Below are 72,089 nucleotides of genomic sequence, written 5' to 3'. Positions count from 1 at the left end.
GGCATCAAGTCAGGAATAGTTGCACATCAACATGTACCTGAGCATGAACAGGGACAGATCCTACAGAAGTGTCACTCCGAGGCTTACGGAGGACACCATGCGGGAGATAGAACTGCACACAAGGTAATGCAATCAGGTTTCTATTGGCCCACTCTCTTCAAGGATGCCCGTAAGTTTGTCTTGTCTTGTGACGAATGTCAAAGAATTGGTAATATCAGTAAACGTCAGGAAATGCCTATGAATTATTCACTTTTCATTGAACCATTTGATGTTTGGGGCTTTGATTATATGGGACCTTTCCCAAAATCAACGGGTATACTCATATCCTAGTTGTTGTTGATTACGTTACTAAGTGGGTAGAAGTTATCCCAACTAGTAGTACTGATCACAACACCTCTATCAGGATGCTTAAAGAAGTTATTTTCCCTAGATTTGGAGTCCCTAGATATCTGATGACTGATGGTGGTTCACATTTCATTCATGGTGCTTTCCGTAAAACGCTTGCTAAGTATGATGTCAACCATAGAGTTGCATCTCCCTATCATCCTCAGACGAGTGGTCAAGTAGAGCTAAGCAATAGAGAGATTAAACTAATTCTACAAAAGACTGTTAATAGTTCTAGAAAGAATTGGTCTAAGAAGCTCGATGATGCACTATGGGCTTATAGAACTTCTTATAAGAATCCCATGGGCATGTGTCTGTACAAAATGGTTTACGGTAAAGCATGTCATTTACCTCTTGAGCTAGAGCATAAGGCTTATTGGGCAATCAAAGAGCTCAACGTTGATTTCAAACTTGCTGGTGAGAAGAGGTTATTTGATATTAGCTCGCTTGATGAATGGAGAGCTCAGGCATATGAAAATGCCAAGTTGTTCAAAGAAAAGGTTAAGAGGTGGCATGATAAAAGGATACAAAAACGTGAGTTCAATGTAGGTGATTATGTCTTGCTATATAATTCTCGTTTAAGATTTTTTGCAGGCAAGCTTCTCTCTAAATGGGAAGGTCCTTACATTGTTGAGGAAGTATATCATTCTGGTGCCATCAAGATCCACAACACGGAAGGCAATTTTCCGAGAGTGGTAAATGGGAAATGAATCAAGCATTATATCTCAGGTACTCCCATAAATGTTGAAAGCAATATTATCAATACCATAACTCCGGAGGAGTACATAAGGTATATTTATCAGCCTGTTTCAGACTCCGAAAACGAAGAGGTATGTGATTCGGTAAGTAAACAGACTCCAAAACTTTTCCAGTAGGAAATTTTCTCCGTTTTGGAACTTTGAGAAAAATAGAAAAATTTAAAGTAGTCCGGAAAGCGCACGAGGAGGCGACAAGCCTGCCAGGCGCGGGCCACCCCCTGGCCGCCCTGGGGGTTTGTGACCACCTCGTGTGCCTCCCGGACTCGGTTTTCTTGTGGAGTACTCCTTCTGGTCGGGAAAAATCATTATATATTCTCCCGAAAGGTCTGACCCTCGTATCGCGCAATTATCCTCAGTTTTCGTTTCGAGCCTATTTCTGCTGCAGATTTAGGGGCAAGACGTCTTCTCAAGATTTAGAGGGGGAGAGCTATGTGGCTGATTTCCTTGCTAACCCCAAGGTCTATGGGGACTTGGATCATTATGGTTGGACCACTGATGAGGAGGAAGATTATGATCCCAAGGGGAAGGAAGGAACAAGTTCTGATGAAGAGGAGGCTCCTCTACCCCCACCTGGAGACACACATGTGGAGTTCAAGAAGTCGAGCCTCCCTGACTCAAGGAGGAAGCCTAAGATTTTGTTTATCCCTTCTCGTCTTTTGCAGGAGAGTAAGCAGGAATTATGCCAAAGGGTGTTGAGGCTTGAAGAGGAAATTAATTATGTGAAGGAGCAGAATTTTATGCTCAAGAGGAAATTAAACAAGTTCAAGACCTCTACAACAACTCCACCACCATCATCATCGAAGGAAGACAACTAAGAACGGGTATGGGCAATCCCCTTGGCTTGTGCCAAGCTTGGGGGAGTTGCCCCGGTATCGTATCACCATCACATCTTTTGCCTTTACCTTTGCTTAGTTCGTTCCTTTTTGGTCTTATCTTTCTCTAGTAGAATAAAGTTCTTAGTGTTTTAGGCTTGAGTTTTGCTTTGTGTCACCCCCGATGTATTCGAGCTCGTGGGCCATATAATAAAGAGTGTCTTAGTTAAGGGCCTTGCCTCATGCCATGATCAAAAGAATGATAATAGAACAAAAGCATGAAAGATCATGTAATGATCTTATGGGAAGTGATGGCTTCACATTAAAAAGAATGATGATTGAAACTTGTTGAGGGTGGACAAACACAGACCTTGGTCATCGTTGCAATTAATAGGAAGTGATAAAGAAGGAGAGGTTCACATATAAATATATCATCTTGGGCACCATCAATGATTGTAAACACTCACTAAACTATTACATGCTTAGAAGTAGATGTTGGACAAGGAAGACAACATAATGAATTATGTTTTCTTGGTCCTGAACAATGATTATATGACTAGAGATCCCTTAGCATGTGACGATTGCTTCCACCCATATCAGCCAAAACTCCCACACCAAGTAGAGATACTACTTGTGCATCCATAAACCTTCAACCCAGTTTTTCCATGAGAGTCCACCATACCTACCTATGGATTGAAGAAGATCCCTCAAGTAAGTTGTCATCGGTGCAAGCAATGAAGATTGCTCCCTAAATATGTATGATCTATTAGTGTGTGGAAAATAAGCTTTGTACGAACCTGTGGTGAGGAAGACATAAAAGCGACAGACTGCATAATAAAGTTCTTTATCACAGGAGGCAATATAAAGTAACGTTCCTTCACACTAAGAGGTCGTGCATCCAAACCTCAAAAGCGCATGACAACCTCTGCTTCCCTCTACGAAGGGCCTATCTTGTACCTTTACTTTCTACCCTTGAAAGAGTCATGGTGATCTGTACTAACTCCTTATTTCGCCTTTATCTTGGCTAATGTCATATGCTAGGGAAATATCTATATTCATAGGTGAACTCGGAAGTAAGTATTCATGAATTATTATTGTTGACATTACCCTTGAGGTAAATAGTTGGGAGGCGAAACTCTAAGCCCCTATCTTTCTCTGTGTCCGACTGAAACTTTGATCTCATGAGTACCACGTGAGTTTTAGCAATTGTAGAAGACAAAAGGATGGTTGAGTATGTGGATTTGCTTTACAAGCTCTTATTTGACTCTTTCCGATGTTATGATAAATTGCAATTGCTTCAATGACTAAAGGCTATTGGTTGTTAATTCTCAATAAGGTTCTTGATCCATACTTTACTCTGTGAAGGAATTGCCTCTTTAGCATGAGAGATTATATGATGTTATTGATGTTCTAATTATGATCATGATGCCTGCATGTCCATATCTTGTTTTGTCGACACCTCTCTCTCTAAACATGTGGGTATATTTATTGATCTCGGCTTTCGCTTGAGGACAAGCGAGGTCTAAGCTTGGGGGGGTTGATACGTCCATTTTGCATCATGCTTTCATGTTGATATTTATTGCTTTATGGGCTATTATTACACTTCACTCTACAATACTTATGCCTTTTCTCTCATATTTTGCAAGGTTTACATGAAGAGGGAGAATGCCGGTAGTTGGAATTCTGGCCTGAAAAAGGAGCAAGTTTGAGATACTTATTCTACGCAACTCCAAAAGTCGTGAAAATCAACGAGGATTTATTTTGGAATATATAAAAAATACTGGGCTGAAGAAGTACCCAAGGGGAGCCAGCAGGAGGCCACAAGCCTGCTAGGCGCTGCCTACCCCCCTTGTCGCGCCTAGGGGGCTTGTGGGCTCCCTGTTGTCCCTCTGGCCCTCTCTTTTTCTATAAGGAGGGTTTTGTTCCAGAAAAAATCAAGAGGAGGATTTCGGGAGGAATCGCCACCGCCACGAGGAGGAACTTGAGCAGAACCAATCTAGAGCTCTGGCGGGGTCGTCCTGCCGGGGAAACTTCCCTCCCAGAGGGGAAATCGTCACCATCGTCATCACCAACACTCCTCTCGTTGGAGGGGACTCATCACCATCAACATCTTCATCAGCACCATCTCATCTCCAAACCCTAGTTCATCTCTTGTAACCAATCTCCGTCTCGCGACTCCGATTGGTAACTGTAAGGTTGCTAGTAGTGTTAATTACTCTTTGTAGTTGATGCTAGTTGGATTACTTGGTGGAAGATTATATGTTCAGATCCTTGATGCTATTCAATACCTCTCTGGTCATGAATATTATTATGCTTTGTGAGTAGTTACTTTTGTTCCTGAGGACATGGGATAAGTCATGCTATAAGTAGTCATGTGAATTTGATATTCGTTCGATATTTTGATGTGTTGTATGTTGTTTTTCCTCTAGTGGTGTTATGTGAACGTCGACTACATAACACTTCACCATTATTTGGGCCTAGAGGAAGGCATTGGGAAGTAGTAAGTAGATGATGGGTTGCTAGAGTGACAGAAGCTTAAACCCTAGTTTATGTGTTGCTTCGTAAGGGGCTGATTTGGATCCACTAGTTTAATGCTATGGTTAGACTTTGTCTTAATTCTTCTTTCGTAGTTGAGGATGCTTGCGAGAGGGGTTAATCATAAGTGGGATGCTTGTCCAAGTAAGGGCAGTACCCAAGCACCGGTCCACCCACATATCAAACTATCAAAGTAGCGAACGCGAATCATATGAACATGATGAAAACTAGCTTGACAGAATTTCCCATGTGTCCTCGGGAGCGCTTTACCTTCTATAACAGTTTTTCCAGGCTTGTCCCTTGCTACAAAAGGGATTGGGCCACTTTGCTGCGAATCATCTTATCAAACAACTATCTGTTACCGACAATTTCAGGCGCTGCCTTCGATTCCAGCCATACCAGCGATCGGGATCACACCGGCGAGCCGCCACACGCCTTAGATTGACCTCCACCACTCCATCGTGCCTCGGTTGGCCGGAAAGCTACAGTTCGTTGGCTCTTTTGTCGTGGCCATCGGATTTGGCTTTTCCGGCCACCGCGACAGCGCCAAAGCCATGGATTGGTTGGGGAGCACCACGCTCAGCCCCGGCAAAGCGTCAGCGCCACATGCATGTACTGGTTCATCCTCTAGTCGCCATCCTCGGTTTGCCGGCAACGACTTTTCTGACCGTCAGCCGGGCTCGGCGGTCGCATAGCGGCTCGCCGACTTGCTGACGGTGCTCATACAGTGCGACGACTGCCTAATGACAGTGTTGTGTTTCACATCTAGCACACGACAACACCTCGGATGGGTATTCTTCAAATAGAATAACGACGGGGTATTTTCTTCTTTCTGTTCGGCTTTGTCAATTATTTGGTTAAATTTCGGTAGCTTATTGAGGTGATAATGTGGGTAGGAAGGTGGATGCTCATTTTGGTATTGGAAAGAAGAATACATCGATTTATTAATAGAAAGAAACTTAATAGATGTCTGTGCACTCCATATTGAAATGATAAGACCCGTCTTTCTGCAGATGCGGTTAATTGATATGCTCAAAATGTCTCCATATGCCAAGTACATGAAAGATATCGTGACCAATAAGAGGAGGATACCTGAGGTTGAGATTTCCACCATGCTCGCCAATTATACTTTCAAAGGTGGAACTCCTAAGAAACTAGGTGATCCCGGTGTGCCCACTATACCTTGCTCCATTAAAGGAAACTATGTAAGAACTGCTTTATGCAACCTTGGAGCCGGTGTTAGTGTTATGCCTCTCTCTCTTTATCGTAGACTTGAACTGGATAAGTTGACACCCACTAAAATTTCTCTACAAATGGCCGAGAAATCAACTCCTTTCCCTGTCGGCATTTGCGAGGATGTGCCTGTTGTGGTTGCTAACACCACTATCTTAACATACTTCGTTATCTTGGATATTCCCGAGGACGATGCCATGGCTGTCATCCTCGGAAGACCCTTTTTAAATACTGCAGGTGCTGTTATAGATTGCAACAAAGGCAATGTCACTTTCCATGTCAATGGTAATGAGCATATAGTGCACTTTCCAAAGAAACGATATCAAGTACATTGCATCAATGCTATCGAAAAAACTTCATCGATTCTTATTGGGAGCTTTGAATGCCCTATTCCTCGTGTTAAGATGAAGTATGATTTGCTTGTTGGGGAGATTAATATCCCCATTGAGGTGACTTAGTGGCTATTCGGCAATTCTCCGTTTCCTTTTGCGATTTGAAAAGGTTTTTTCATGAGGATTTGATCAACCCCATTGACGAATTTCTTTCGATGACCATGAGATGGATGAATCGAGGAGTCACAAATCTCTGTTTTAAGCTTTCACTTTCTGTTGCCTAGAAGAAAAATGATAGATTTAGTTTAGTTTTCCCTGTTTCCTGCTTTAGCGTCCCGGAGAAAAGTACCCCGAAAATAAAAGTTCTCCGATGGTCCTGAAAATCAAATATGATTTTTTCTGGATTTTTTGAAAAATACTGGGACTGAGAGCTGGCCTGGGGGCCACAGCAGTGGGCCACAAGCCCTGTCACCGTGGCTACCTCCCTTGCCGCGGCAAGCAACCTTGTGGGGCCCACAGGGACCCCCTCCACTCATTCCAGCTCCCATCCTCTTCTTCTACCTCCAGAAAAAATCGTTTCGCAGCTCAAACCCGTGTTCTTGCTCATTTGGCTGTGATTTTCGATCTCCTTGCTCAAAGCACCATTCTCCGAACCGTTTTGGGGAAATTACTCCTTGGTAAGTGACTCCTCCATTGGTCCAATTAGTTTCTACTCTACTGCTTTATCGTTCGCGTATTCTTGCTATCTTGGTGACCCTGTTCTTGAGCTTGAAATGTTGATTTTAGCTGGTCCCAAGTAGTTTTAGCGGGTGATACGGTCTCTAGGCACTAGTAGGAGTAGTTGCTACGAGTTGGGTTAATCTTTATTCACTTTTCTTTCAAAATCTCTAAAAAATTCAGAATTTTTCAGAGCTAGAAAAGGAAAAAAGATGAGGAGGTTCTTGAGAGGTTCTTCAGGCCGTAACCCCAAGGAGGATGAGAAGAACCACCCCAAGTACGTGGTTCCTCGAGTCACAGAAGTTCGAGCGTGCGAGTGGCCAAGTGATGAATTTTTGCGCGCCGCCGGGTTTTATGAAGACTTTTATTACTTGGTGGAGAACGCAGGTCTTACCGCGTTCGTTGAAGATAAGTGCCCACAATACCTCCTCCTCACCAATATTTTCGTTTAAAGCTTCAACTTTTATCCGAGGAAGAATCCTCCTATGGTTGAGTACATGTTATACGATATCCCAGTGCATGACGCTACAGGATTTTTGCAATGTGTGCAAATTACCTTATGTTGGAGATATTCATGTTCCTCGTCCACGGGACTTGGAGGATTTCATAGGTACTATTGTTGTTGGAGAGGAGAGAGGAGTGTCTCGCGCTAGAATTGCTAGCATACATTTTCCTGTACTTCGGTACTTCTCATTATTTGTGGGAAAATGTTTGATTGGCCGTGGGGAGGCTGGATCACTTAGCTCTCCAGACCTTGCGGTTTTGCACGAAGGCCTTTATAACGATAAGACTTATAGCCTAGGTGCTATAGTAGCTCAGCGGTTGAACACAAACCATTCCAAAGGTGTCATCTATGGAGGTATCTATGCTTCCCATCTTGCCACACACTTTGAGATACCCGTTAGACTGGGGGAGGAAGAAGAGATGCTTCTTCCTGAGAAATATCTGGATTATGACAACATGGTTCGCCATGATTTTCTGGATAGAGATGCTAGTAAACGGATGATTTATAACCTGGTATTTAGTCAGGGCACTCAAGAGACTATTACTTTGCTTGCTCCTTCTTTTCTCAACCTTTATGCAGGCAGGTACATTATTATGCCCTCGAACATCTACGCATATTGGGGCTTGGCCCAACCACAGGTGCCCGTGCCCGAGCCACCAGTCGAGTACCAGACGCCAGTTTATCAGTGGGAGCTAGAGGAGCTCACACAGCAGTGGCATCCTCAGTCCACTCCGGAGTACCCAGGAGCTGGTTATTTCCCTCCTTGGGAGTAGACCAAGTTAGGCCAAAAGCCTAAGCTTGGGGGAGTACGTGTTTGCACCAACTTTACATTCATGCTTATGCTTTCACTTTGTTAGTCGGTGTTTACACTTTGCCACCGTATTATCCATGCTAGTTTATTTTTTTTTCTTGTTTTCTTGTTTTGTGTCCTTTTGAGAAAACCCAAAAAGATTTTCCTTTCTTCTTTTGCTTGTTGGGAGCTTTCCCGTGTAATTAGTTTTCTTTTTCTTTGGGTCAAGGTAGAAGACCATGGTTACAATGTTTAGTGGCTCTCGCATGCATACCTGTTCATTTGCTAAAGAGCCATATTACTTTGTCTTCTTCTTTGTGTTTACCTGCAGATTCAGCTCAGTCCAATGCACGAGCACTCTTATTATTGTTCACATCGTTCGATCGTGCAAATGAAAGGCAATAATGATGATATATGATGAAGTGACTAAGACTGGAAAAGCTCGTATGAACTCTATCTATTTTGTTTTTGTAAATATGACTAGCTTGTCATTCCAGATTCAGCTTTGTTGAGAGAGAACCATGTTTGCAATGACAACTTAGAGATCATAGTTTCTGATGTCATGCTTAATTAGCTAGGAGCTTATAATGGTTTGTCTTGAATGCCAACATAGATTTTTGAGATGACTATGATGTAGTATGATAGGATGGTATTCTCCTTTGAATGATTCAAGTGGCTTGACTTGGCGCATGTTCATGCATGTTGTTGAAACAAAATCAACATAGCCTCTATGATGTTCGTGCTCATGGTGATTTATATCCTGCTCATGCTTGCACTCAATGTTAGTCAAACTCATTGCATCTTGATGACTGTTGTCCCTCTCTAGTTAGTCGCTTCCCAGTCTTTTGCTAGCCTTCACTTGTACTAAGCGGAATACTGCGTGTGCATCCACTTCCATAGACCCAAGAGTTTTTCCATGAGAGTCCACCATACCTACCTATTTGCGGTACCTACCTACTGTTCCAAGTAAATTTGCATGTGTCATTCTCTAAACCTTCAAGAAATAATATGTTTTGCATGCCCGAACTGCTGATGTGGTGACAGGAGGCTATTGGTATCTTCCATGTTAGGCGTGTTATCCTCGACATGTGTTTATTCACTGTCATTCACGAGAAAGGGGCCGGTAATTGGAATGCCCAGTTCCATGCTTAAATCAAAAAGATAAATGTAAAACAAGACTCCCCCCGGATTGATGTTAGTATGGACGATACCCGAGGATTCGGCTAGCCGTGGAGTGTGATTGATTGGTGGTGGGGGAGTTAAAACTTTACTTTTCTGTTTGGGAACCGCCTATAGCATGAGTAGCATGGAAGATATTGAGAACTCTTGGTCATTGCGTTGACAATGAAAGCATGCCACCCAAAATTATTATCTCTGTTTTCAAAGCTTGAGCTCTGGCACCTTTGCAAATCAATGCTTCCCTCTACGAAGGGCCTATCTATTTATTTTCCTGTTGATTCATCCTCTTCTTATAAAAGCACCAATTAGAGAGTACCTCTGTCATTTTTATGCTTTGCTTTTGATTGATATTGAGTATGACTATGACTGGATCTTCGTTGCTATGAATTACGATGTTTAGTCAGCCCTTGATCTTTGAAAGTGCTCCGCATTTATGTTTTATGGCCTCAAAAAGAGCTAGCGAGATACCACCTATTCATATTGCTTCATGCTTGTTTTGATTGAATGTTGGTATCTGAAACTCATTATTATTTGCTCGCTAGCTGATTATGCCATTGATATTAGTTTACCGTGAGACCTTTGTGTCACTTGCTTATATGGTTAACTTGTGATCTTGCTGAAATTCTGGTTATGACTTAGACATAGTTGCAACACAAGATCAAACAGAGTTTGTCAAAGTTTTTCTTTCTCTTTCAGTTTGTTAACTGAGTTGCTTGAGGACAAGCAAGGTTTTAAGCTTGGCGGAGTTGATACGTCTCCATCATATCTACTTTTCCAAACTCTTTTGCCCTTGTTTTGGACTCTAATTTGCATGATTTGAATGGAACTAACCCGGGCTGACGTTGTTTTCAGCAGAATTACCATGGTGTTGTTTTTGTGCACAAATGAAAGCTCTTGGAACGTCCTGAAAATTTACGGAGAATATTTCTGGAAAATATGAAAAATACCTGCGCAAAGATCCACCGGAGGGGACGGGCCAGTGGGCCACAAGCCCTGTCGTCGCGGCCACCACCCCCCCCCCCCCCCGGCCGCGGCAACCAAGCTTGTGGGGCCCACGTGGCTCTGCCGCCCCCAAACTCAGCTCTATTTATTCCCTTTCGTCCCGGAAAAAATCAAAAAAGAAGATTTCATTGTGTTCCACGATCCAGAGGCGTCGCCACATCCCGTTCTTTATCTGGAGGGCACATCTGGAGTCCGTTTTGGGCTCCGGATCAAGGAGATCGTCGCCATTGTCATCATCAACCTTCTTCCGTCTCCAATTCCATGAAGCTCTTCATCGTTCGTGAGTAATCTATTTGTAGGATCGCTGGGCGGTGATGAGTAGGATGAGATCTATCATGTAATCGAGATAGTTTTGACGGGGATTGGTCCCTAGTATCCACTATGTTCTGAGATTGATGTTGCTACTACTTTGCCATGCTTAATGCTTGTCACTAGGGCCCGAGTACCATGATTTCAGATCTGAAATTATTATGTTGTCACCAATATATGTGTGTTTTAGATCCGATCTTGCAAGTTGTAGTTACCTACTATGTGTTATGATCCGGCAACCCCGGACTGAAAATAACCGGAACCACTCCCGGTGATGACCATAGTTTGAGGAGTTCATGTGTTCACCAAGTGCTAATGCGTTGTTCCGGTTCTTTATTAAAAGCAGAACCATAATATCCCGTAGTATCCATTTGGACCCCGCTGCCACGGGAGGGATGGACAATATATGTCATGCATGTTCTTTTCCCTAAGCACGCATGACTACACACGGAATGCATGCCTACATCACATTGACGAACGGGAGCTAGCCACATATCTATCCGTGTTATAACTGTTGCATGATGAATGTCATCCCACAAATCACCGATCCATTGCCTACGAGTTTGTCCCACTACTGCTGTTACTTGTTTTGCCCTGCTGCTATTACTACTGTTGCTGCTACTGTTACTTGCTGCTGCTGTTACTTGCTACTGCTGTCACTAGTGTTGTTCCTTGCCACTGATGTTAATCGTTACGCTGCTGCTACCTGCTACAATACTTTTTCTGGCACCGTTGCCGGGAAAGAATATTTCCCGTCCACGGGCAACTTACTAGCACCATTGATACAACCGTTAGGAATAGTCTACCGTCAACAGATCGTTTCTGGCACTGTTGCTATCATACTACTTTGCTACTGATACTTTGCTTGCAGACATTAATCTTTAATATCCCGTAGTATCCATTTGGACCCCGCTGCCACGGGAGGGATGGACAATAGATGTCATGCAAGTTCTTTTCCCTAAGCACGTATGACTACACACGGAATGCATGCCTACATCACATTGACGAACGGGAGCTAGCCACATATCTCTCTGTGTTATAACTGTTAAATGATGAATGTCATCCGACAAATCACCGATCCATTGCCTACGAGTTTGTCCCACTGCTGCTATTACTTGTTTTGCTCTGCTGCTGTTACTACTGTTGTTGCTACTCTTACTTGCTGCTGCAGTTACTTGCTACTGTTGCTACTTGCTACTGTTGTCACTACTGATGTTCCTTGCCACTGGTGTTACTCGTTACGTTGTTGCTACCTGCATCAATACTTTTTCTGGTACCGTTGCCGGGAAAGAATATTTCCCGTCCACGGGCAACTTACTGGCGCCATTGATACAACCGTTAGGAATAGTCTGCAGTCAGCAGATCGTTTCTGGCACCATTGCTATCATACTACTTTGCTACTGATACTTTGCTTGCGGACACAAATCTTCCAGGTGTGGTTGAGCTGATGCCTCAACTGCTAATACTGGAGAATATTCTTTCCCTCCCATCGTGCGAACCAACAAATTTGGGTTGAATACTCTACCCTCAAAAACTGTCCCGATCCCACGCGCTGGTGGGCTATTTCAAGACAATTTCTAATTGTTGAGCAACTGGAAGCAGCTCTTTTCTAGCTGCATTGCCATGGAGGCATCAAGTCAGGAATAGTTGCACGTCAACATGTACCTGAGCATGAACAGGGACAGATCTTATAGAAGTGTCACTCCGAGGCTTACGGAGGACACCATGCGGGAGATAGAACTGCACACAAGGTATTGCAATCAGGTTTCTATTGGCCCACTCTCTTCAAGGATGCCCGTAAGTTTGTCTTGTCTTGTGACGAATGTCAAAGAATTGGTAATATCAGTAAACGTCAGGAAATGCCTATGAATTATTCACTTGTCATTGAACCATTTGATGTTTGGGGCTTTGATTATATGGGACCTTTCCCAAAATCCAACGGGTATACTCATATCCTAGTTGTTGTTGATTACGTTACAAAGTGGGTAGAAGTTATCCCAACTAGTAGTATTGATCACAACACCTCTATCAGGATGCTTAAAGAAGTTATTTTCCATAGATTTGGAGTCCCTAGATATCTGATGACTGATGGTGGTTCACATTTCATTCATGGTGCTTTCCGTAAAACGCTTGCTAAGTATGATGTCAACCATAGAGTTGCATCTCCCTATCATCCTCGGTCGAGTGGTCAAGTAGAGCTAAGCAATAGAGAGATTAAACTAGTTCTACAAAAGACTGTTAATAGGTCTAGAAAGAATTGGTCTAAGAAGATCGGTGATGCACTATGGCCTTATATAACTTCTTATAAGAATCCCATGGGCATGTATCAGTACAAAATGGTTTACGGTAAAGCATGTCATTTACCTCTTGAGCTAGAGCACAAGGCTTATTGGGCAATCAAAGAGCTCAACTTTGATTTCAAACTTGCTGGTGAGAAGAGGTTATTTGATATTAGCTCGCTAGATGAATGGGGAGCTCAGGCATATGAAAATGCCAAGTTGTTCAAACAAAACGTTAAGAGGTGGCATGATAAAAGGATACAAAAACGTAAGTTCAATGTAGGTGATTATGTCTTGCTATATAATTCTCGTTTAAGATTTTTTGCAGGCAAGCTTCTCTCTAAATGGGAAGGTCCTTACATTGTTGAGGAAGTATATCGTTCCGGTGCCATCAAGATCAACAACACGGAAGGCAATTTTCCGAGAGTGGTAAATGGGCAAAGAATCAAGCATTATATCTCAGGTACTCCCATAAATGTTGAAAGAAATATTATCAATACCATAATTCCGGAGGAGTACATAAGGGATATTTATCACCCTGTTTCAGACTCCGAAAACGAAGAGGTATGTGATTCAGTAAGTAAACAGACTCCAAAACTTTTCCAGTAGGAAATTTTCTCCGTTTTGGAATTTTTAGAAAATAGAAAAATTTAAAGTAGTCCAGAAAGCGCACGAGGAGGCGACAAGCCTGCCAGACGCGGGCCACCCTCTGGCTGCGCGTGGGGGCTTGTGACGACCTCGTGTGCCTCCCGGACTCGGTTTTCTTGCGGAGTACTCCTTCTGGTCGGAAAAAATCATTATATATTCTCCCGAAAGGTCTGACCCTCGTATCGCGAAATTATCCTCTGTTTTCGTTTCGAGCCTATTTCTGCTGCAGATTTAGGGGCAAGATGTCTTCTCAAGATTCAGAGGGGGAGAGCTATGTGCCTGATTTCCTTGCTAACCCCAAGGTCTATGGGGACTTGGATCATTATGGTTGGACCACTGATGAGGAAGAAGATTATGATCCCAAGGGGAAGGAAGGAACAAGTTCCGATGAAGAGGAGGCTCCTCTACCCCCACCTGGAGACACACATGTGGAGTTCAAGAAGTCGAGCCTCCCTGACTCAAGGAGGAAGCATAAGATTTTGTTTATCCCTTCTCGTCTTTTGTAGGAGAGTAAGCAGGAATTATGCCAAAGGGTGTTGAGGCTTGAAGACGAAATTAATGATCTGAAGGAGCAGAATTTTATTCTCAAGAGGAAATTAAACAAGTTCAAGACCTCTGCAACAACTCCACCACCATCATCATTGAAGGAAGACAACTAAGAACGGGTAGGGGCAATCCCCTTCGCTTGTGCCAAGCTTGGGGGAGTTGCCCCGGTATCGTATCACCATCACATCTTTTGCCTTTACCTTTGCTTAGTTCTTTCCTTTTTGGTCTTATCTTTCTCTAGTAGAATAAAGTTCTTAGTGTTTTAGGCTTGAGTTTTTCTTTGTGTCACCCCCGATGTATTCTAGCTCGTGAGCCATATAATAAAGAGTGTCTTAGTTAAGGGCCTTGCCTCATGCCATGATCAAAAGAATGATAATAGAACAAAAGCATGAAAGATCTTGTAATGATCTTATGGGAAGTGATGGCTTCACATATAAAAAGAATGATGATTGAAACTTGTTGAGGGTGCACAAACATAGACCTTGGTCATCGTTGCAATTAATAGGAAGTGATAAAGAAGGAGAGGTTCACATATAAATATATCATCTTGGGCACCATCTATGATTGTAAATACTCACTAAACTATTACATGCTTAGAAGTAGATGTTGGACAAGGAAGACAACATAATGAATTATGTTTGCTTGGTCCTGAACAATGATTATATGACTAGATATCCCTTAGCATGTGACGATTGCTTCCACCCATATCAGCCAAAACTCCCGCACCAAGTAGAGATACTACTTGTGCATCCATAAACCTTCAACCCAGTTTTGCCATGAGAGTCCACCATACCTACCTATGGATTGAAGAAGATCCCTCAAGTAAGTTGTCATCGGTGCAAGCAATAAAGATTGCTCCCTAAATATGTATGATCTATTAGTGTGTGGAAAGTAAGCTTTGTACGAACCTGTGATGAGGAAGACATAAAAGCGAAAGACTGCATAATAAAGTTCTTTATCACAGGAGGCAATATAAAGTGACGTTCCTTCACACTAAGAGGTCGCGCATCCAAACCTCAAAAGCGCATGACAACCTCTGCTTCCCTCTACGAAGGGCCTATCTTGTACCTTTACTTTCTACCCTTGAAAGAGTCATGGTGATCTATACCAACTCCTTATTTCGCCTTTATCTTGGCTAATGTCATATGCTAGGGAAAGATCTATATTCATAGGTCAACTCGGAAGTAAGTATTCATGAATTATCATTGTTGACATTACCCTTGAGGTAAATAGTTGGGAGGCGAAACTCTAAGCCCCTATCTTTCTCTGTGTCCGACTGAAACTTTGATCTCATGAGTACCACGTGAGTTTTAGCAATTGTAGAAGACAAAAGGATGGTTGAGTATGTGGATTTGCTTTACAAGCTCTTATTTGACTCTTTCCGATGTTATGATAAATTGCAATTGCTTCAATGACTAAAGGCTATTGGTTGTTAATTCTCAATAAGGTTCTTGACCCATACTTTACTCTATGAAGGAATTGCCTCTTTACCATGAGAGATTATATGATGTTATTGATGGGGAATGTCGCATGGGAAACAAAAAAATTCCTACGCGCACGAAGACCTATCATGGTGATGTCCATCTACGAGAGGAAATGTGTGATCTACGTACCCTTGTAGACCGTACAGCAGAAGCGTTAGTGAAGCGGTTGATGTAGTGGAACGTCCTCACGTCCCTCGATCCGCCCCGCGAACCGTCCCGCGATCAGTCCAACGATCTAGTGCCGAACGGATGGCACCTCCGCGTTCAACACACGTACAGCTCGACGATGATCTCGGCCTTCTTGATCCAGCAAGAGAGACGGAGAGGTAGAAGAGTTCTCCGGCAGCGTGACGGTGCTCCGGAGGTTGGTGATGATCTTGTCTCAGCAGGGCTCCGCCCGAGCTCCGCAGAAACGCGATCTAGAGGTAAAACCGTGGAGATATGTGGTCGGGCTGCCGTGGCAAAGTTGTGTCAAATCAGCCCTAAAACCTCCGTATATATAGGGGGGAGGGGGGAGCCTTGCCTTGGGGTCCAAGGACTCCCAAGGGGTCGGCCGAACCTAAGGGGGGAACCCTCCCCTTCCAAACCGAGTCCAACTAGGTTTGGAAGGAGGAGTCCTTCCCCCTTTTTCCACCTCCTCTTTTTTTCTCTTTGATTTTTCTTCCTATGGTGCATAGGGCTCTCTTGGGCTGTCCCACCAGCCCACTAAGGGTTGGTGCGCCACCCTCAATGCCTATGGGCTTCCCCGGGGTGGGTTGCCCCCCCCCCCCGGTGAACTCCCGGAACCCATTCGTCATTCCCGGTAACTCCGAAAACCTTTCGGTAATCAAATGAGGCCATCCTATATATCAATCTTCGTTTCTGGACCATTCCGGAAACCCTCGTGACGTCTGTGATCTCATCCGGGACTCCGAACAACATTCAGTAACCAACCATATAACTCAAATACGCATAAAACAACGTCGAACCTTAAGTGTGCAAACCCTGCGGGTTCGAGAACTATGTAGACATGACCTGAGAGACTCCTCAGTCAATATCCAATAGAGGGACCTGGATGCCCATATTGGATCCTACATATTCTACAAAGATCTTATCGTTTGAACCTCAGTGCCAAGGATTCATATAATCCCGTATGTCATTCCCTTTGTCCTTCGGTATGTTACTTGCCCGAGATTCGATCGTCAGTATCCGCATACCTATTTCAATCTCGTTTACCGGCAAGTCTCTTTACTCGTTCTGTAATACAAGATCCCGTAACTTACACTAAGTCATATTGCTTGCAAGGCTTGTGTGTGATGTTGTATTACCGAGTGGGCCCCGAGATACCTCTCCGTCACACGGAGTGACAAATCCCAGTCTCGATCCATACTAACTCAACGAACACCTTCGGAGATACCTGTAGAGCATCTTTATAGTCACCCAGTTACGTTGCGATGTTTGATACACATAAAGCATTCCTCTGGTGTCCGTGAGTTATATGATCTCATGGTCATAGGAACAAATACTTGACACGCAGAAAACAGTAGCAACAAAATGACATGATCAACATGCTACGTCTATTAGTTTGGGTCTAGTCCATCACATGATTCTCCTAATGATGTGATCCCGTTATCAAGTGACAACACTTGCCTATGGCCAGGAAACCTTGAGCATCTTTGATCAACGAGCTAGTCAACTAGAGGCTTACTAGGGACAGTGTTTTGTCTATGTATCCACACAAGTATTGTGTTTCCAATCAATACAATTATAGCATGGATAATAAACGATTATCATGAACCAAGAAATATAATAATAATTAATTTATTATTGCCTCTAGGGCATATTTCCAACATTCTCCCACTTGCACTAGAGTCAATAATCTAGTTCACATCACCATGTGATTCCAACGAATCCAACACCCATATAGTTATGGGGTCTGATCACGTCTTGCTCGTGAGAGAGGCTTTAGTCAACGGTTCTGAAACTTTCAGATCCGTGCGTTCTTTACAAATCTTTATGTCATCTTATAGATGCTGCTACTACGTGTTATTCGGAAATGCTCCATATATCTACTCTACTATACGAATCTGTTTCGCTACTCATAGTTATTCGGATTAGTGTCAAAGCTTGCATCGACGTAACCCTTTACGACGAACTCTTTAGCCACCTCCATAATCGAGAAAAATTCCTTAGTCCATTAGTTACTAAGGATAAATTTTGACCGCTGCTAGTGATTCAATCATGGATCACTCTCTGTACCTCTCAACAGATTTTGAGTCAAGGCACACATCAGGTGCGGTACACAGCATGGCATACTTTAGATTCTACGGCTAAGGCATAGAAGACGACCTTCGTCTATTCTCTTTATCCTGCCGTGGTCGGGTTTTGAGTCTTACTCAAATTTACACCTTACAACGCAACCAAGAACTCCTTCTTTGCTGATCTATTTTGAACTCCTTCAAAAACTTGTCAAGGCATGCATCTTATTGAAACTTTCATTGAGCGCTTTTGATCTATCTCCATAGATCTTTGATGCTCAACGTTCAAGTAGCGCAATCCAGGTATTCCTTTGAAAACTCCTTTCAAACAACCTTATATGCTTTACAGAAATTCTACATTACTTCTGATCAACAATATGTCTACCACATATACTTATCAGAAATTCTATAGTGCTCCCACTCACTTCTTTGGAAATACAAGTTTCTCATAAACCTTGTACAAACCCAAAATCTTTGATCATCTCATCAAAGTGTATATTCCAACTCCGAGATGCTTGCACCAGTCCATTGAAGGATCACTGGAGCTTGCATACTTGCTAGTATCTTTCGGATTGACAAAACCTTCTGGTTGTATCACATACAATGTTTGCTCAAGGAAACCGTCGAGAAAACAATGTTTTGACATCCTACGTGCAATATTTCATAAATAATGCATCAACAACTAACATAATTCTAACAGACCTTTAGCATCGCTACGAGTCAGAAAGTCTCATCATAGTCAACTGTTTGATCTTGTCGAAAACATCTTTGCGACAAGTCGAGCTTTTCTTAATAGTGATTTATCACTATCATCGTCTGTCTTCCTTTTAAAGATCCATCTTTACTCAATAGTCCTATGACCATCAAGTAGTTCTTCTAAAGTCTACACTTTGTTTTCATACATGGATCCTCTCTCGTATTTCATGGCTTCCAGCCATTTGTCGGAATCTGGGCCCACCATCGCTTTATCCATAACTCGTAGGTTCACTGTTGCTCAACAACATGACCTCCAAGACAGGGTTACCGTACCACTCTGTAGTAGTACGTGACCTTGTCAACCTACGAGGCTTGTAGTAACTTGATCCGATGCTTGATGATCACCATCATCAGCTTCCACTTCAATTGGTGTAGGCGCCACAGGAACAACTTCCTGCGCCCTGCTACACACTGGTTGAAGTGATGGTTTAATAACCTCATCAAGTTCTACTACCCTCCCACTCAATTCTTTCGAGAGAAACCTTTCCTCGAGAAAGGATCCGTTTCTAGAAACAAACACTTTGCTTTCGGATCTGAGATAGGAGATGTACCCAACTGTTTTGGATATCCTATGAAGATGCATTTATCCGCTTTGGGTTCGAGCTTATCAGACTGAAACTTTTTCACATAAGTGTCGAAGCCCCAAACTTTCAAGAAACGACAGTTTAGATTTCTCTAAACCTCAGCCTATACTGTGTCATCTCAACGGAAATACGCGGTGCCCTATTTAAAGTGAATGCGGTTGTCTTTAATGCATAACCCATAAACGATAGTGGTATTTCGATAAGAGACATCATAGCATGCACCATACCAAATAGTGTGTGGCTATGACGTTAAGACACATCATCACACTATGATGTTCCAGGTGGCATGAACTGCAAAACAATTTCCACATTGTCTTAACTGCGTACCAAAACTCGTAACTCAGATATTCATTTCTATGATCATATCATAGACAGTTTATCCTCTTGCTACGACGAACTTCACTCTAAAACGGAATTGAACTTTTTCAATATTTCAGACTTGTGATTCATTAAGTAAATACTCCTGCATCTACTCAAATCGTCAGTGAAGTAAGAACATAATGATATCCACTGCATGCCTCAGCACCCATTGGACTGCATACATCAAAATGTATCACTTCCAACAAGTTACTATCTTGTTTAATCTCAATGAAAACAAGGCCTTGCTCATGCGGTATGATTTGCATGTCACTAGTGATTCAAAAACAAGTGAGTATAAAGATCCATCGGCATGGAGCCTCTTCATGCAATTTATACTAACATGACTCAAGCGGTAGTGCCACAAGTAAGTGGTACTATCATCATTACCTCGTATCTTTTGGCACCAATATCATGAACATGTGTAACACTACGATCGAGATTCAATAAACCATTGAAGGTGTTTATTCAAGAAAATAGAGTAACCATTATTCTCTTTAAATGAATAATCGTATTGCAATAAACACGATCCAATCATGTTCATGCTTAACGCAAGCACCAAATAACAATTATTTAGGTTTAACACCAATCCCGATGGTAGAGGGAGCGTGCGACGTTTGATCATATCAACCTTGGAAACACTTCCAACACGTATTGTCACCTCGCCTTTAGCTAGTCTCCATTTATGTCGAAGCTTTCGTTTCGTGTTACTAATCACTTAGCAACCGAACCGGTATCCAATACCCTCATGCTACTAGGAGTACTAGTAAAGTACACATCAACATCATGTATATCAAATATACTTCTTTCGACTTTTGCCAGCCTTCTTATCTACCAAGTATCTAGAGTTGCTCCGTCTCAGTGACTGTTCCCCTCATTACAGAAGCACTCAGTCTCAGGTTTGGGTTTAATCTTGGGTCTCTTCATTAGTGTAGCAACTATTTTGCCATTTCACGAAGTATCCCTTCTAGCCCTTGCCTTTCTTGAAACTTAGTGGTTCTACAAACCATCAACTATTGATGCTCCTTCTTGATTCCTACTTTCGCAGTGTCAAACATCGCGAATCGCTCAAGGATCATTGTATCTATCCTTGATATGTTATAGTTCATCACGAAGCTCTCACAACTTGGTGGCAGTGACTTTGGAGAACTATCACTGTCTCATCTAGAAGATTAACTCCCACTTGATTCAAGCGATTGTCGTACTCAGACAATCTGAGCACACGCTCAACGATTGAGCTTTTCTCCTTACTTTGTGGACAAAGAATCTTGTTGGAGGTCTTGTACCTCTTAACAAGGGCACAAGCATGAAATCATAATTGCATCTCTTTAGAACATCACTTATGTTCCGTGACGTTTCAAAACGTCTTCGGCGCCTTGCTTCTAAGCCATTAAGTATTTTGCACTCAACTATCGTGTAGTCATCATAAACGTGTATGTCGGATGTTCACAACATCTACAGACGACGCTCGAGTTGCAGCACGCCGAGTGGTGCATTAAGGACATAAGCCTTCTGCGCAGCAACGAGGACAATCCTCGGTTTTACACACTCAGTCTGCAAAGTTTGCTACTATCAACTTTCAACTAAATTTTCTCTAGGAACATATAAAAACAGTAGAGCTATAGCGCAAGCTACATCATAATTCGCAAAGACCATTAGACTATGTTCATGACAATTAGTTCAATTAATCATATTACTTAAGAACTCCCACTCAAAAATTACATCTCTCTAGTCATTTGAGTGGTACATGATCCAAATCCACTATCTCAAGTCCGATCATCACGTGAGTCGAGAATAGTTTCAGTGGTAAGCATCTCTATGCTAATCATATCAACTATACGATTCATGCTAGACCTTTCGGTCTCATGTGTTCCGAGGCCATGTCTGCACATGCTAGGCTCGTCAAGCTTAACCCGAGTGTTCCGCGTGTGCAACTGTTTTGCACCCGTTGTATGTGAACGTTAAGTCTGTCACACCCAATCATCACGTGGTGTCTCGAAACGACGAACTGTAGCAACGGTGCACAGTCGGGGAGAACACAATTTCGTCTTGAAATTTTAGTGAGAGATCACCTCATAATGCTACCGTCGTTCTAAGCAAAATACGGTGCATAAAAGGATTAACATCACATGCAATTCATAAGTGACATGATATGGCCATCATCATGTGCTTCTTGATCTCCATCACCAAAGCACCGGCACGATCTTCTTGTCACCGGCGCCACACCATGATCTCCATCAATGTGTCGCCATCGGGGTTGTCGTGCTACTCATGCTATTACTACTAAAGCTACATCCTCCCCGTGCTACTCATGCTATTACTACTAAAGCTACATCCTAGCAAAATAGTAAACGCATCTGCAAGCACAAACGTTACTTTAAAGACAACCCTATGGCTCCTGCCGGTTGCCGTACCATCGACGTGCAAGTCGGTATTAACTATTACAACATGATCATCTCATACATCCAATATATCACATCACATCGTTGGCCATATCACATCACAAGCATACCCTGCAAAAACAAGTTAGACGTCCTCTAATTCTGTTGTTGCATGTTTTACGTGGTAACCATGGGTATCTAGTAGGATCGCATCTTACTTACGCAAACACCACAATGGAGATATATGAGTTGCTATTTAACCTCATCCAAGGACCTCATCGGTCAAATCCGATTCAACTAAAGTTGGAGAAACTGACACCCGCCAGTCATCTTTGAGCAACGAAGTTACTCGTAGCGATGAAACCAGTCTCTCGTAAGCGTACGAGTAATGTTGGTCCGAGCCGCTTCGATCCAACAATACCGCGGAATCAAGAAAAGACTAAGGAGGGCAGCAAAACGCACATCACCGCCCACAAAAACTTTTGTGTTCTACTTGAGAAGACATCTACGCATGAACCTAGCTCATGATGCCACTGATGGGGAACGTCGCATGGGAAACAAAAAATTTCCTACGCGCACGAAGACCTATCATGGTGATGTCCATCTACGAGAGGGGATGTGTGATCTACGTACCCTTGTAGACCGTACAGAAGAAGTGTTAGTGAATGCGGTTGATGTAGTGGAACGTCCTCACGTCCCTCGATCCGCCCCGCGAACCGTCTCGCGATCAGTCCCACGATCTAGTGCCGAACGGACGGCACCTCCGCGTTTAGCACACGTACAGCTCGACGATGATCTCGGCCTTCTTGATCCAGCAAGAGAGACGGAGAGGTAGAAGAGTTCTCCGGCAGCGTGACGGCGCTCCGGAGGTTGGTGATGATCTTGTCTCAGCAGGGCTCCGCCCGAGCTCCGCAGAAACGCGATCTAGAGGTAAAACCGTGGAGATATGTGGTCGGGCTGCCGTGGCAAAGTTGTGTCAAATCAGCCCTAAAACCTCTGTATATATAGGGGGAGGAGGGGGAGCCTTGCCTTGGGGTCCAAGGACTCCCAAGGGGTCGGCCGAACCTAAGGGGGGAACCCTCCCCTTCCAAACCGAGTCCAACTAGGTTTGGAAGGAGGAGTCCTTCCCCCTTTTTCCACCTCCTCTTTTTTTTCTCTTTGATTTTTCTTCCTATGGCGCATAGGGCTCTCTTGGGCTGTCCCACCAGCCCACTAAGGGCTGGTGCGCCACCCTCAATGCCTATGGGCTTCCCCGGGGTGGGTTGCCCCCCCCCCCCCCCCCGGTGAACTCCCGGTACATTCCCGGTAACTCCGAAAACCTTCCGGTAATCAAATGAGGTCATCCTATATATCAATCTTCGTTTCCGGACCATTCCGGAAACCCTCGTGACATCCGTGATCTCATCCGAGACTCCGAACAACATTCGGTAACCAACCATATAACTCAAATACGCATAAAACAACGTCGAACCTTAAGTGTGCAGACCCTGCGGGTTCGAGAACTATGTAGACATGACCCGAGAGACTCCTCGGTCAATATCCAATAGCGGGACCTGGATGCCCATATTGGATCCTACATATTCTACGAAGATCTTATCATTTGAACCTCAGTGCCATGGATTCATATAATCCCGTATGTCATTCCCTTTGTCCTTCGGTATGTTACTTGCCCGAGATTCTATCGTCAGTATCCGCATACCTATGTCAATCTCGTTTACCGGCAAGTCTATTTACTCGTTCCGTAATACAAGATCCCGTAACTTACACTAAGTCATATTGCTTGCAAGGCTTGTGTGTGATGTTATATTACCGAGTGGGCCCCGAGATACCTCTCCGTCACACGGAGTGACAAATCCCAGTCCCGATCCATACTAACTCAACGAACACCTTCGGAGATACCTGTAGAGCATTTTTATAGTCACCCAGTTACGTTGCGACGTTTGATACACACAAAGAATTCCTCCGGTGTCCGTGAGTTATATGATCTCATGGTCATAGGAACAAATACTTGACACGCAGAAAACAGTAGCAACAAAATGACATGATCAACATGCTACGTCTATTAGTTTGGGTCTAGTCCATCACATGATTCTCCTAATGATGTGATCCCGTTATCAAGTGACAACACTTGCCTATGGCCAGGAAACCTTGACCATCTTTGATCAACGAGCTAGTCAACTAGAGGCTTACTAGGGACAGTGTTTTGTCTATGTATCCACACAAGTATTGTATTTCCAATCAATACAATTATAGCATGGATAATAAACGATTATCATGAACCAAGAAATATAATAATAATTAATTTATTATTGCCTCTAGGGCATATTTCCAACAGTTATTGATGTTCTAATTATGATCATGATGTCTGCATGTCCATATCTTGTTTTGTCGACACCTCTCTCTCTAAACATGTGGGTATATTTATTGATCTCGGCTTTCGCTTGAGGACAAGCGAGGTCTAAGCTTGGGGGAGTTGATACGTCCATTTTGCATCATGCTTTCATGTTGATATTTATTGCTTTATGGGCTATTATTACACTTCACTGTACAATACTTATGTCTTTTCTCTCTTATTTTGCAAGGTTTACATGAAGAGGGAGAATGCCGGCAGTTGGAATTCTGGCCTGAAAAAGAAGCAAGTTTGAGATACCTATTCTGCGCAACTCCAAAAGTCGTAAAAATCAATGAGGATTTATTTTGGAATATATAAAAAATACTGGGCTGAAGAAGTACCCGAGGGGAGCCAGCAGGAGGCCACAAGCCTGCTAGGCGCTGCCTACCCCCCTTGTCGCGCATAGGGGGCTTGTGGGCTCCCTGTTGGCCCTCTGGCCCCCCTCTTTTGCTATAAGGAGGGTCTCGTTCCAGAAAAAAATCAAGAGGAGGCTTTCGGGAGGAATCGTCGCCGCCACGAGGCGGAACTAGAGCAGAACCAATCTAGAGCTCCGGCAGGGTCGTCCTACCGGGGAAACTTCCCTCCCAGAGGGGAAATCGTCACCATTGTCATCACCAACACTCCTCTCATCGGAGGGGACTCATCACCATCAACATCTTCATCAGCACCATCTCATCTCCAAACCCTAGTTCATCTCTTGTAACCAATCTCCGTCTCGCGACTCCGATTGGTAACTGTAAGGTTGCTAGTAGTGTTAATTACTCTTTGTAGTTGATGCTAGTTGGATTACTTGGTGGAAGATTATATGTTCAGATCCTTGATGCTATTCAATACCTCTCTGGTCATGAATATTATTATGCTTTGTGAGTAGTTACTTTTGTTCCTGAGGGCATGGGATAAGTCATGCTATAAGTAGTCATGTGAATTTGATATTCGTTCGATATTTTGATGTGTTGTATGTTGTTTTTCCTCTAGTGGTGTTATGTGAACGTCGACTACATAACACTTCACCATTATTTGGGCCTAGAGGAAGGCGTTGGGAAGTAGTAAGTAGATGATGGGTTGCTAGAGTGACAGAAGCTTAAACCCTAGTTTATGCGTTGCTTTGTAAGGGGCTGATTTGGATCCACTAGTTTAATGTTATGGTTAGACTTTGTCTTAATTCTTCTTTCATAGTTGAGGATGCTTGCGAGAGGGGTTAATCATAAGTGGGATGCTTGTCCAAGTAAGGGCAGTACCCAAGCGCCGGTCCACCCACATATCAAACTATCAAAGTAGCGAACGTGAATCATATGAACATGATGAAAACTAGCTTGACAGAATTTCCCATGTGTCCTCGGGAGCGCTTTACCTTCTATAACAGTTTTTCCAGGCTTGTCCCTTGCTACAAAAGGGATTGGGCCACTTTGCTGCACCATTGTTACTTTTGTTACTTGCTACTTGCTGCGAATCATCTTATCACACAACTATCTGTTACCGACAATTTCAGGCGCCGCCTTCGATTCCGGCCATACCAGCGATCAGGATCACACGGCGAGCCGCCACACGCCTTAGATTGACCTCCACCACTCCATCGTGCCTCGGTTGGCCGCAAAGCTACAGATCGTCGGCTATTTTGTCGTGGCCATCGGATTTGGCTTTTCCGGCCACCGCGGCAGCGCCAAAGCCATGGATTGGTTGGGGAGCACCACGCACATCCCCGGCAAAGCCCCAGCGCCACATGCATGTACTGGTACATCCTCTAGTCGCCATCCTCGGTTTGCCGGCAACGACTTTTCTGACCGTCAGCCGGGCTCGGCGGTCGCGTAGCGGCTCGCCGACTTGCCGATGGTGCTCATATAGTGTGACAACTGCCTAATGACAGTGTTGCGTTTCACATCTAGCACGCGGCAACACCTCGGATGGGTATTCTTCAAATAGAATAACGACGGGGTATTTTCTTCTTTCTGTTCGGCTTTGTCAATTATTTGGTTAAATTTCGGTAGCTTATTGAGGTGTTCATGTGGGTAGGAAGGTGGATGCTCATTTTGGTATTGGAAAGAAGAATACATCGATTTATTAATAGAAAGAAACTTAATAGATGTCCGTGCACTCATAAGTATAATTGAGGCTAACGATGCATCCGCATGTGCAATTGGAAAAGAAATTAGAGGGAAATCAACGCCTAATTCTTTAGAATCAAAGCCGAAGAATGAAGAATGTAAGGTCAAGAATCCCCAGATCAACAATGAATGCATGTAGAAGATGTTGGTCCAACTAGCGGGAGCAGTTATGGATGTTGGATATCTACTAAAATTCCTAATTGTGATTCTGGTTTTCTTTCCTCTTACTGTTTTAGTAAAGATTTGATGAATTATTATGTATCCAATGTCTTTGAAGAAAAAAAAGAATAAAATAAATGTGTTTTCATGCTTGAAATTGGAAGGCAAATAACATGCAAAAGTGTTTTTTCATGAATTGCAAATGACTTTTGCGCGTCGACTTTATACGGGGTCTGCTAGAAATGCTCTAAGGGCGTTCACAGAAGCCATGAACGGCAAGTTGTGCTACAACAGGTTGGTGACCTCCGCCGAGGCGGCTGTTAGGGTGGGACCGTGCGACAAGTACGGGTTCCCGATCACGGCTCCCTCGGCGACGGCACAGTCGGAGAAGAGCATGTCGTACTACGACGACGACGGCACTGATGGCGATGCGGAATACACAGCCAACGGATCATTTACCTAGATACCACTACTATCATCGCCATGCTAGTTGTCTCGTTTCTATCACTATGTCTAACTGCCTACCACCTGTTATGTTAAGCCTCCCAACAATGTTATGAAAAGCCTCTAACCCCTCCACATCCCAGCAAAACCTTGTTTGGCTATGCACTAGTAGAAAAGAGGGCTTTGGTCCAGGGCCTGCAATCCCATTAGTCCCGGTTCACCCACGAACCGGGACCTATGGTGTCATTGGTCCCGGTTCATGAGGCCAGGGCGCCAGCTAGGCATCATGGGCCATTGGTCCCGGTTCGTGTCAACCCTTTGGTCCCGGTTACAGACACGCACCAGGACAAATAGGCCGGAACCGTTCGTATCCACCTTTAGTCCCGGTTGGTGGATCAAACTGGGACCAGGTGGACCATTCATATACCCCTTTAGTCCCGGTTAGTAGATCAAACTGGGACGAAGTGGTGGTGGCAACCGTTTGTATCACCCTTTAGTCCCGGTTGGTGGCTCAATCCGGGACTAAAGGCCCAAACGGTTTGCCTCCCGCGTCGTTTCCAGCGATGAAAAGCACAACCGAAGCAGAGTCTCTCGCCATTCTCTGTTCTTCTCCTCTCTCGCTCTCCTCTCTTCTTCCTCTCTTCTTCCCCTCTCTTCTTCCACCATGCGAACTCGCTACGGAGAGGTGCTCGCACATGGCAAGACCAAGCTCGATGTCGTGTACACGAACAACAGCAGGGAGATGTCGCATGTTCTTAGACAGTTAAAGGGATGGCTTGACGCTGCGGTGGAGCATGAGAAGTTCTTAGGGCTTGATCTGGAGTACACGACCGATCAACGAGGTGTTGCCGTCATCCAACTATATTTCAAACTCCATGCCTTGATCTTCCAATGGGTGAGGTATGTTTTGAGGCTTTCTTTGATCCAAGGTTATGAAAATTATCAATTAACTATATAGAGAAACTGATCTTTATATACTGATTTCTTTAGGCTCCATTTGATAGCAATATGCAGTTTCTATATATGTTCTATTGGATATGTAGTTAATTGAGGGTTTCTTGATCAATTCATAGGATATGAAAATTGCATAGGATAGCAATATGTTCCATTTTGGAATCCTATACAGATCAATTTCTCTTTAGTTGTAGTGAAATAATTTTATGCGGCGTTCTTTGATCCAAGGTTATGGAAGTTGCATATAGTGATCTCTCTAGGTTCCATTGGATAACAATATTGAGTTTTTATATATGTTCCATTGGATAGTTAATTGAGGGTTTCTTGATCAATTCATAGGATATGAAAATTGAGCAATATGTTCCATTGGAATCCAATAAAGATCAGTTTCTCTTTAGTTGTAGTGAAACAATTTTCCACAGCGTTCTTTGATCCAAGGTTATGGAAATTGCATATAGTGATCTCTCTAGGTTCCATTGGATAGCAATATGCAGTTTCTATATATGTTCCATTGGATAGTTAATTGATGGTTTCTTGCATAGGATAGCAATATCTTCCATTGGAATCATATAAAGATCAATTTCTCTTTAGTTCTAGTGAAACAATTTTCCTTGTTTCATATATATATACACACACACACACACACACATATATATATATATATATATGTCATAGTTAATTTATGGTTTCTTGATCAATTCATAGGATATGAAAATTGCATAGGATAGCAATATGTTCTATTTGAATCATAAAGATAATTTTCTCTTTAGTTGTAGTGAAACATTTTTCCTTGTTGCAGCAGTATGTAACATTTGTTCCATTTTAATTTGTTGCTCTTGCAGTAGTGACAAGCATTGTCCAGAACTCATGGACTTCCTTCGCAGTGGCATAAGTTTTGCTACCATTGACATAAGGAACGACAAGTTGAAGATGAGGCACAGCTTCGGTATTGAGATACCAATTGATTGCCTCATTGATCTCCAACAGAAATTCAGGCTTCGACATGTCAGGACTTCGATGGCTCATATGGCAGTCGCCTTGATCGATGAGGAGTATGGTGATATGAAGACCAAATTCCCAAGGTCTCAACACAGACATTGGGAGAGGACCCCACTTGACCCTATCAACATTGAGTATGCAGCAAAAGTTGCATATGTTTCATACGAGTTGTACCGCAAGATTCGAGTCGTCAACTATGGCCAGCGTCACCTCACACCAGGTTGGGGACATTCTGATTCACACGAGTAGTGTTCACAACGGCGAACACTTATATATATGCTAGCTATTATTATGTAGTGTTTGGACTAGTATTATTATGTACTGCTTGGACCAATTTATATATGTCTAGTTTCTGTTTGTGCCATTATAGTTTCCAAATTTGAATGGTTTAGCCCTTTCTAACTTCATTTGCTACTTTTCATGGTATCATGCATTTCGACCACATATATATACAAAAAGTCTTGAGTTCAAATAAGTTCAAAAAAATGAAATCCCTTTTGTAACAGATCTATTTTTATTAAAACAGTCATTTAGAATAACCTAAAACCTACCAAATTGAATATAAAGATACAAACACAGTAATATTAAATAGCAGGAAAAAGAATCACTCAAAAATCTATTTTTTTAGTAAAGTTATTCACAAAATAAAGTAAAAAACGAAACAAAAAACTAGTTTATTTTAAAATGCCACGTAGTGTGCCACCACGGCCTGAATACGACAAGAAACCCAACCAGAAAGTTGGGCGAGAATTCAGGCCCGCAGAAGGCCCAGTAGGCCAACACGTAGTGACAAATTAGGCCCATAAGCGTGCAGTTGTGAGGAGCTCGAGAGGGTCTGCGCACCAGCGCTTATAAACCACTCACGGTCTCTCTCCGCTAGCGAGGTGGGACTAAACATCCAACCGCACTGCGGCTGTGGCACGCACACGCCTTTAGTCTCAGTTTGTGCCACCAACGAACACGAAATATGCCCTTTCGTGTTGGTTGGTGGCACCAACCGGGACTAAAGGTCTCTTCTTCCCGCCCTAAAAGCAAGACACGAAATACACCCTTTAGTCTCGGTTTGAGGCACCAACCGGGGCGAAAGGTAAATTTCAATTTCTGGGTCATTTAGCTCAAAAAATCAGTAAATGCAGGAAAAATACGAAATGAACTCAGAAAATGTTGAAAATTGATGATGTGGCCTTGAATGATGCATTTTGAACACACAAAAAGTCTTGAGTTCAAATAAGTTCAAAAAAATAAAATCCCTTCTCTAAGAGAAGAGTTTTCATAAGAAACCCTGATACTTTGAAAGAGATTGTCCGATTTATACACGAAGTGCATCTAGTTTTTGCCACAACCCTCTCAACTTTTTAGCACATGCTATGTGGGTGAAATGATGATACCGTGCCAACTTTCAACCTATTCAGAGTTCATTTCTACTGCTTTTCAATTTATGGGTCATTTAGCTCAAAACAAAATCAGTAAATGCATGAAAAATACCAAATGAACTCAGAAAGTGTTGAAAATTGATGATGTGGCCTTGAATGGTGCATTTTGAACACACAAAAAGTCTTGAGTTCAAATAAGTTCAAAAAATGAAATCCCTCTTGTAACAGATAAGTTTTCGTAAGAAACCCTGATACTTCGAAAGAGATTGTCCGATTTGTATACGAAGTGCATCCAGTTTTTGCTGCAACCCTCTCAAATTTTTAGCACATTCTATCTGGGTGAAATGATGATACCATGGAAACTTTCAACCTATTCAGAGTTCATTTGTAGTGCATTTCAGTTTCTGGGTCATTTAGCTCAAAAAAATCAGTAAATGAATGAAAAATACCAAATGAACTCGGTAAGTGTTGAAAATTGATGATGTGGCCTTGAATGGTGCATTTTGAACACACAAAAAGTCTTGAGTTTAAATAAGTTCAAAAAATGAAATCCTTTTTGTAACAGATGAGTTTTCGTAAGAAACCTTGATACTTCGAAATAGATTTTCTGATTTGTACACGAAGTGCATCTAGTTCTTGCCGCAACCCTCTAAACTTTTTAACACATGCTATGTGGGTGAAATGATCATACCATGCCAACTTTCAACCTATTCATAGTTCATTTGTAGTGCTTTTCAATTTCGGGGTCATTTAGCTCAAAACAATGAGTAAATGCATGAAAAATACCAAATGAACTCAGAAAGTGTTGAAAATTGATGATGTGGCCTTGAATGGTGCATTTTGAACACACAAAAAGTCTTGAGTTCAAATAAGTTCCAAAAGAATGAAATCCCTTTTTGTAACACGTGAGTTTTCGTAAGAAACTGTGATACTTCGAAAGAGATTGTCCGATTTGTACACAAAGTGCATCCAGTTTTTGCCGCAACCCTCTCTACTTTTTAGCACATGCTATGTGGGTGAAATGATGATACCATGACAACTTTCAACCTATTCGGTATTCATTTGTAGTGTTTTTCATTTAGTGGGCCATTTAGCTCAAATAAAATCACTAAATGCATGAAAAATACTAAATGAACTTAGAAAGTGTTGAAAATTGTTGATGTGGCCTAAAATGGTGCATTTTGAACACACAAAAAGTCTTGAATTCAAATAAGTTCAAAAAATGAAATCCCATTTGTAACAGATCCGTTTTTGATTAAAACAGTCATTTAAAATAACTTAAAACTTACCAAATTGAATATAATGATAAAAACACAGTAATATTAAATAGCAGGAAAAATAATCACTCAAAAAACTATTTTTTTAGTAAAAGTATTCACAAAATAAAATAAATAAAGTAAAAAACGAAACAAAAAAGTAGATATTTTCTTAAAAATGCCACCTACTAGGCCACCACGGCGTGAATACGACTAGAAACCCAACCAAAGAGTTGGGCCAGGATTCAGGCCCGCAGAAGGTCTAGTAGGCCCGCAGAAGGCCTAGTAGCACAAGATTGGAGAGAAGACATCACATAGCTACTGGTCATGGACTCATGGTCCAAGGAGGACTACTCACGGCACGTTTGGGAAGCGTCCATGGCGGTGGAGAAGCTCCCAGAGGTCAATCCTCCCTCCGGCAGGGTGCCGGGAAGAGGTCTCCTCACGCTCCCGATCTTGGAAGCGCTGCGGCGGCAAAATGATGGAGAAATTCGTGATTCCAGAAAGTTTGCGTAGGTTTCCTCACGGATCTCTAAATATAGGCCAAAGGAGGGCATCGAAGGAGGTGGGAGTCACCCAGGCGACCTCCTGGCGTGGCCTAGGGCCTGGCCGCGCCAGCAGGCCACCTGAGAGGCCCCTGGCCCCCCTGTGGCCCTCTTTCGTTGATCTCGAAGCTTCTGTTCGCTGATTTTTTATATATTTTTTCTGGATTTTTTCGGGCTTTGGAAAATTGGGTAAAAGCCCCTACAAAATAGATATCAACACACAAAAACTGGCACTGGGTGCACTGAGTTAGTAGGTTAGTCCAAATATGTGTAAAATAATATAAAAGTGTGGCAAAACATATAACAATGTCACCAAAAGATCATGGAACAAGCAGAAATTATAAATACGTTTGGGATGTATCACATGATTAGCATTGCGGTGCGTTTATAATTCTGTCAATTGCCCAACTATAATTTGTTTACCCAGCATAGTTGTTTATCGTCTTTTGGGAGAGATACATCACTAGTGAACATCATGGGACTCTGGTCCATATTACCACCATTGTTTACACCTCCATCATTTACTGCTTTTATTTACTTTTCCGTTGCAATCACTATCACTATTCCCGCTTGTGTTTTGATCCTTTGCAAACTACAAGGCCGGAGAGATTGACAACCTCTCTGAACTCGTTGGGAGCAAAATTATTTGTTGTGTGTGCAGGTCCACGTCCTCTGCTAGCGCCAGAGCAGCGGGCACCTACTTGTTGATCCTTGGAGTCCTCCAGGTTCGATAAACCTTACAGTCCCCATGTAAGGGAAATCTGATGCTGACTACATCTCCACTTCCACTTGAAGTAACCAACGAGGGGCGAGAAGTATATCCATCAACTCGTCATCAAGCAAATTTTTGGCATCGTTGCCCGGGACTCCAGTCTTCAAGATAGGAGAGTTGCACACTATGTTTTACCTTTGCTTTTAGTCTTGTTAGTTTGCTTTCTAGGATTTGCTTTAGAGTCTTATACCAAAAACCACAAAAAAATTAGTTGTTTTGTTCTTGCTTGTTGCTGCTGCTATGGGTTCCAGTGAGAACACCAATTTATGTGACTTCACTAGTCATCCCACGATGACTTTATCTACACTCCTATTGCTGCTCCCGCCACTGAGGCGACCTCCTATGAGATTAAACCTGCTTTACTGAACCTTTTTATGAAAGATCAATTCTTCGGTGCTGGAGATGTTGCTGCTTTGCACTTGAATAATTTTGTTGAGCTTTGTGATATGCAAAAGTACAAAGAAGTAGATGGTGATATTGTTAAACTTAAGCTTTTTTCCTTTCTCCTTAAGAGGAGGAGCTAAAGTGTGGCTTCAATATTTGCCTAGGAATAGCATAGATTCTTGGGATAAGTGCAAAGATGCTTTTATTCGGACGTATTTCCCACCTGCTAAGATTATCCAGTTAAGAAGTAACATTATGAATTTTAGACGACTGGATAATGAACACGTTCCCCAAGCTTGGGAACGTATGAAATCTCTTGTTAAGAATTTCCCTACACATGGTTTGACTACTTGGATGGTTATCCAAACTTTCTATGCAGGATTGAACTTTACCTCGCGGAATCTGTTGGACTCGATCGCGGGAGGAACCTTTATGTCAACTACACTTGGTGCTGCCACGAAACTATTGGACGAGATGATGACAAATTAGTCTCAATGGCACACTGAGAGAGCTCCAACAGGTAGGAAGGTAAACTCTGTTGAGGAGATCTCCTCCCTTAATGATAAGGTTGACATGATCATGACTTTACTTACTAAGCAAGCTCCTATTGATCCTCATGATGTTCCTTTAAATTCTTTGGTTGCTCAAGAAAGAGAGCAAGTTGATGTTAATATCTCTAGGAACAACTTTAATAATAATGCCTATAGGAGTAATTTTGGTAGCAATCCTAGACCGTTTCCATCCAATAACTATGGGAACAACAACACTTATCCTAGCACCAAAAACTCCACTTCTGAATTAGAGAGCATGCTTAAAGACTTTATCACTTCTCAAAAAGCCTTCAACAAGAGTGTAGAAGAGAAATTAGAAAAACTAGATAGTCTCTGTTTGAAGGTAGACAACATAGCTCATGGTGTAGAGATGCTTAAAATTAGAACTTCCCCCTTGAGGAAAGGAAAACCACAACCATGAATGCTATCCAAGTCCAAATTAATGAGAACATTAGAATGCTAGCCAAACTTAAGGATAGATGGGCTAGAGAAAAAAGAAGAGGAAGATAGGATTAAGAGCCTTCCTACACACACTACCCTTGCTACTATACAAGTTGTTGAGGATCTCAAAACTATTAGCACCCATCACATCCCTAGTCCCAATGGACCTATTAATGGTGATGCTAATACCTCAACTTTAGGACAAGAAGGTCCTTTGAACTTAGAGACTGCCAAAAGAATGAGCTTAGATGACATCACCACCACTTTAATTAATGGTAGTAAACTTGATTTTGATAATTGAAGTCTTTCCGAAGTTATCACTTTTTTTGCAAAGAATGGCTAAAGACCCCCACACTAGTACACTCAATATTGCCTTCACCGAGCATATTACCAATGCTCTTATCAAAGCTAGGGAGGAGAAGCTCAAGCTAGAGACTTCTATTCCTAGAAAACTAGAAGATGGTTGGCATCCTATGGTCAAGATTAAATTAAATAATTTCTCTTGCTTTGCTTTATGTGATGTTGGAGCTAGTGCCTCCGTTATGCCCAACAGAATGTATGATATGCTTGATTTGAAACCTTTTGATCAATGTTCTTTTGGTTTTCGTCTTGTTGATTCTTCCATAAAGAAACCTTTAGGGAGAATTGAAGATGTTCTTATTGTTGTTAATGATAATTATGTTCCCATTCTTTTTCTTATTATGGACATTGAGCGTGATCCCTCATGTCCAATTATTTTGGGACGTCATTTTCTCCGTACCGTTGGTGCTATCATTGACATGAAAGAAGGGACCATTAGATTCCAATTTCACCTTAAAAAGGGAATGGAACACTTTCCTTGAAAGAAGATTAAGTTACCTTATGAGTCCCTTATTCGGGCAAGTTATTCTTATGGAGTTGATAATACTTATCTTTTTGCATTATGCCTAGCTCAAAGGCATAAAAGAAAACGCTTGTTGGGAGGCAACCCAATTTGTTTTTACTTTCAGTTTTAATGGTCTTGATGCTTGTTACTACTGTTGCAACATCATTGTATCTTTATTTTCAAGCTTTGTGTCAAGTTTTAGCCTCCCATTGCAAGAAAGTACAAAAGTTGTGACATGATGTCCAGAAACAGATTATGTGTGCTTGACGGAAAAATTCGCCAAAAATCACCAGATAATATTTTTGATCTGAATTGTTTTGACAGTATGCTCTATATAATTGTCTTTCTGGCGTGTGCTCTGAGTTTTTTGATTTGAGTTGCAGAAGTGCACCGAAAAAATTATTTACTAAATGTTGTTCTGTTTTTCCCAGATTCTGCCCTGTTTTGCGTTTTCATTATTTTGCAAATCTTAAGGTTGCTTTTCCTTTGCAAAAACCTTTTGCCAATCTTGAGAAACAGTAGCTCTTCATGAAAATCTTTATTTTCAATAGATAATAAATTATTTTACTATGAACACTAACAACTATAATTAGCTTATGATGAGTTTCGTATGAAGGGAGTTTTCAAGTATGCGATGGAAAATGATGAAAGAAGATCCAGGAGTGTCAAGCGCTCAAGCTTGGGATGCCCCCATGCACCCCAAGAAATATTCAAGGAGACTCAAGCGTCTAAGCTTGGGGATGCCCCCGTGCATTCCCTTCTCCATCAACAATCATCAGTTCGCCCTTCTTCATGCTATATTTTTATCATTTCATATGTTATGTGCTATGCTTGGAGCATCCCGCTCTTTACTTTTTAGTTTGTTTTAGTTTTGCTTGCTGTTCATAACAAGTTGGAACCTAGCCTTCTTTGTTTGGAAGAAAAACACGCTTCACTCCATCCTAAAACACAACATAGGTTTTCATGCTTATTTTTTGTGTGTTCTTTATCTTTTCATAGCTGTTGTCATGCTTAGCTCTTAGTTTTCATGCTTTATTTTTTAAGAGATTTTATTTAGGTTGTTGTTGGAACTCTCTTGAGTTATTATGCTTATCTTGTTTAGAGAGTTGGCTTGTTGCATTGAGTTATGTGTCTTTAATGAGTAGATAATTGAGGTTGCTATTTAAGTATAATAATAACTTGCAACAGTTTTAAGGTATTGACTTGAGTAATGAGAGTAATGTTTGGGCTATTGGTGTCAAAGAGCTTGAGCCTATTAGTGATACTAGCAAAATAGTCCGTGCGTTGCAACGGAAGAAAAAAAAACATAATCTCCAATGATGGTGACCACATTATGTTCACATATCATCGCTTGATTTTGAAATTTTATGCACAAATGCAAGAAAATGTTTCTTCTTTTAAATTTATTCACAAGTTGAAACAATCTTTACATTTTCAAAAAATATATATCATGGTTGTCAAAAATCTTGGTAACTTAAAGATTTATTCTGAATTTCAATATTTTTTTTAGAAAATATACAATAATAATTCAATCCATCCAACAGTTAATTCTTCAAAATTCACACACGTATATTGTCACAAAAACTTAGAAACATTAATGTTTAACTACATACATTAGATCTTTCGTGAACAATTTTACAAATATGGGAACAATTTTACAATCGAGAACATTTTTTACAATTTACAAACATTTACTAAAAATCATGAATATTTTTTATATTTCGAACGGGTTTAAATATTTTCTTTTGAATTGGCGACCAATTCAAGAAAAGATGAACATCATTTTTTATGCTGGAGGATTTTATTTTAAATTCACAAACATTTTTTGAAACGCATGAAGTTTTCTGAATAAACAAACATTTTTATAAATCAGTAATATATTTATTAAATTCATGGACATTGTTTTGGAATTTGCAAAAAAAATATAAAAATCCAGCGCTTTTTTTGAATCCACAAACATTTGATGTTTTCGTCAGCATTTTAATTCAAAATTCCTATTTTTTAATATGCAAAAGTTTTTGTAATTCTAAATTATTTAAATTAGAAATAAATAAAAATGGAACGGAAAAATTTAAATAAAAAAAGAAACTATCAAAACAGACATTAGCTATTTTTAAAAGTTTAGGACATTTTTTAGATGCATTAATATATTTTGAATTAGAAAGCATTTTGTTAAATGCCTTTAGTAATTTTTAATACATGGAATTGTATTTGAAATCATGGACTTTTCTTATTGTACAAACATTTTTCTAAAATTGCAAACATTTTATTGTATATGCGAACATTTTTTACAAAACTTTGAGCAGTTTTCGAAGTCACAAACATTTTATTTTTTTAAATATGTTGATTTATATTTTTCAGTTTATTAAAATTTTAAAGAGTTTTTGAAGTTTTTAAATTATTTAAAATAAAAAAATAAACAAGCTAAAAGCAGGCCCTATGCATGGGCCGACCCATATGGTTTGCTGGATATTCTCCCAGCTTGCAAAGCGTAATATAGGAGGTTTTTACATGATCCGGTCCAATTCAAGATTTTTTACTTTGTGAAACGTTTTCTATTACTTACCGGTGGCATGGTGGGTAAATTATGTAAACTTTAGAAGTAATTTTCATGACGGACGATAAGAAACCATATTTGCTTTATTATTACTAGCAAAATGGCCCATGCGTTTCCATGGAAGAAAAAAACATAATCTCCAATGATGGTGACCACATTATGTCACATATCATCGCTTGATTTAGAAATATTGTGCACAAATGCAAAAAAAATGTTTCTTCTTTTAAATTTATTCACAAGTTGAAGCAATTTTTACATTTTCAAAAAATATATATCATGGTTGTCAAAAATCTTGGTAACTCAAAGATTTATTCTGAATTTCAAGATTTTCTTTAGAAAACATACAATAATAATCCGATCCATCCAACAGTTAATTATTCAAAATTCACACAGCTATATTGTCACAAACACTTACAAGCATTAATGTTTTACTACATACATTAGATCTTCCGTGAACAAAATTTGACAAATATGGTAACAAATATAAAATCAAGAATTTGTTTTACAATTTACAAATATTTACTAAAAACGTGAATATTTTTTATATTTCAAACGGGTTTAAATATTTTCTTTTTAATTGACGACCAATTCAAGAAAAAACGAACATAATATTTTATGTTGCAGGATTTTATTTTAAATTCACAAACATTTTTTGAAACCCATGAAGTTTTTTGAATAAACAAACATTTTTATAAATCATTAATATATTTATTAAATTCATGGACATTGTTTTGGAATTTGCAAACAAAATATAAAAATCCGGCGCTTTTTTGAATCCTATTTTTAATTCAAAATAAAAATTCGTCAACATTTTAATTCAAAATCCCTATTTTTTAATATGCAAAAGTTTTTGTAATTCTAAATTATTTAAATTATCAATAAACAAAAATGGAACGGAAAATTTTAAATAAAAAAAAGAAACTATCAAAACAGGCATTAGCTATTTTTAAAATTATAGGACATTTTTTAAATGCAGTAACATATTTTGAATTAGAAAGCATTTTGTTAAATGCCTTTTATAATTTTTAATACATGGAATTGTATTTGCGATCATGGAATTTTTTATTGTACAAACATTTTTCTAAAATTGCAAATATTTTATTGTATATGCGAGCATTTTTTACAAAACTCCGACCAGTTTCTAAAGTCACAAACATTTTAATTTTTTAAATGTGTTGATTTATAATTTTCAGTTTATTAAATATTTAAAAATTATTTGAAGTTCTAAATTGTTTAAAACAAAAAAATAAAACGGAACTGAAAATAAATACATAAACGGAACTAAAAGAAGGCGCGTGTACATGGGCGGCCCATACGGTGTGTTGGATATTCTCCCAACATGCAGAGCGTAATATAGTATATTTTTACATGGTCCGACCCAGTCCAAGATTTTTCGCTTTATGATACGTTTTCTATTACTTACCGGTGGCATGGTGGGTAATTTATGTAAACTTTAAGGGTAATTTTCAAGACGGACGACCAGAAACCGTATTTGCTTTATTATTACGAGCAAAAATGCTCGTGCATTGCAACGGGAGAAAAAAAAAAGTATAGTCCATTGATAAAAACGCGCGTGTATACTGTCAAAAAAAAACACGTACGTAAGGTCTTAGATTATAAAATATGTACAAATAAAGAACCTAGTGCAAGTATATCATGTCCAAAGATTATAACATTTCCCAAATATTGATGCTTAAGTTAATATGTTACAATACAAATAGTCGGTACGAAATAAAAACAAATATTAATTAGCATTGTATTCGAAATAGTATTTTTTTTAAATATTTAATATGTAAAATAACAACATATTCAAACTCTACAAATTTTTCTAATCAACTTTCATATATAACATGTTTAAATTGAATTTACGGTTTAAAAGATATTGTTATTTGAAAATACATATTTATTCTGAATGGATTTCAAGGTTATTAACGCATATGTGAGGGGTGTACGTAAAAAATTTAAAAAACGATTCACTCTGAATATAATTTGAACCGCCGGTTATTTAGCACGAAAGTAAAGGGGTTTTGTGTAAAATGTAAGAAACGGGTTCGGGCTCACTTAAAAACGTACCGTGGGTTAATTAGAGAAACTTACAGGGGTGTTTTTGCAAAAATACCGCGACGAACGCCAGAAGCAGTGCGTGCTTAAAACATAATCTTCAATGATGATGACCACATTATGTTCACATATCATCGATTGATTTAGAATTTTTTATGCACAAATGCAATAAAATGTTTCTTTTTTTAAATTTATTCACAAGTTAAAACAATCTTTACATTTTCAAAAAATATACATCATGGTTGTCAAAAATCTTGGTAGCTCAAACATTTATTCTGAATTTGAATAATTTTTTTACAAAACATACAATAATAATCCGATCCATCTAACAATTTATTCTTCAAAATTCACACAGATATATTGTCACATAGACTTAAAAGCATTAATGTTTAACTACATACATTAGATCTTTCGTGAACAATTTTACAAATATGGTAACAATTTTAAAATCGAGAAATTTTTTACAAATTACAAATATTTACTAAAAATCGTGAATATATTTTATATTTCGAACGGGTTTAAATATTTCCTTTTGAATTGGCGACCAATTCAAAAAAAGACGAACATAATTTTTTATGTTGGAGGATTTTATTTTAAATTCACAAACATGTTTTGAACTGCATGAAGTTTTGCTGAATAAACAAATATTTTTATAAATCAATAATATATTTATATAATTCATGGACATTGTTTTGGAATTTGCAAAAAAATAAAAATCTGGCGCTTTTTTAATCCTATTTTTAATTCAAAATAAAATTCGTCAGTATTTTAATTCAAAATTCCTATTTTTTAGTATGCAAAAGTTATTGTAATTCTAAATTATTTAAATTATAAATAAACAAAAATGAAACGGAAAATTTTAAATGAAAAAAAGAAACTATCAAAACAAGCATTAGTTATTTTTAAAATTTTAGGGCATTTTTCAAATGCTTTAAAATATTTTAAATTGGAAAGCATTTTGTTAAATGCCTTTAATAATGTATAATTTAGTTTTAAATATGTTGATTTATAATTTTCAGTTTATTAAAATTTCAAAGATTATTTAAAGTTCTAAATTATTTAAAATAAAAAATAAAACGGAAATGAAAATAAATAAATAAACGGAACTAAAATCAGGCGTCTGTGCATGGGCCGGTCCATACAGTGTGTTGGATAGTTTCCCAGCGTGCAGAGCGTAATATAGGACGTTTTTACATGGGCCGGCACAGTCCAAGATTTTTCGCTTTGTGAAACATTTTTCTATTACTTACCGGTGACGTGGTGGGTAATTTATGCAAACTTTAAGGGTAATTTTCAAGACGGACGACCAGAAACTGTATTTGCTTTATTATTAGGGAGAGACTAGCAAAATTGCCCGTGCGTTGCTAAGAAAAAAAACATAATCTTCAGTGATGGTGACCATATTATGTTTACATATCATCGCTTGATTTTAAACTTTTATGCACAAATGCAACAAAATGCTTCTTCTTTTAAATTTATTCACAAGTTGAAGCAATCTTTACATTTTTAAAAAATATATATCATGGTTGTCAAAAATCTTGGTAACTCAAATATTTATTCTGAATTTCAATAAAATAAATTAGAAAACATACAATAATAATTTGATCCATCCAACAGTTAATTCTTCAAAATTCATGCAGTTATATTGTCACAAAAAGTTAAAGCATTAATGTTTAACTACATACATTACATCTTTCGTGAACAATTTTACAAATATGGAAACAATTTTAAAATTGAGAACATTTTTTACAATTTACAAACATTTTCTAAAAATCGTGAATATTATTTATATTTCGAACGGGTTTAAATATTTTCTTTTAAATTGGCGACCAATTCAAAAAAAGACGAACATAATTTTTTATGTTGGAGGATTTTATTTTAAATTCACAAACATGTTTTGAACCGCATGAAGTTTTGCTGAATAAACAAACATTTTTATAAATCAATAATATATTTATATAATTCATGGACATTGTTTTGGAATTTGCAAAAAAATAAAAATCTGGCGCTTTTTTTAATCCTATTATTAATTCAAAATAAAATTCGTCAGTATTTTAATTCAAAATTCCTATTTTTTAGTATGCAAAAGTTTTTGTAATTCTAAATAATTTAAATTATAAATAAACAAAAATGAAACGGAAAATTTTCAATAAAAAAAGAAACTCTCAAGACAAGCATTAGTTATTTTTAAAATTTTAGGGCATTTTTTAAATGCTTTAAAATATTTTAAATTGGAAAGCATTTTGTTAAATGCCTTTAATAATGTATAATTTATTTTTAAATATGTTGATTTATAATTTTCAGTTTATTAAAATTTCAAAGATTATTTAAAGTTCTAAATTATTTAAAATAAAAAAATAAAACGGAAATGAAAATAAATAAATAAACGGAACTAAAATCAGGCGCCTGTGCATGGGCCGTTCCATACGGTGTGTTGGATAGTTTCCCAGCGTGCAGAGCGTAATATAGGACGTTTTTACATGGGCCGGCGCAGTCCAAGATTTTTCATTTTGTGAAACGTTGCGCATGTGCATGGGCCGGTCCATACGGTGTGTTGGATAGTTTACCAGCGTGCAGAGCGTAATATATGACGTTTTTACATGGACCGGCCCAGTCCAAGATTTTTCGCTTTGTGAAACGTTTTTCTATTACTTACCGGTGACATGGTGGGTAATTTATGCAAACTTTAGGGGTAATTTTCAAGACGGACGACCAGAAACTGTATTTGCTTTATTATTAGGGAGAGACTAGCAAAATGGTCCGTGCGTTGCCAAGAAAAAAACATAATCTTCAATGATGGTGACCATATTATGTTTACATATCATCGCTTGATTTTAAACTTTTATGCACAAATGCAACAAAATGTTTCTTCTTTTAAATTTATTCACAAGTTGAAGCAATCTTTACATTTAAAAAAAATATATATCATGGTTGTCAAAAATCTTGGTAACTCAAATATTTATTCTGAATTTAAATAAAAAAAATTAGAAAACATACAACAATAATTCGATCTATCTAACAGTTAATTCTTCAAAATTCATGCAGTTATAGTATCACAAAGAGTTAAAGCATTAATGTTTAACTACATACATTACATCTTTCGTGAACAATTTTACAAATATGGAAACAATTTTAAAATTGAGAACATTTTTTACAATTTACAAACATTTTCTAAAAATCGTGAATATTATTTATATTTCGAACGGGTTTAAATATTTTCTTTTGAATTGGCGACCAATTCAAGAAAAGGCGAACATACTTTTTTATGTTCGAGGATTTTATTTTAAATTCACAAACATTTTTTGAAACGCATGAAGTTTTTCTAAATAAACAAACATTTTTATAAATCAGTAATATATTTATTAAATTCATGGACATTGTTATAAATTAGTAATATATTTATTAAATTCATGGACATTATGTTTTCGTCAACATTCCATTTCAAAATTCCTATTTTTTAATATGCAAAAGTTTATGTAGTTCTAAATTATTTAAGTTAGAACTAAACAAAAATGGAATGGAAAATTTTAAATAAAAAAAAGAAACTATCAAAACAGGCATTAGCTATTTTTAAAATTTTAGGACATTTTTTAAATGCATTAATATATTTTCAGTTAGAAAGCAGTTGGTTAAATGTCTTTAATAATTTTGAATACATGTAATTGTATTTGAAATCATGGACTTTTCTTATTGTATAAATATTTTTCTAAAATTACAACATTTTATTGTATATGCGAGCATTTTATACAAAACTGCGAGCAGTTTTTGAAGTCACAAACATTTTTTTTAAATATGTTGATTTATAATTTTCAGTTTATTAAAATTTTAAAGATTATTTAAAGTTCTCAATTATTTAAAATAAAAAAATAAAACGGAACTGAAAATAAATAAATAAATAAACGGAACTAAAAGCAGGCGCCTGTGCATGGGACGGCTCAAACGGTGTGCTGGATATTCTCCGAGCATGTAAAGCGTAATATAGGAGGTTTTTACATGGGCCGGCCCAGTCCAAGATTTTTTGCTTTGTGAAATGTTTTTTATTACTTACCGGTGACATGGTGTGTAATTTATGCAAACTTTAAAGAAAATTTCTATAACGGACGACCAAAAACCCTATTTACTTTATTATTAGGGAGATTAAGGAGAGATTAGGGAGAGATGTGTCATATTTTAGGAAATCCGTGTGTATTTTTAAAAAACTAAAAACAATTAGTTGATAACTCTAGCTACTAGATGGATCTTTAACCTCTCAAGGCCTCGTTTGGTTAAGGGGGATTGAGGAGGTTTTGACAGGAAAATCTCTGGGGGATCGAGAAACCCCACAGATCCTCGGGCGTTCATTTGATACGAAGGGTTTGCTTAGCCCAATCTCCTTCGTTCCCCTTCAATCCTTTTCTATCCATATGTTTCAAAACCCTCCCTGAAAGACTAGTGAAAGCAAAACCCCGGAGATTTGAAAGAATTGGGTGAAACAAAAGGATTCACCCAATCCACTGAAATCCCTCCCTCTCAAAACCTCCCCAATCCCCATAACCAAACGAGCCCCAAGGGGTTGAAATATATAGAGTATCCTCACGTTATCATGGGTTGAGAATGTGCAGGGCAGCTTACCTCCGTCCGTTCAGCGATGGACGAGCACGATTGACGCGCGGGACCTGACCTAGAACCTCACTAAAGCCCAGGAGACCCCTCCCTCGGCAGCGCCTCGCCGAGCACCACCCGCCATGGCCGCCTCCTCCTCCCCCCTCGCCGCTGGCGACAGCGCGCACCGGCGGCAGTGGCGGTACACGTGGGAGACCCTGGCGCACCTACCCCTCCTGCGCCTCTACCTCTCCCACCCGGCCCTCTCCGCCGCGGCGCCCTCCGGCCTCCGAGCCGACCTCCGCCTCGACGCCGACCTCCTCCTCCTCTCCTTCTCCCTTGCGTCGGACCCCGTCTCGCTCAGGGTCCCCGTGCCGAGGGTGCTCGTGGACCCCTCCGCCCCGCCCGAGTGCCGCGCCGCGGGGGACCACCTCGAGGTCCGCCTCACCCTCGTCCTTCCCGTCGACCACCCCGTCGTCGCCGCCGCCTTCCCCGGCGCCGGCCCTCCCGCGCCCCTCTCCCTCCGCGATGGTGAGCTTTTGGCTAACTTCCAAAGTGTTCACTCAGAGATTATCATAGCCCCTGATATTTTAGTGAATACTATAATCTGATTTCTGCTTTCAAAGTGTTCACAGGTAGGTTTCCTCATTTTGAATGTCCATGTTTCAGATCAATTTTGAGATATTTTCGTTGGTTCATTTTCATGGCAGATTTGAAGAGTCTTTCTTCTGGAGATGTCCATTTGTATTGCAAAACGTGCTCAGCGAGATTGACAAAACAGCCACTAAGGTAGGCAATTGGCAACCTTGTGATTGGTACTTAATTTGTGCAGTGTTTACTCTTCAGTTACATGTCACTTATTTAAGATTCGGAAGATGTGTGGAAACTGAACCTACTCAAATCAGATTGCTGACACTCGGTACTTCATACTTAGCAACCGTCCAGAGCCATGGTGTAGTGTGCTATGCAAGAATGATGATCTTAATCAAACTGCATGTCTATTACATTAAGTCGTTGCAGAAACTGGAATGATTATATCTAGCGGAAAGTGCGATGAGATATTTCATGATCAAGTTAAAACATTTTATCATTGTTCAGTTCTCCTGCACAGCCTGTTATTTTTCACATGTAATAAGTAGGTTATTCAGAGATGCCTTGCACTTTCATATCATCTCTATTGGCTTTTAAATTGGAGAGAACTTACTATTGGTTGATGGATCTGCTCATCAGTCATCGCATCGTGGTGGTTTACGAAGTTGTGTTGGAATATGAATGTTCTAAAGAAGCATTAAAAGTGTCTGAATTTGTCTGAGGAGCAACATGGGTAGTGGTAAGAGCTGGTTTTCTATGGGGTGGTCTTATGCTCTGGTCCCACTTGGAAGATATACTATTGGTTCAGTAGATAATTCCTAGAACCTAAGTTCTAATAATAGCTGCAATCTACAGATCATTAACCCTAAGAGCATCTTATTGCATTTAAGCATTAGGTAATTACTCACATATCATCATCCTGCTCATGAGCTTGTGCGATCTACAGCTCATGGGTGCTAATAGTTTGTACTGAACGTGAAAATTAGGTGCAGAACTTATGTTTCAGTATTATAATGGTCCAAAAGCATCATATGAACCTTATCTCGTCGGCGTCTCATGTTCAAAATAACCACTTTTCAGGGACATTGTGGAAATGCCATCTTTAAATTGGGAGGATGTGGCTGACAATTGGTTTGGTGGATGTTGCACATCATTCGGAGGGGCAAGTGAGAAGTTAATATCACACTATATCAATGCATATGGTCGCCTGCAGAGAACAACTCTGCTAGATGCTACCTCCATTATTATAGAGAAGGATTATCTTGAGACTGATATAGTATCCAGAGTAGATAGTTCAGTGCCCAGTGTTGATATTGTTGCACTAGAAGAAGCTCTGTTTAATGTTACTCTAGAAAGCGATCCTACTGCCGAGAAGACAAAATTGAATAATGCAGAAGAGGAGGCATGCCATGAAAAGAAAATTGATTCTAATCACATGCGACCTCCAGTTCTTTTGGAGGAGGGTCCTTGTATTGATAATACTGAAAAAAATGAAGTCACTCCTTGGACTGATCAATGTGGTACTATCCAGCTGAATAATGGTGACGATGTGAACTCTGAGAAGTCTACAAGTGACTGTTTTATTGAAAACATGGAGCAAACTTCTCAAGAGGCTGATTTGAATCAGGTTGATCCATGCAGTTGCTGCTGTGACAGTGGAGATAGTGGAAAAGCTGGACTGGACAACCAAAGAGATTACAAGTTAACAAAAAGTATCTCTCTTGGAAGTAGCTTTATTGTTAAAGAATCAAACCTTGTGAAAGATGTTAACTGGGTTGAACTTTTATGTTCTCATTGCTCGTCATCTCTTGGGTCATACCCATCGCAATATTCAGATGCTCCATCGGATGGACGGGTACGGCTGTTCAAGTGTTACACATCCTCAGACATTCCTGTTGGGGGTTCTCATGATGTGTTCAGGTTAGTATATGTGCTTCTCACTAGCTTTGAGATAACTGGTGTACCACTCCCAAAGATTGAAAAAATAAAGTTAAATCACAACTCTTATACAAAGTTTGTCAGTTAGAGCTGTTGCTCCTTGTAACTCTCTGAATAGATATTCTGCATTAGCTTGGTATTCATAAGTTGATTTCATCACTGACATGAGGCATGCGTTATCTATGTGCAGGGGACACACATTGGAAAAACTATTTGTTAATTTGTTGCTTGAAATTGCTGAAGATGAAATATCTTTTCGTACAGTAGTGAGAGATTTGAAAACCAAAAGGCCCATGCTGCAGATAGTCCTCCTTAGTTCAAAAGCATGGATGTTTTCTGGTTACTGCTATGAAAATGAAATTGATGGTTCACATGTGACAGCAAATCTGCAGCCTACTGTTAAGCTCCTGTATTCTAACTGCAGTAGTGCCTCAGAAACAGACTTAAGGTATGGAATATGCTAAACCTACACCTAGTGTTTTTGTTGATGGGAAGTATACTGATGTTTACATACCTACCATACTGTCTAAAGCATTAATTGTACCTCAATATCAATTTTGGACAGACATTGTATTTCCTGCAAGTCTGTTATGTGCAAAAAGTCACAAGGGCAGTAACCTGTGTTTATTTCCTTCTGTTTTGTCGTCATCTTGTCTCATCTTATATGCTTTCCAATATGCAGGACAGTAGAGGAGTGGTCATCCAAATATCGGGCTGAACAGTTATACATGATGGCGCGGCAGATAAATGAACTTACTGAATGTCTTAGCTCAGCTATGGATGAGTTCCCTCTTTCTTGCTCGTCTCTTGAAGGAATGTGTCTTTCGTCTCTGGAGCGTTGATTCGAGCTTATAAGATAATAGTACTTTATTCATGATGCCCCAAGCCCCTGACTGATCATTGTATCATGCATCTCTGGTGGAGAGCCTAATCATTTATACCAAACACTGTTCCTGCCTATCTCAGTTTAGCAGTCGTTCAGCGAGCTGGTTGTCTCATCTATACACTGCAAAATTTCTGGATTCCCCCTGCTGACACAAGGCTGAGTGACAGACAGGCTCTTATTCAATGCTTTTGGCGATAGGGGATTCAGTCAGCCATCTCTTCATCTACTCTAAGAAGTATTTGGCACATTGTTGTAGTTATACAGCGTTAATGCTCAACCCACTAACGTGCTTGTATTCTGTATTCTGGTATGTTGCTAGATTTTAGTCCTTGAAATGCATTTATGGAGTGATCTGTGATGCATTATATTTCTTGGACTCTTCTGGTGAAAGATAGTTCTTCAACTCTTATAGCCTTTTGCAAATGGTGCATCCTTGTAACATAGGCTAAAGCACTGTTGATGTCATATGAGTCAATAACAGAGCCTATGAATTAATCTGCAGAGACTCCATCTGCAGATTAATCCTAGGCTCTGTTGATGTCTGAAACCCAAATACAGCCATATTACATAATGAAATTAAGAATGCTGCTTGCAACTTGCAAGATTTGTGGTGCCTGGTTACCTTCATCAGGTATACTAGTACATACTGGAGTAACTAGCGAGCACAAAAGTATGAATGGTTTTGTTAGTCAATAAAGGAAGCAGTGCTGGGATCTTGCATTGGTACAAGAGTACACCCATTGTCCCCTGTGATAGGAGGGTACTTGGCTTGCCCCCTTCTGTAACATAACATCAGCCCCTTAGATTCCTCCACCCAGATTGTCACATGGATTAATGCATGGATGTGTACATATGTTCCTTTTTCCTAAAAGAGTAATTTCATCTTAATTGCATTTGACTGTATGATTTGGTTTGAAAAATACACAGTATCACATTTGTTCATATCAGTTACTCTACATAATTTTGGGCAAACTGTCCCACTATTTTGCCCTATTGATCACATGGTATGTCATCAACCTCTTAGTATATTTTATTTGTATATGACAATTATTACATGGGTAGATGAAAAGAACCCAAATCAGGCTGTGATAAATGAAGTGACTGTACATGCAAACTCTCATGGGTCTGTACATGTGCGTGTCCATGTTTTGTCCACTTCAATGTGTTTTGGAGCAACGTGCACTCGCACCACAGCACCAGACATGATTTGCGTAGGCCTTTCTCCACAACCATGAAAGTGGCGTGGAAAGGGCTCATGATTTATCCAGTGTTGTTACAGAAACGGTAAAGCACAGTAGGGCCATGCATGCATGGGAGGGTGAACAATGGCCTACCTGTGAAAGGCATGTCATATTCTCTTAACTAGCTGGAAGGAAAAGACTACACTGGATGTTGCATTGGGTCCTGATGAATGCACCTCCCTTGATGATGATGGATGCAAAAGGAGGTATTATTACACATGAACTTGGTTAGGCATGATATTAATAGCATGTTGGATAATTATGATGACAAGCGCAATGATCAGAGTGAATTTAGGAATAAACCCAAAACAAAGAGACAACAACTTGTCCTAGTAGTACTAGTGAAGTATTGATAGAGCAAGCTTAATTAGGTACTAAGCCTTCATATACCATTTTAAAATAATGGTTTGATACAATGGGGGCCGAGCCTCTAAAATAAAAATTATGCCCATCACATTCGGCCAACTCATGCATGTATTTCAACAATGCTTGGTTTTTGCCTTTGTCGCTTTCATTCAGCATGTTAGATGTTACATAGTACTCCCTCTGTCTCAAAATAAGTGACTCAAGTTTGTACTAAAGTTAGTACAAAGTCGAATCATTTATTTTGGGATGGAGGAGTACTAATTAGTATACAATGTTCGAGATGGTGTGCATCTTAATTTGATGCTCATCAGGCTCTCCATATCCTCTCATTTATGGCATCCAATCCAATAATTAGACCACCATTTTAGTAGATCAGTCACGACAAACATTGGTGTCTAGTTACATCAAACATACATACACAAGATGGTACTGTTTCTTGTTGTGTAGTTAAAGAAAAGGCACAGTGGGCCAATAGATTATACATGTCAGTCTATAATGGCAGACATAATAACGTGGGGCTAGTCCCCCTAATCATATCTCCAGTGCCCTTAACTGGAGCTTTCATCATTTGGACACATACCCAAATCAAGGCAGTGATCCAAATTGAATATCCAACCCTACCTTTACCTGCAAGAGGATCTGAAATTCTATTTATTTTTACCTTCAAGATCTAATCGGTTGAGTAACTACTTCCCCTTAATGTTTGGCTTGATGCTCTTCTACGCGGTCACATTAATTCTTGTGAATGTATACGGATGAACAAGTGCTTCTATGTGCTCTTCTGAAAGTACTCCCTCTGTTTTTTTTTAGTCTGCATATAAGATTTGGTCAAAGTCAAGTGATACAAAGTTTGACCAAATATATCAAAAGATGTCAACATCTATAATACTAAACCTATATGCTATGAAAATTAATATTATGGTGCATCTACTAATATTGATTCAATAATATAAATGTTGATATTTTATTCTATAAATTTAGTCAAAGTTTATGAAGTTTGACTTTGATCAAATCTTATATGCGGACTAAAAAGAAACGGAGGGAGTAAAAAGGAAGATGAAACTCTGTTGACATGTCATAATTAAGAATGATAATAGTGACCAAAGGTTTGAACAATATGATACTGCCTTTTTCACTGCATCAGAAAATGATTTGCATAATATATTTCCAAAGTGGCTTTCCAAAGAATGTATCATTCTCCTTTACCAATCGTGCAAACATAAGATCAGACTAAAATACACCAGTAGTACATTATAGAACTTCATACAAGAGTAAATAGTATACTGCCTTTTTCACTGTGCAGGTCAAAGCAGGAGAAGCGGGAAGTAACTTGTCTTTGAGCAATGTGGTGGCCCAGGCATAGAGGGATCCAAGGGAGAAAAGGATAGCAGATAGCACTGGCCACTGGCCAAAGTCCTAGTGGAGCCGTTGCAGTAGTATCTGAATTTTATATTGGCTGGACATGTTATCCATCTATTTGCTCTGATCATCAAACTGTGGCTGCATCCATGCAGCAGCATCTGAGACCAAGTATTTAAAGGAATAGAACATTCTACCATAGGTGAAGCTAGCCTACACCACAGCACATGATAACTGGTGTTGATCTGATCTTCAAGGTTAGTGATTAGTATAAAAGAAAGAAGTTGGTAAGCTTATATGAGCACCCATATGTTTGTTGTGTTGACTTCTGCATTCTTTTTCGTGTCCTTTTGAGCGTTTGGGATATGGTAAATATGATTTTATCTTATTGATTAAAACTCAATACGTCTGATCGAAATTGAATCAATGGATACATGCATCCTCCTAAAGTAGGAGTACTATGAAGAACTTGTTATAAATTAATGGTGGATTCTTTATGCTTATATTGTTTGAAATAGCCAGCATGAATCATTGCTCTTTTTCTTGTATTAATTAAATTTGCAGGTACAAAGCAGTAGGTCACCCTTTATTTGGAAAACATGCAAAAGAGTCAGCAACTTGCATCTTGTCTAGATTAATTAGTACTTGTATTTGGGATCCTACCAAAACATTATTTCCCCTCTTGATGCTCGGGAAAGCAAAACACTTTCGAGAAAAACCTACCACTGATTATATTATCAACTAAAGGTGACACGCAGGTTTTCTGGGATTTAATTGATCTTCTGTTTAGAACTCAGTGTTTCAAATTTTGGCGGGCTCAGAGGTTGGCTGGTATGCGGGAGTAGTGTTTTAATGGGACGTGCTAGTGTCGGTAGGGCGGCCCTGCCAGGAAATCGGCCATTTTGTGCGTCTGGTCTTACCTGAACAGTGATTCTAGAGCTTCGAATCGCCGTGACAAAAGGAAAAATATATCCAGAATGCAACATTTTTTGTGGGTATATGAAGATCTTCCTGATGGTTTGTCAGACGATGTCGTAAAAGATATTTTGTTTGTTGCAAAAATGATATGGAGAAAATGGATGGCACTATATGGGGACATAAGTACATAACCAATAGTGTGTAGCAGCGCAGAATTACCTTCATAGTATGGACACAATGCTTTGCACAGGACATAGACATCCCCAAAGTTGCTAACCTTTTATCATCAAAATTTTGGGTACCAACCATGATGTCACCGCCGATGAGCCCCATCTGGTGAACCCAAATGCATCCACCCCCACCCTCCATCTTTCCGATGCGGCATGTTGAACTTCGGCTCAGAGGCACAGGAGGAAGAGCCTCTGTAGAGGACAATAATCATAGGGAAAGATGCAAAATGATCGTGGGAGCACCATGAGAAAAATGGCGGAGGAGACGGCCGATAGAGCGATGGTGATTGGGAATCGTTTAACAGGTATGGGATTTGTGATTCTTTTGAGATTTTCCCTAGAAAATGTAAAATTTGAGGTGTAAACACTTGATGAATTTCGTTAACGAGGTTCAAATTTAGTTTGAAATAAGTTACCTGACAATAGTCTCAAAACACTTATCGTCAATTTTATTACCATGTGAAAAATATGTGGACGCTCTCAAGAAAAAATAAACATGTGGACGTCTTCTATCTTCTCCTACAAATCCAGTCCAACTTAAAAAGATGCACTGTCTGCCAAAGAACAGGGAAAACCCACTTCCCTCCTAACGAGACATGAAAAGAAGATTATACAACAGCTGAACAGCAGATTTGACCATCAAGCAAATAATTAAGACAGATCGAATCAGTACTAGCACACATTGCATTCCTTGACCTCGATTAATTTACACTGAAAGAGAAGTAATTAACTAGGATAAATCATCCATGCATCGCAATGCGAAATTTTTACAGCTGCATTATTGGATCATCTCCTCTGTCTCTGACTCCCTGTCTTTTAACTGGATTTGATCGCTTGCACTCAGCAGCTCTACACTGCGCGAGCACGAGGAATCATTCAGTTCGCCTCGGCGACCCGGCTGACGGCGAACACGGAGTCCAGGTCCGCCGGCACGCGGAAGTACTCCGTTGCCTCGCCGTTGTCGCAGTTGCACCGGTTGTCGGCGAAGATTGCCACCGCCGTCCTCGCCTTCTTGGGCGCCGGCGGGCACGTCGCCGCCTCCCAGGGTATCCTGCAGCCTTCCCCTCTCGGTGTCGTCACCTCTTCTTCCTCCTCTTCCTTCCGCTCCTCTGTCTCTCTGCAGGGTCTTTGGCGGCCGACCTTGACGGGCCTGAGCGGCACGGCGATCCAGACTGCCGCCGCCGCTGCAGCCGCAGCCTTCTTCCTCCTCCCACCGCCGGCTGCCTGGTCGCCGTCGTTGTCAGCAGCTCGCATGCCTCCATGGTGGTGCAGCTGCAGCTTCGCCATCTCTTGCAACCCCATGAGGGCAGTAAATGTGGCCGGCTGGCTTAGCTAGCTTGTGTTTGAGCGTGATGAGCAAATTGAGCTGCTGAAAGCCGGCAATGGAGTGGAGAAATAGCAGCAGAAGAAAGCTTTGGCAGCTAAGAGAAATGAGGGAGAGGCTTTTGGGAGGGCTTTTGTGAAAGCGAGGAGGGGCTGCTTGTTGAAATATATAATGGAGCAGGGGATGGTGAAGGCTTTGGTAGGGGTGGTTGGGCTGGGAGGGCGATTAGCTGGGGCAGATACAATCTTGGACTCTTTCTGATTGCCAAGTACATGGGGATGGGGGTCATGCATCAGGTGGAAAAGATTTATCAGTCATGTGGTGATAATTGGGTAAGAGAAAAAATGGTTCAAGCACTGAATTTTTCTGTACCAGAGTAAGCAAACCGCGTACCATTTCTTAACAGAAGAGAGCAGCCAACAGTAACAGGAGAGAGCTACACCACTGCAACACCTGAAAAATACAGTAAAAGTACTCGTAGATAGCTGCTACTCCACTCCTATCCGCCAGCGCCCATTGATGCAGTTCACACCAGGAATGAAGGGGCAAAGTTCAGTTCCACTGAGCTGCTGACTAGTACCGGCATATACTCTAGCGTCACTTTGCTTCCATGGTCACCAATCACCAGCAGGTTAACATGACCATTTAGTTGAAACCTTTGCGCCTGGCCTCTGAGAGCTGCTTCCTGGAATGGAACCACAAAGCCACCAAGAACTGCCGCAGAAAAAAGTTCCAGAACTGCTCCTCCATATGAACTCAGCCTGCATCTCGGACTGGAGTTGGATGTTGCAAAAAGCGTCCCACAGGTGTGCACGAATCAGAATTAAAAACAATAATCTAGGAGCTTGGTAGTAGTTCTTAGTTGACAGACATTTGCTGAAGGAATTTAAACTAACTTAGAGATAGGTGACGTGGCGATGCTGATAGCCCTGATTGGTTTAGGGGCAGCACAACATCAGTCGAGTGGGTGGTGATTGTGACATGGTAATTGGACACGGGGATGATCGTATAGGATGCAACAATGTTTTAGTCCTCAGATTTGGACCGGGCTTAATCTGGGTTAGTATACTAGACCTACTTGTAGTCATCTTAGGACTAAATAACAATATGACTTCTTTGAAACAAAAACTAACCATATGGGTGCTTTAGGCCAGGTTTCAGAAACTTTAAGTGGTAGTATGGAGGCACTTCTGCAGTGGACAAATGTAGCAATGCTTTTGCAGAGTCCTTTGTACTTCACATGAATGGTACTGGTACAATTCAAAGCACATGCATGTGTGTGCAATTCGCTGCACTTTCATGGCCAACAGACATTCTTGATTACTAGATCAATGTATATCTGTCACTGAACTGTCCAAATCATAAGGTAAATATGCAGAGAGTCCTGAAAAATCACTGATGAGATATAATTGGCTACACTCTGTTTTGTTGCAGATTAAGAAATGAAAGAAAAACATGGCCCTTGCAATCAAGGAGGGTGGATTGAGATAATTCCTGATGGTTGCTTTGATGGAAAGCCTGAATAATAAACACAAAATAGCCACCTTTGATGAAACATGTATACTAATGTTTCCCTCGATCAGGCCCCGTAGATTCATTGGCATACACGACCATATAAGTTGCTGCTCGTCTGAACAAATTTAAATGTGTTATTTTTACCGGAAAACAGTAGGAATGGATCCTACAATGTAATTATATTAATAAAAATATTTACAAGGGAGTTTATACAGAAGAGGGAAGGGGAAAGATTACAATTTATTTTCTATCCAAGAAAGAAACCTATCCGAGGGTTTTCTCTTTACTCCATGGATAACCAGAGTAAGAACTTTGCTGAAACTTCCAAGCCATCGTACCAGAGAGGGCCTCTCAGTTCTGAATATTTTATCATTCTCGATCTTCTATATATGTTCCAACAGCATAGAATGACTATGTCCATGCTAAATGGAATGTTAATGGCTATTCTTGCAACCTTAATTACATCAAAGGTTGAGATCCCGTTGAGCTTGTGAGGTATAAATTATAAAAGCATTCCAGCATGCCAGAGAAAAACTGCAGCCCTTGAAGAGATGAAGCTGAGTTTCTTCAGGCTGTTCATGGCAAAGGACACAACTGTAAGTGGTAAGATAAAATGTTTTCCTCTGCACCAGATTTTTGGTGTTAAGCCTGTCATAAATGAGCAGCCAACATTTTTTTAGTTGACAGGCACTCTTCTAAAGCTAGAAAAAAGCTTGAAAGTCACCATAAGAACATTATATGTCTTCCTGGAGGAGTAATTGGCGGAATCATCTGAATACTTCCAATATGAGCATCTCCCTGAGCCTGAAGTGCTGCACTCAAAGGATATTCAAGTTGGTGGCATAGGAGCAAAGCTCAGGGTATAGTTGTTGTGAAGGTTGGTCAGACCAATTACCCAGTCAAAACAGCAAAGAATCACCAGAGTCTGGTTTAAAGTTGCCACTTTTTTAAATAGGGTAATCAGTTTTAAATGTGTCTTCCACCAATATGGTAATACTTAAATAAGGGCACACAGAAGTATTTATCTGTTCTCGTGAACCATGCTCACAATAAAATGGTCAGACGGATGCAAGGCGCGACATGGAAGTGGACAAATCAAACCATTATTTTGCACAAAACTCTCGTAATTTACATCATGGTAGTACAACTCAGACCACAAGAAAACACGCCTCATGGTGAGCACAGTCCCAAGACACCTTACTTGCCGGGGACAAAGTTGGTGGCGAAGGCCCATGCATTGTTGTTGACGGGGTCGGCGATGTGGTCAGCGAGGTTCTCGAGTGGGCCCTTGCCCGTGACGATGGCTTGGACAAAGAAGCCAAACATTGAGAACATGGCGAGGCGACCATTCTTGATCTCCTTCACCTTGAGCTCGGCGAATGCCTCAGGGTCTTCAGCCAGGCCAAGAGGGTCGAAGCTGCCACCTGGGTAGAGTGGGTCGATGATCTCACCGAGTGGGCCGCCTGCAATGCGGTACCCCTCGACGGCGCCCATGAGCACGACCTGACATGCCCAAATAGCTAGGATGCTTTGGGCGTGGACAAGGCTTGGGTTGCCAAGGTAGTCGAGACCACCCTCACTAAAGATCTGGGAGCCGGCCTTGAACCAAACAGCCTCACCGAACTTGACGCCGTTGCGGGCGAGCAACTCAGGAAAGACACAACCAAGTGCCCCGAGCATGGCCCATCGGCAATGGATCACCTCCAGCTCCCGGTTCTTGGCAAAGGTCTCAGGGTCAGCTGAAAGTCCGGCAGTGTCCCATCCATAGTCGCCAGGGAACTCACCAGTGAGGTAGCTCGGGGGCTCACCGGAGAGTGGGCCGAGGTAGAGCACACGGTCAGCACCGTACCATGGGCTGCGGGAGGAAACCTGCTTCGCCTTTGCTGCGGCCTTGCGCATGGTGACTCGGGCCTCTCCAAAGAGAGCCAAAGATGGTACATTCTTCACCGCCTTGCCGGCAAAGGTCGAGGAGGAGATGGACATGGTGGCTGCCGCCATTGGAAAGCTAAGCGAAGTCTCCGCTGTATGGGTTCTCAAAGAGGAGTGAGTGTGGAGATGATTTGATAGAAGAGGGGTATGTGGCTACTTAAGGCAGCCGGAGGTGTCATAAGGAATCCATTTGGTGTGTAATCTGACAAGATAAACATGGATAGAGAGAAAAATCTTGAGCTTTGCTGCCATTGGTGCTGCATAGATCTCTTGCTCTCTGAACACTTGGCGCAGTGAGAGCCAGAAGAAATGAGTATTGTTGTGAACTTGTGGCTTGGAGTGGCTGTGACTGGATTTCCTTGGAGACAGCTGATTAATTGGATCAAGTGTGTGAGTGAGACCTGCATGGTTCACATGTACCAGAAAGCATCGCGCCCACTTCGGCGAGCTGTCGCGCTCATGTATCTTTTAGATTTCAGTAAATGAAGATATGACATAGGATGTACCATCTCCTCGTGGTGAATGGTCACATTATTGAGCCAAATTCCATACATAAAGCTAGATATATCCATTTTTTAACATACTTTGGACCGGGCTTAATTTGGATTCATATACTAGACCTACTTGCATTCATCTTAGGGCTGCTAACTAACAATATGACTTTTTCTTTGAAACACAAAGTAACTATATGACTGCTTTAGGCCAGGTTTCAGAAACATTAAGTGGCAGTATGGAGGCACTACTGCATGCATTGGACAAATGTAACAATGCTTTTGCAGAGTCCTTTGTATTTAACATGAATGGTATCATATAAGTTGTTGCGAGTTTGAACACATCATATGTGCTTTTTCACCGGAAAACACTAGGAAATGGATCCTACAATGTAATTATATTAATAAAATGTTTACAGGGGAATATATACAGAAGAGGGAAAGGGAAAGATTACAAACTATTTTCTATCCAAGACAGAAAATTATTCAAGTGTTTTCTCTTTACCCCATGGATAACCAGAGTAAGATCTTCGCTGAAACTTCCTAGCCATCTTTCCAGAGAGGGCCTCTTAGTTCTGAATATTTTATTATTTCTGATCTTCCATATATTCTAACAGCATAGAATGACCATGTCCATGCTAAATGGAGGGTTAATGGCTATTCTTGATATCACAATGTGCTTGTGAGGTATAAAAACATTCCAGCATGCCTGAGAAAAACTGCAGTCCTAGAAGAGATGAAGCTGAATTTCTTCAGGCTATTCATGGAAAAGGACACAACTGTGCGAGGGAAGAACTGTTTTACTCTGCACTAGATTTCTGGTGTTAACTTTGTCATAAAGGAGCAGCCAACAATTTATTTTTGTTTGAGTTGACAGGCACTGTTCCAAAACCAGCTAAAATGTGCACATGCATAAAAGTCACCATAAGAGTATTGTACATCTTCTTGGAGGAGCAATTGGCAGAATTCTCTGAATAGATCCATTGATCAGCATCTCCCTGAGCCAGAATTCTCTTGCAATGGGACTCAACTGAGAGGGAGCCTGAGCAGAAATAGGTCTATGAAACTTGTCTGCTAGATCATGCAGTTGCAAAGCTCTGGATAAAGTTGTTGTAAAATTTGGTTAGACCAGTTATCCAGTTAAAGCAGCAAAGAATCACCAGAGCCTTGTTTACATGTTGCCACTCTTTTAAATAGGGGAATCAGTTTTCAATCTATCTATCTTCCAGCAATATGGTAATATTTAAGTAAGCGCACACAGAAATATTTATCTTTTCTCGTGAACCATGATCACAACAAAATGGTCAGACCGATGCAAGGCGCAAGATGGAAGTTGACAAATCGAACTGTTCTTTTGCACAAAATTCTCGTAATTTACATCATGGTAGTACAACTCAGACCACAGGACAACATGCCTCATGGTGAGCATAGTCATAAGACACCTTACTTGCCGGGGACAAAGTTGGTGGCGAATGCCCATGCATTGTTGTTGACGGGGTCGGCGATGTGGTCAGCGAGGTTGTCGAGTGGGCCCTTTCCAGTGACGATAGCTTGGACAAAGTAGCCAAACATTGAGAACATGGCGAGGCGACCATTCTTGATCTCCTTCACCTTGAGCTCGGCGAATGCCTCAGGGTCTTCAGCCAGGCCAAGAGGGTCGAAGCTGCCACCTGGGTAGAGTGGGTCGACGATCTCACCGAGTGGGCCGCCTGCAATGCGGTACCCCTCGACGGCACCCATGAGCACCACCTGGCATGCCCAAATAGCTAGGATACTTTGTGCGTGGACGAGGCTTGGGTTGCCAAGGTAGTCGAGACCACCCTCACTAAAGATCTGGGAACCGGCCTTGAACCAAACAGCCTCACCGAACTTGACGCCGTTGCGAGCGAGCAACTCAGGAAAGACACAACCAAGTGCTCCGAGCATGGCCCATCGACAATGGATCACCTCCAGCTCCCGGTTCTTGGCGAAGGTCTCAGGGTCAGCTGAAAGTCCGGCAGTGTCCCACCCATAGTCGCCTGGGAACTCACCGGTGAGGTAGCTCGGGGGCTCACCGGAGAGTGGGCCGAGGTAGAGCACACGGTCGGCACCGTACCATGGGCTGCCGGAGGAAACTTGCTTTGCCTTTGCTCCGGTCTTGCGCATGGTGACTCGGGCTTCGCCAAAGAGAACCAAAGATGGTACGTTCTTCACCGTCTTGCCGGCAAAGGTCGAGGAGATGGACATGGTGGCTGCCGCCATTGGAAAGCTAAGCGAAGTGTCTGCTATATGGGTTCTCAAGGAGATGAGTGAGTGTGGAGATGATTTGAGAGAAGAGGGGGAGGTGACTACTTAAGGCAGCAGGAGGTGCCATAGGGAATCCATTTGGTGTGTAATCTGACAAGATGAACATGGATAGAGAGAAAAATCTTGAGCTTTGCTGCCATTGGTGCTGCATAGATCTCTTGCTCACAGAACACTTGGCGTAGTGAGAGCCAAGAGAAATGAGTATTGCTGTGAGCTTGTGGCTAGGATTGGCTGTGACTTGATTTCCTTGGAGACAGCCGATTAATTGGATCATGTGTGTGAGTGAGACCTGCATGGTTCACATGTACCGGAAAGCATCGCGCCCACTTCGGCGAGCTGTCGCGCTCATGTATCTTTTAGATTTCAGTAAATGAAGATATGACATAGGATGTACCATCTCCTCGTGGTGAAAGGTCACATTATTGAACCAAATTCCATAAATAAAGCTAGATATATCCATTTTTTTTAACATACTTTCGACCGGGCTTAATTTGGATTCATATACTAGACCTACTTGCATTCATCTTAGGGCTGCTAACTAACAATATGACTTTTCCTTTGGAACACAAAGTAACTATATGACTGCTTTAGGCTAGGTTTCAGAAACATTAAGTGGCAGTATATATGGAGGCACTACTGCATTGGACAAATGTAACAATGCTTTTGCAGAGTCCTTTGTATTTCACATGAATGGTACTCCCTCTGATCCATATTGATTGTGGCTACAAAGTTGTACTAACTTTGTACTAAACCAGCATGGATCGGTTGGAGAGCGTAGTACAATTCAAAACACACGCACGTGCGTGCAGTCCGCTCCAGTCTCATAGCCAACAGTAATTCTTGATAGATCAATGTCTATCTGTCACTGAATTGTCCAAATCATAAAGTAAAAATGCAGTGAGTCCTAAATCACTGACGCGATATAATTGTCCACACTGTTCTGTTGTAGATTAAGAAATGAAAGAAAACCATGGCCCTTGCAATGGAGCAGGATGGGTTGAGATCATTCGTGATGGTTACGTTGATGGAAGGCCTGAAGAATAAGCACCAAATAGCCAGCTTCGACGGAAAATGTATATGAGCATTTCCCTTGATCGGGTCCCGTAGATTCACCGGCGTACACGATCATATAAGTTGCTGCGAGTCTGAACACATCATATGTGCTTTTTCACCGGAAAACAGTAGGAATGGATCCTACAATGTAATTATATTAATAAAATGTTTACAGGGGAGTATAGAGAGAAGAGGGAAAGGGAAAGATTACAAACTATTTTCTATCCAAGACAGAAAATTATTCAAGTGTTTTCTCTTTACTCCATGGATAACCAGAGTAAGATGTTCGCTGAAACTTCCTAGCCATCTTTCCAGAACGGGCCTCTTAGTTCTGAATATTTTATTATTTCTGATCTTCCATATATTCCAACAGCATAGAATGACCATGTCCATGCTAAATGGAGGGTTAATGGCTATTCTTGATATCACAATGTGCTTGTGAGGTATAAAACCATTCCAGCATGCCTGAGAAAAACTGCAGTCGTAGAAGAGATGAGGCTGAATTTCTTCAGGCTATTCATGGAAAAGGACACAACTGTGCGAGGGAAGAACTGTTTTACTCTGCACCAGATTTCTGGTGTTAACTCAGCCTGGACACGGTCCGGTCCGGTCCAGCGTTTGGACCGGCCGCCGGCGGTCCGGTCCGGACCGGACCGAGCTCTCCAGCGGGCTTGTTCCCAGGGACCGGACCGGAGCAGAGCAAAGCTCGGTCAGGCTTTTAGGACCGATTGGACCGACTTCAAACCAGCTCCAGCTGCTGCTTGCTGTTATTTAGCTGCAGTTTAAATACTCTGGTCAAGCTTTTTAGGCATGTGTTGGTATCTAAACCAGCTCCAGCTGCAGTTGCACTTTAAATAGCACTAAACCAGCTCCAGCTGCTGCTATCTAAACCAGCTTCAGCTGCAGTTTAAATAGCAATAAACCAGCTCCAGCTGCTGCTATCTAAACCAGCTTCAGCTGCCGTCGCCTTAGGGTTAGGGTTAGGGACAGGAGGAGGAGCCGCCGTTCCTCTGTGTAACGAGGAAGAGGAGAAGACGAGCGAGGGCTGAGCCGCCGTTCCTCTGTGCATTTGTTCTTCTTGTTATTGGACTCGGTCCTTTCGTTCGGCCCGGTTAAAGACCGGACCGGACCGATTTTTTTTCGGTCTGAATTACTAGGCCCGGACCGGACTGTTTTCTTGTCGGGCCAAAATCGAACGGGCCACGAGCGGGCCTAAAAGCCCTCTCGGTACTTCCAGGCTGAGTGTTAACTTTGTCATAAAGGAGCAGCCAACAATTTATTTTTGTTTGAGTTGGCAGGCACTCTTCCAAAACCAGCTAAAATGTGCACATGCATAAAAGTCACCATAAGAGTATTGTACATCTTCTTGGAGGAGCAATTGGCAGAATTCTCTGAATAGATCCATTGATCAGCATCTCCCTGAGCCAGAATTCTCTTGCAATGGGACTCAACTGAGAGGGAGCCTGAGCAGAAATAGGTCTATGAAACTTGTCTGCTAGATCATGCAGTTGCAAAGCTCTGGATAAAGTTGTTGTAAAGTTTGGTCAGACCAGTTATCCAGTCAAAGCAGCAAAGAATCACCAGAGCCTGGTTTACATCTTGCCACTCTTTTAAATAGGGGAATCAGTTTTCAATCTGTCTTCCAGTAATATGGTAATAGTTAAGTAAGCGCACACAGAAGTATTTATCCCTTCTTGTGAACCATTATCACAACAAAATGGTCAGACCGATGCAAGGCAGGACATGGAAGTGGACAAATGGAACCGTTCTTTTGCACAAAATTCTCGTAATTTACATCATGGTAGTGCAACTCAGACCACAGGACAACACGCCTCATGGTGAGCATAGTCCCAAGACACCTTACTTGCCGGGGACAAAGTTGGTGGCGAATGCCCATGCATTGTTGTTGACGGGGTCGGCGATGTGGTCAGAGAGGTTCTCGAGTGGGCCCTTGCCCGTGACAATAGCTTGGACAAAGAAGCCAAACATTGAGAACATGGCGAGGCGACCGTTCTTGATCTCCTTCACCTTGAGCTCGGCGAATGCCTCAGGGTCTTCAGCCAGGCCAAGAGGGTCGAAGCTGCCACCTGGGTAGAGTGGGTCGACGATCTCACCAAGTGGGCCGCCAGCAATGCGGTACCCCTCGACGGCACCCATGAGCACCACCTGGCATGCCCAGATAGCTAGGATGCTTTGTGCGTGGACGAGGCTGGGGTTGCCGAGGTAGTCGAGACCACCTTCACTAAAGATCTGGGAGCCGGCCTTGAACCAAACAGCCTCACCGAACTTGACGCCGTTGCGGGCGAGCAACTCAGGGAAGACACAACCAAGTGCCCCGAGCATGGCCCATCGGCAATGGATCACCTCCAGCTCCCGGTTCTTGGCGAAAGTCTCAGGGTCAGCTGAAAGTCCGGCAGTGTCCCACCCATAGTCGCCAGGGAACTCACCGGTGAGGTAGCTCGGGGGCTCACCGGAGAGTGGGCCAAGGTAGAGCACACGGTCAGCACCGTACCATGGGCTGCCGGAGGAAACCTGCTTCGCCTTTGCTGCGGTCTTGCGCATGGTGACTCGGGCCTCCCCAAAGAGAGCCAAAGATGGTACGTTCTTGACCGCCTTGCCGGCAAAGGTCGAGGAGGAGAGGGACATGGTGGCTGCCGCCATTGGAAAGCTAAGAAAAGTGTCCGCTGTATGGGTTCTCAAGGAGATGAGTGAGTGTGGAGATGATTTGAGAGAAGAGGGGGGAGGTGACTACTTAAGGCAGCAGGAGGTGTCATAGGGAATCCATTTGGTGTGTAATCTGACAAGATAACCAAGGATAGAGAGAAAAATCTTGAGCTTTGCTCCCATTGGGTGCTGCATAGATCTCTTGCTCTATGAACACTTGGCGCAGTGTGAGCCAGGAGAAATGAGTAGTGTTGTGAACTTGTGGCCAGGAGTGGCTGTGATTGGATTTCCTTGGAGACAACCGATTGGATCAAGTGTGTGAGTGAGATCTGCATGGTTCGCATGTACCGGAAAGCATCGCGCGCACTTCGGCGAGCTGTCGCGCTCATGTATCTTTTGGATTTCAGAAAATGAAAATAGGATGTACCATCTCGTCGTGGTGAAAGATCACATTATTGAGCCAAATTCCATACATAAAGCTAGATATATCCATTTTTTAACATACGTTTCAACCGTGCTTAATTTGGATTCATAAACTAGACCTACTTGCATTCATCTTGGGGCTTCTAACTGACAAAACAAAACTAACTATATGACTGCCTTAGGCCAGGTTTCAGAAACATTAAGTGGCAGTATGGAGATGGAGGCACTACACTACTGCATTGGACAAATGTAACAATGCTTTTGCAGAGGTCTTTATATTTCACATGAATGGTACTTCCTCCGATCCATGTTAATTGTCGCTACAAAGTTTTACTAACTTTGTCCTAAACCAGCGACCATTAATATGGGTCGGTTGGAGAGCCTAGTACAATGCAAAGCACACGCACGTGCGTGTGCAGTTCGCTGCAGTCTCATAGCCAACAGTGATTCTTGATTACTAGATTAATGTCTATCTGTTACTGAATTGTCCAAATTATAAAGTAAAAATGCAGAGAGTCCTGTAAAATCACTGATGCGATATAATTGACCACACTGTTCTGTTGCAGATTAAGAAATGAAAGAAAACCTTGATGGATTCAGATCATTCGTGATGGTTACCTTGATGGAAAGCCTGAAGAATAAGCACGGAACAGAAAGCTTCGATGATAAAACATGTATACTGCCACGCCCAGGGCCCCGTAGATTTACGGGAGTGCAGGAGCATATAAGTTATCTCTCGTCTGAACACATTATGTATGTTTTTTTTACCGAAAAACAGTAGGAAAGGATCCTACTATGTAATCATGCATATTGATAAAAATATTTACAAGGGAGTATATACAGAAGAGGGAAGGGGAGAGATTACAATTACAAACTATTTCTATGCAAGACAGAAAATTATTCAAGTGTTTTCTATTTACTCCATGGATAACCAGACTACCAGAGTAAGATCTTCGCTGAAACTTCCAAGCCATCTTTCCAGAGAAGGCCTCTCAGTTCTGAGTATTTCATCACTCCTGATCTTCCATATGTTTCAAAAGCATAGAATGACTATCGCCATGCTAAATGGAGCGTTAGTGGCTATTTTTGCAAGTTTAATTTCATTGAAGGTTGAGATCCCGATGAGCTTGTGAGGTACTCCCTCCGTTTTTATTTACTCCGAGTATTTGCATTGGTCAAAGTCAAGCTTTGTAAACTTTAACAAAGTTTACAGATAAAAATATTAACATATAGAATAACAAATCAATATCATTAGATTAATTATTTATTGTACTTCACATCATATAAATTTGTTACGGTAAATGTTTATATTGTTTACTAAAAACTTGGTTAAACTTTACGAAGTTTGACTTCAGTGCATTTTAATAGGCAGAGTAAATAAAAACGAAGGGAGTATAAAAGTATTCCAGCATGCCCAAGAAAAATTGCAGTCCTAGAAGAGATGAAGCTGAGTTTCTTGAGGTTGTTCATGGAAAAGGACACATCCGTGAGAGGGAAGACATGTTTTTTCCACTGCACCAGAATTCTGGCGGAGGAGCCTCTCCTTCTTGCGCGCGAGGGTGGCGCGGGGCATCCAGGCGAGCGGAAGTGCGCCCCCAGATCCGAGCCTCCGCGGCGGTGGCTCACTCCCGACGACGAGCGGCGGCGGATGACTAGTGGTGGAGCTGTTGCATCTGGCCTTGGCACTACGGCACCTCGGATCGGCGGCGGTGTGGTTGGCCCTCCGGCCAGATCTTAACTGGCCAGAGTGGGTTGCTCGCTCTGCGGTGGCGGGGATCGGTGGTGGTCTGTGTGCACGATGCGATACGGAGGTTCGTCGAGCGGATCCGGGTGAAAATCTCATTCTCGGCTTGTTGCTAAGACCGGCGATGGCGGCACTCTTTTGTGTCGTTACCTTCTTGAGGACATCGCCGTGGAGAAGCTCAAGACCTCTATCCGCTACCTCCAGGGAAAACCTAGATCAGTAGATCATAGGACGACGGCGCCCAGGTGTCGTTTTCCTCTTGGGGACGTCATTCTTGGAGGTGTACATGGGCTCGATGGACCAATGGACGGCTTCTTTGGTGGACCGGTGCTTGATCTTACTCATTGATGGCCGTGGATCTCGACGGCGTGGCGCAGCGGAGGCTCGGCGTCTGATGTGAAAAGATGGACTAGCACAGGAGGAGGACGTTGTCTGGCGTCATGATGTCGACGGCAGAGAGGTCTGGCAAGTCGGTCTGTTAGTTTCTACTCTGAAGATGGATTGGTGGAAGATGGCCACGATGACACATGAGGGTCCTTCGGACTGTTTTGTACCCTAAACCCAGTATGTGGCTCGATTGGGGCCTCCGGTTTTAGAGGTTAGGGTTTGGTGCGATGTCTGTTTGGTATTATGTTTGGACTATCGACACTCCTTCATCAAGTGGTTAGGAATAACGATAGTTGTTGTTAAGATAGTGGCTTCGGATAAATTGATGTACTACTTGTAAGTTTTTTGTGAATAATTAATAAAATGGCTGCATGCATCGTCCAGATGCAGAGGCTGGGGGTAATACTTTTTTTCTAAAAAAAACTCTTTTACAATGGAGCAGCCAACATTTTTTTTTTCGTTTGAGTTGACAGGCACTCTTCCAAAGCCAGCTAAAATGTGCACAAGCTTGAAAGTCATCATAAGAATATTGTACATTTTCTTGGAGTAATTGGCAAAATTGCATGAATAATTCTATTGATCAGCGTCTCCCTGAGCCTGGAGTTCAGTAATATTCTCTTGCATTTGGATGAACTGAGACTGAGCTTGAGCAGAAATAGGTCTATGAAACTTGTGTGCTAGATCATGCAGTTGCAAAGCAGTACTCAAAGGATATTCAAGTTGATGGCATAGGAGTAAAGCTCAGGATAAAGTTCTTCTAAAGTATGGTCAAACCAATTATCCAGTCAAAGCAGCGAAGATTCACTGTCATGTTTACCTCGGCTACTCTTTCAAATAGGGGAATCAATTAAAATGTGCCTTCCACCAATATGGCAATAGTTAAGTAAGGGCACACAGAAGTATTGATATGTTCTCGTGAACCATGCATGCTCACAATAAAATGGTCAGATTAATGCAAGAAGCACTAGTAGAAAAAGGGCCTTTTGTCCCGGTTCATAAGGGTCTTCTGTCCCGGTTTTGGAACCGGGACAAAAAGGTCGTTACTAATGCCCTTTGTCTTTAGTCCCAGTTCTTACATGAACCGGGACAGGTGGGCCTCCACGTGGCCGCTGCGGCCAGGCCAGGCAGGGGGGCCTTTAGTCCCGGTTGATGACACCAACCGGGACCAAAAGGCATCCACGCGTCAGCACCTGGCTGGAGCTGAGGTTTTTTTAAAGGGGCTGGTTTAGGGGTTAATTTAGGTTGTTATTAGCTAGCTAATAGAGAAAAGTGTCATCTCTTATATATCTCCGTGCTTGGTCATCCGTCGTGCTTTGTCGAACATATTTACAAAATGTAGACACGAGTTACATGCACATATATGCATCTTTTTTACACTATATCATTTCATATCATATTCGTCGAATGGCAATAGTATTCTAATCGATCATCTAACAACTCATCATCAACTTAATCATATACCAAGTTATCATATGATACACATAAAATAAAACAGAGAAACATCATAATATATATATATAGTCATCATATGCATCATGCATCCTAATTAATCGATCATGTCAAGTAATAATATAAACTAGAATAACTTGTCTCTCATAAGACATAATCCTCGTTCTTAGATATAATGTCATAAAACAGAATAACACCTATGGCTCCATGATGAATCACAGAGATCCAACGGTCTCCAGCTTGTGGCTTGCGAACCTTCTTTATTTCTCTTCATGCTTCACTTTGGAGTCTTTTTTATCTTGATTTGAAGTTAATCAAGTATGGAGCATAGAACTCAGCCCTCAGCGGGCTTCTAATTCTCATTTGACCTTCTGGGTCCATTAACGGAGGCACTACATCATGTGACAGTTGTTGTTGAAGAACATAATAATAACCTAGTTAGCAATGTAATCAACACCATTTATGCAATAGTGGAGCGTACTTAATTAGGAAACTCTTACCAAGACATTTCGACGAATGTCATCTGGACTCAACCTATGCACCAGTGGCATGTAAAATGAATAATTTTGGCCAATTCCAAAATGATACGGGAAGATATCCCTAGAAGCCAGAACACCAGCTACAAGAAAGTGGAGAAGATGGTCCTTCTCCTCCCAAGTTAGATGTGATCCATACGTGTAGTGTGTCGTGTTAATTAATTTTCGTAATTCAGTCGAAGCAACGAAATAAGCTGTAAATTATAATTTCACAAATTTAGTATATAGATGAACACCAACTATTTCTAAATATAAATGCAAATTACTTCACATGGAGGTAAGACAGGAAGCGTATCATCGACAACCACCCAAATTTTGTAATAATTTAATGTTTCAAAAATACTTAGAAATTTTGTAGTTGTCCACAAGATGTGGGCATTATATAAACCATTCAAAATGACCACATGTGCTACGACCATTCAAAGGAAAATTTGGGTTGTTGTTGTTGTTTGTACAACATGTAACATGATATAATTATAACTATGGCCCAATAACTAGGAACCTGCAACGTGTGGCCAAAGTTTTAATAGACGATGAACACCACATGACATGTAAATTGCGAGAGGAAAACAGGTTGACTACACCAACTATTTATAAATATAAATGAAAATTACTTGACAAATATGGTTGAAAAACTCACATGGAGGTAAAACAGGAAGCATATCATCGACAACCATCCAATTGTCGATGTTGTCTGGCATATTATCTTCAGGACGAAGATCGAAGGTGATTTCCATTCCCTTCTGAAATCCATATGCTTTGCAAAGATCTTCCTACTTTGGGCACCCAAATTCTGTTTGAAAAACTGAATTAAAAATACCTGGATAACAAATGTGTGACCATGTATAGTCCTCAGCTTAGCGCTCTTCGTCTCAATTATCTCGTGGTCTTTGAAACCGAGCCTCTCCAACACATATCTTCTTGCATGGCAAGGGCGGTACATATCGCCGTTCTCGTCAAGCTTCATGCTGAAGAACCTATCGTCTCGCAGGTGAGGCATGTCGCACATACCCCGAGAGTCGCTGCAATATTCACACTCCCAATATCCATCGTCAGACATTTCCTGTTTTAATGTGGTAAATGTGTGTAAACAACAATATAATCGTGACACACTATATATATCGAAAGAATTGAACATCTATATATAATAACTCTTCATGCTCGCATCATGCATCATCATATATAACAACAAGTCCTACTAATTAATCATCATCATACATAGTTAAATAAAGTGTGTCACGATTATATATAACAACAAGTCGACGTCGATGCGGGAACTACTTCTATATATAGTTAAATAAAGTAGTTTTATTAATTAAATCAACTAGTTCAACTATTAAGCACTTACTATAAATAAATAAAGTAGTACTTACTAAAAACAAACTACTTCTATATATATAGTAAAATAAAGTAGTTTATTAAATCAACTAGCTAGTTCAACTATATATGAAGCACTTACTATAAATAAAATAAAGTAGTACTTACTAAAAATAAACTAGTTTAACTATAGTTTTATTATTTTTCTAACTAATTATATTAAACACTTTCTCTTCTTATTTTTCTCTTTTTTCTCTATTCTAAATATGAACATATTCATAAATGATTTTGATCATGCACAATTTTTCTATACATACACAATATGAACATATATATAAATTGACAAAGAAAATACTATGAACAAAAAAATCATTAAAATTCTACTAACAAAATTACAACAGAAAAAAATCATAAAAATTCTATGAACAGAAAAAAATCATAAAAATTTGACATATTCGATCTTTGCATATATATCAGCGAAAAAAATAGCGTGCTACAAAATATAGCGAGACCCTTCTCCAAATGCTACACAAGTTATAGCGCGCTAATAACGTGCTATATTTGAAAATAGCGTTTGCAAAAAAATAAAAAATATATCCATAAATAAAGTATTTAAGTACTTTTTTGCGGGATAAGTATTGAAGTACCTTGAGACACAATAATAGAGAAACATAATTTAGCCAGAAGCATAAATTTTAAACTAAATCTCAAATTGTAGTCAATTTATTTAATATATCAACCATAAACATTGAGCAGCCTAAATCTTTGCTCACGGCGACGGTGTCGGGGACGGCGGCGGCGATGGCGAGGTGTGGCGTGGGGCGGCTCGGGAAGGCGTCGGGGCGGAGCGGCGCGGGACGGCGTAGGGGCGGCGCGGGGCGAGGACGACGATGTCGACGGCGAGACGGGCAGCCTGGCGGCGTCGGGATCGAATGGAGAGAGGGGGAGTGATCAAAATTTCTAAACTGACGCTTATATAGCCCCACCTTTAGTCCCGGTTGGTGACACCAACCGGGACCAAAGGTCTCTTTTCTGCACCCCAAAGGGAGGGAAGCATAGGCATTGGTACCGGTTGGTGGCACAAAGCGGGATCAAAGGTCTCTTTTCAGCAGCCCAAAGGGCGGGAAGCAGAGGCATTGGTACCGGTTGGTGGCACAAACCGGTACCAATGCCTCCCTTTAGTCCCGGTTGGTGCCACCAACCGGGACCAAAAGCCTTGCGCGGCGCGGTGCTATGTTTAGTCCCACCTCGCAAGCCGAGAGGGGCTCGGAGTGGTTTATAAGCCCTGCCGAACCAACCACTTCGAACTCCTCTCTACTGCAGGCTTACGGGCCTAAATTCACTCTCTGTGCTTGTGGGCCTATTGGGCCTACTGCGGGCCTGCATCCTGGCCCTAGTAATGGGTTTCTAGTCGTATGCACGCAGTGGTGGCCCTGTAGGTGGCACTTTTTTTATTTTATTTTCCTGTTTTTTTGCTTTCTTTTTTGTTTCTAATTACTTATTTATTTTCTTTTACGATAATTCTTTTTGCTATTAAAGTTTGTAACAAAATTCTAATTACTTATTTTTTTATGATAATTCTTTTTTCTTTTAATGTTTTGAACAAAATTGTAATTACTTATTTATTTTCTTTTATGATAATTCTTTTTGCTATTAAAGTTTGTAACAAAATTCTATATAATTTTAGTTTCAATAATACTAGAGGCAAAAACTGGATGCACTTCGTGTATAAAACGGACAATCTCTTTGGAAGTATCAAGGTTTCATACGGAAACTCGTGTGTTACAAAGGAATTTCATTTTTTGAACTTATTTAAACTCCATAGTTTTTCTGTGTTCAAAATGCACCATTCAAAGCCACATCATCAATTTACAACTCTTTCTGACTTCATTTGTTATTTTTCATGCATTTACTGATTATTTTGAGCTATAAGACCATGAAATTGAAAAGCATTTGAAATGAACTCTGCAAAGGTTCCAAGTTGGCATGATATCATCATTTCACCCACATAGCATGTGCCAGAAAGTTGAGAGGGTTACGGCAAAAACTGGATGCACTTCGTGTACAAAGCGGACAATCTCTTTGGAAGTATCAGGGTTTCATACGGAAACTCGTCTGTTACAAAGGGATTTCATTTTTTTAAACTTATTTGAACTCCATAGTTTTTCTGTGTTCAAAATCTACCATTCAAAGCCACATCATCAATTTACAACCCTTTCTAACTTCATTTGTTATTTTTCATGCATTTACTGATTATTTTGAGCTATAAGACCATGAAATAGAAAAGCATTTGAAACGAACTCTGAAAAGGTTCCAAGTTGGCATGGTATCATCATTTCACCCACATAGCATGTGCGAGAAAGTTGAGAGGGTTACGGAAAAAACTGGATGCACTTCGTGTACAAAACGGACAATCTCTTTCGAAGTATCACGGTTTCATACGGAAACTCGTCTGTTACAAAGGGATTTCATTTTTTTTGAACTTATTTAAACTCCATAGTTTTTCTGTGTTCAAAATGCACCATTCAAAGCCACATCATCAATTTACAACCCTTTCTGTCTTCATTTGTTATTTTTCATGCATTTACTAATTATTTTGAGTTATAAGACCATGAAATTGAAAAACATTTGAAATGAACTCTGAAAAGGTTCCAAGTTGGCATGGTATCATCGTTTCACCCACATAGCATATGCGAGAAAGTTGAGAGGGTTACGACAAAAATTGGATGCACTTTGTGTACAAAACGGACAATCTCTTTCGAAGTATCAGGGTTTCATACGGAAACTCGTCTGTTACAAAGGGATTTCATTTTTTTGAACTTATTTGAACTCCATAGTTTTTCTGTGTTCAAAATGCACCATTCAAAGCCACATCATTAATTTACAACCCTTCCTGGCTTCATTTGTTATTTTTCATGCATTTACTGATTATTATGAGCTATAAGAACATGAAATTGAAAAGCATTTGAAATGAACTCTGAAAAGGTTCCAAGTTGGCATGGTATCATCATTTCACCCACATAGCATGTGCGAGAAAGTTGAGAGGGTTACGGCAAAAATTGGATGCACTTCGTGTACAAAACGGACAATCTCTTTCGAAGTATCAGGGTTTCATACAGAAACTCGTCTGTTACAAAGGGATTTCATTTTTTTGAACTTATTTGAACTCCATAGTTTT

The 72,089-nt window shown here is 40.9% G+C and overlaps 4 protein-coding genes across 4 annotated transcripts; 1 reads left to right on the top strand and 3 right to left on the bottom strand.

The window, feature by feature from the left end:
• The first annotated feature begins 44,388 nt into the window (after positions 1-44,388).
• LOC123401366 lies at positions 44,389-48,088 on the top strand. Its single transcript, XM_045095153.1, has 5 exons — positions 44,389-44,795; positions 44,975-45,053; positions 45,936-46,775; positions 46,984-47,241; positions 47,476-48,088. The coding sequence occupies exons 1-5, from the start codon at positions 44,408-44,410 to the stop codon at positions 47,633-47,635; spliced, it is 1,725 nt and encodes a 574-aa protein (XP_044951088.1). The 5' UTR covers positions 44,389-44,407; the 3' UTR covers positions 47,636-48,088.
• Positions 48,089-52,459: 4,371 nt separating this feature from the next.
• Positions 52,460-53,266, bottom strand: LOC123402760 (cyclin-dependent protein kinase inhibitor SMR6). Its single transcript, XM_045096716.1, has one exon. It carries the CDS (start codon positions 53,093-53,095, stop codon positions 52,670-52,672), a length of 426 nt encoding a protein of 141 aa, XP_044952651.1. The 5' UTR covers positions 53,096-53,266; the 3' UTR covers positions 52,460-52,669.
• Positions 53,267-55,719: 2,453 nt separating this feature from the next.
• LOC123403885 (chlorophyll a-b binding protein of LHCII type 1-like) lies at positions 55,720-59,371 on the bottom strand. The gene is made up of 3 exons (XM_045097798.1): positions 58,500-59,371; positions 57,239-57,245; positions 55,720-56,231 (listed from the first exon to the last, which is right to left on the bottom strand). Exons 1-3 carry the CDS (start codon positions 59,291-59,293, stop codon positions 55,830-55,832), a joined length of 1,203 nt encoding a protein of 400 aa, XP_044953733.1. The 5' UTR covers positions 59,294-59,371; the 3' UTR covers positions 55,720-55,829.
• A 2,770-nt stretch (positions 59,372-62,141) lies between these two features.
• LOC123403763 (chlorophyll a-b binding protein of LHCII type 1-like) lies at positions 62,142-63,123 on the bottom strand. Its single transcript, XM_045097675.1, has one exon. It carries the CDS (start codon positions 63,050-63,052, stop codon positions 62,252-62,254), a length of 801 nt encoding a protein of 266 aa, XP_044953610.1. The 5' UTR covers positions 63,053-63,123; the 3' UTR covers positions 62,142-62,251.
• Between the last annotated feature and the right edge of the window lie 8,966 nt (positions 63,124-72,089).

Source organism: Hordeum vulgare, chromosome 6H, assembly GCF_904849725.1.
Source record: "Hordeum vulgare subsp. vulgare chromosome 6H, MorexV3_pseudomolecules_assembly, whole genome shotgun sequence".
Lineage (NCBI taxonomy): Eukaryota > Viridiplantae > Streptophyta > Magnoliopsida > Poales > Poaceae > Hordeum > Hordeum vulgare.
Note: the sequence above shows the minus strand (reverse complement) of the source record. Positions and strands in the feature narration are given on the sequence as shown.

What these genes read in the sequence shown, in the direction of transcription:
- LOC123402760 (XM_045096716.1), bottom strand. Translation starts at nt 53,095, where the DNA reads ATGGGGTTGCAAGAGATGGCGAAGCTGCAGCTGCACCACCATGGAGGC.
- LOC123403763 (XM_045097675.1), bottom strand. Translation starts at nt 63,052, where the DNA reads ATGGCGGCAGCCACCATGTCCCTCTCCTCCTCGACCTTTGCCGGCAAG.
- LOC123401366 (XM_045095153.1), top strand. Translation starts at nt 44,408, where the DNA reads ATGGCCGCCTCCTCCTCCCCCCTCGCCGCTGGCGACAGCGCGCACCGG. An exon ending in TTGACAAAACAGCCACTAAG is followed by an intron (nt 45,054 to 45,935) that starts GTAGGCAATTGG and finishes ACCACTTTTCAG; the next exon opens with GGACATTGTGGAAATGCCAT. An exon ending in GGTTCTCATGATGTGTTCAG is followed by an intron (nt 46,776 to 46,983) that starts GTTAGTATATGT and finishes ATCTATGTGCAG; the next exon opens with GGGACACACATTGGAAAAAC.
- LOC123403885 (XM_045097798.1), bottom strand. Translation starts at nt 59,293, where the DNA reads ATGGCGGCAGCCACCATGTCCATCTCCTCGACCTTTGCCGGCAAGACG.